We start from the raw sequence: 72,089 nt of genomic DNA on the forward strand, positions 1-72,089 counted from the left end.
GCTCCGGTGCGCTTCTTTCCAGCGACTTTCAGGACGAGCTTCTTTGAGCGGTTTGCTGAGTTTGGCCAAACCTATCTTCATTCCTGAGGCGATCAGTGTCCCTGTCCTGTCCTGGTCCCTGTTCTGCTAGCCTGTCCCTGTTCCGGTTCTTCATGTCCCTGTTTGTTTTCCTCATGTCCCTCTTTGGGCGCCATTTGCGACAAAATGACCACACGGACACCAGGGTTCTTTTAGGATCAGTAACTGCTACTCCTTTATTGATGACATAACTTCAGCTCTCTCTTACTGAGGGCCTAACGTCATCTCTCAGAGTAAGGACATAACTTCATTATCATTTCTCGAGGACAGGCTCCCTTCTTATACCATTCGCCCCACAGCAGTACTTTTCCACTAACTATTCGTTGGTCAACAACTTTGCCCGGCAACAGCAAACACCCAGCAACTCCCATGCCTTAACGGCTGGAGAACAAGCAACCCGAGACAACAAGGCGCCTCCTGAATCACCCTTCTTTGTTCCCTCTCAACTCTTTACATTCCTGATGGTCTCATCCTTAAGAGTCCCATGTTATCGCCAACCATGGGGCTTTTCGAGCCCCATGGCCACACTCCCACATCTCCCCCTTCTTTATTAACATAAAAAAGCACGATTAACACAAACTAAAACACAGAGAGAAACTACCAGGCATACTAATTCTATCTTTAACAAACTTTGTAACCACATCCCTGGGAGAGGCAGGCACCGAGTGCTGCCCAGCCAGGGGGGGGCGGGGGGGGGGGGGGCGCTTTGGCTGCTCCTCCAGCCCCTGGAGTCCTTGTTTGTGCGTCCTGCATATGCCAGCGGGACCCTCCCATACGTTGTTTTTTGGCTGAGCTGGAGTCCAAACCGCGGAGGAGAGTGCTGTGATCATGTTAAAGCAGATGATGAGATGGCCGGACAGACCCATCGTGCTGACACCCATCTAGGACCGGCTCCTGTTAAAACACAAGCGCAACCTCGGCCCCAAGTTATTAGAGTGTAGGGCCCTTCCCAATGACCGGTGCTTTAATTTTTTACCATGACTTGTGCCCTTTCTTTAACTGATTATCTCCCAGATCTGCCTCCCGGATCTGCCTGTCTCCCAGATCTGTCTGGAGCCTTTTCTCCTGCATGGACAGATGCAAGGACCTTCCTCTGTCCATCGATGTAAAAATTTAACAAGATAGCATGCTTTAGCTATCTTTTCCTGGGGGTCACACCCCTATTCCCCCTTTTTTTCCTTTAGGAGCGTAGCTTTTAGGGTACAATGGGCCTGTTCAATAATTGCTTGACCCGCAGGGAGAATGAGGTATACCCGCCAGATGTTGAATACCCCACTGTTGAAAAACAAAGTGGGTTGCATGGGCCCCATATCTTGGCCCATTATCTCTTTTAATCATTTTTGGAACTCCTAATTTCGCAAAAGCTAACAGAAGATGTTTACACACACCCTTTGCCTTTTCTCCTGCATGAACAGATGCAGAAATACAAACAGAAAAGGTATCAGTTGAAACATAAACATAGCAAAGTTTTCCAAATTCTGGCAGGGGTTTTGCAAACAATCCTTTAAGTCTATTGCTATTAATGTCCATGAGTGGGGGAGCATAGTTGGAGATGGTAATCCTGGTCGAAGTGCTCCCATATCTTCCATGACTTCATTAAGTTTTCTCAGGTCATATAGCAGTCTCCATTTTCCATTCCTTTTCTTGATTACAAATCCCGGAGAGTTCCAGGACTAGCCGTGGGAACAATATGTCTCGCTTTAAGCTGTTAAGCAACTCGGCCTTCGGGCCCTATGTATCCTATTCCTCCCGGATCGAAGGGAAACCGATCAGTCTCCTTTTCAGGGCCTATAGGGCCTGGATCAAAAGGAACGTTCAGGTCACCACGGGGCGTAACAGCATAGGCCTGCGATGGCAGTAGCGGCGGGGGGGCCGATGGCGTAGCAGGCGGATCAGTAAACGAGCCCGCAGCTCCCTCACTGTCTGGCAAACCACACGTTTCCGATTGTGGTCCCACATGGCTCTTTAAGGCCTCAGAGACTGCTCGCCAGGTGCTGAGCAATCCCGCCGCAACCTTGTCGTTTTTAGTAGCAGAGTCCCACACCTTGACCTCAATTTGGTCCCATGTTTCAGGATCGTAAACCGTCCGATTCGCAATAAAGGGAATAAGCTGTAAGGTTACCAGGACATTTTGTGTTTCTAAGGACATATGATTCCCCATAGCGCGCAACTGCTTACCTTCAGCCAGTGAGGGGCAGTTGTGTGCGCGGGTCCGCTTCTCTCAGCTTGAGCTTCCTTCCAGCTCAGGTGCGCCTATTTCCAGCCACTTTCAGGACGAGCTTCTTTGAGCGGTTTGCTGAGTTTGGCCAAACCTATCTTCATTCCTGAGGCGATCAGTGTCCCTGTCCTGTCCTGTTCCCTGTTCTGCTAGCCTGTCCCTGTTCCTGTTCTTCATGTCCCTGTTTGTTTTCCTCATGTCCCTCTTTGGGCGCCATTTGCGACATAATGACCACACGGACACCAGGGTTCTTTTAGGATCAGTAACTGCTACTCCTTTATTGATGACATAACTTCAGCTCTCTCTTACTGAGGGCCTAACGTCATCTCTCAGAGTAAGGACATAACTTCATTATCATTTCTCGAGGACAGGCTCCCTTCTTATACCATTCGCCCCACAGCAGTACTTTTCCACTAACTATTCGTTGGTCAACAACTTTGCCCGGCAACAGCAAACACCCAGCAACTCCCATGCCTTAACGGCTGGAGAACAAGCAACCCGAGACAACAAGGCGCCTCCTGAATCACCCTTCTTTGTTCCCTCTCAACTCTTTACATTCCTGATGGTCTCATCCTTAAGAGTCCCATGTTATCGCCAACCATGGGGCTTTTCGACCCCCATGGCCACACTCCCACATCTCCCCCTTCTTTATTAACATAAAAAAGCACGATTAACACAAACTAAAACACGGAGAAAAACTACCAGGCATACTAATTCTATCTTTAACAAACTTTGTAACCACATCCCTGGGAGAGGCAGGCACCGAGTGCTGCCCAGCCGGGGGGGGGGGCGGGGGGGGCGCTTTGGCTGCTCCTCCAGCCCCTGGAGTCCTTGTTTGTGCGTCCTGCATATGCCAGCGGGACCCTCCCATACGTTGTTTTTTGGCTGAGCTGGAGTCCAAACCGCGGAGGAGAGTGCAGTGATCATGTTAAAGCAGATGATGAGATGGCCGGACGGACCCATCGTGCTGACACCCATCTAGGACCGGCTCCTGTTAAAACACAAGCGCAACCTCGGCCCCAAGTTATTAGAGTGTAGGGCCCTTCCCAATGACTGGTGCTTTAATTTTTTACCATGACTTGTGCCCTTTCTTTAACTGATTATCTCCCAGATCTGCCTCCCGGATCTGCCTGTCTCCCAGATCTGTCTGGAGCCTTTTCTCCTGCATGGACAGATGCAAGGACCTTCCTCTGTCCATCGATGTAAAAATTTAACAAGATAGCATGCTTTAGCTATCTTTTCCTGGGGGTCACACCCCTATTCCCCCTTTTTTTCCTTTAGGAGCGTAGCTTTTAGGGTACAATGGGCCTGTTCAATAATTGCTTGACCCGCAGGGAGAATGAGGTATACCCGCCAGATGTTGAATACCCCACTGTTGAAAAACAAAGTGGGTTGCATGGGCCCCATATCTTGGCCCATTATCTCTTTTAATCATTTTTGGAACTCCTAATTTCGCAAAAGCTGACAGAAGATGTTTACACACACCCTTTGCCTTTTCTCCTGCATGAACAGATGCAGAAATACAAACAGAAAAGGTATCAGTTGAAACATAAACATAGCAAAGTTTTCCAAATTCTGGCAGGGGTTTTGCAAACAATCCTTTAAGTCTATTGCTATTAATGTCCATGAGTGGGGGAGCATAGTTGGAGATGGTAATCCTGGTCGAAGTGCTCCCATATCTTCCATGACTTCATTAAGTTTTCTCAGGTCATATAGCAGTCTCCATTTTCCATTCCTTTTCTTGATTACAAATCCCGGAGAGTTCCAGGACTAGCCGTGGGAACAATATGTCTCGCTTTAAGCTGTTAAGCAACTCGGCCTTCGGGCCCTATGTATCCTATTCCTCCCGGATCGAAGGGAAACCGATCTGTCTCCTTTTCAGGGCCTATAGGGCCTGGATCAAAAGGAACGTTCAGGTCACCACGGGGCGTAACAGCAAAGGCCTGCGATGGCAGTAGCGGCGGGGGGGCCGATGGCGTAGCAGGCGGATCAGTAAACGAGCCCGCAGCTCCCTCACTGTCTGGCAAACCACACGTTTCCGATTGTGGTCCCACATGGCTCTTTAAGGCCTCAGAGACTGCTCGCCAGGTGCTGAGCAATCCCGCCGCAACCTTGTCGTTTTTAGTAGCAGAGTCCCACACCTTGACCTCAATTTGGTCCCATGTTTCAGGATCGTAAACCGTCCGATTCGTAATAAAGGGAATAAGCTGTAAGGTTACCAGGACATTTTGTGTTTCTAAGGACATATGATTCCCCATAGCGCGCAACTGCTTACCTTCGGCCAGTGAGGGGCAGTTGTGTGCGCGGTGTCCGCTTCTCTCAGCTTGAGCTTCCTTCCTGCTCGGGTGCGCCTATTTCCAGCGACTTTCAGGACGAGCTTCTTTCCAGCTCCGGTGCGCTTCTTTCCAGCGACTTTCAGGACGAGCTTCTTTGAGCGGTTTGCTGAGTTTGGCCGAACCTATCTTCATTCCTGAGGCGATCAGTGTCCCTGCCCTGTCCTGGTCCCTGTTCTGCTAGCCTGTCCCTTTTCCTGTTCTTCATGTCCCTGTTTGTTTTCCTCATGTCCCTCTTTGGGCGCCATTTGCGGCATAATGACCACACGGACACCAGGGTTCTTTTAGGATCAGTAACTGCTACTCCTTTATTGATGACATAACTTCAGCTCTCTCTTACTGAGGGCCTAACTTCATCTCTCAGAGTAAGGACATAACTTCATTATCATTTCTCGAGGACAGGCTCCCTTCTTATACCATTCGCCCCACAGCAGTACTTTTCCACTAACTATTCGTTGGTCAACAACTTTGCCCGGCAACAGCAAACACCCAGCAACTCCCATGCCTTAACGGCTGGAGAACAAGCAACCCGAGACAACAAGGCGCCTCCTGAATCACCCTTCTTTGTTCCCTCTCAACTCTTTACATTCCTGATGGTCTCATCCTTAAGAGTCCGATGTTATCGCCAACCATGGGGCTTTTCGACCCCCATGGCCACACTCCCACATCTCCCCCTTCTTTATTAACATAAAAAAGCACGATTAACACAAACTAAAACACAGAGAAAAAGTTCCAGGCATACTAATTCTATCTTTAACAAACTTTGTAACCACATCCCTCGGAGAGGCAGGCACCGAGTGCTGCCCAGCCGGGGGGGGGGCGGGGGGGGCGCTTTGGCTGCTCCTCCAGCCCCTGGAGTCCTTGTTTGTGCGTCCTGCATATGCCAGGGGGACCCTCCCATACGTTGTTTTTTGGCTGAGCTGAAGTCCAAACCGCGGAGGAGAGTGCTGTGATCATGTTAAAGCAGATGATGAGACGGCCGGACGGACCCATCGTGCTGACACCCATCTAGGACCGGCTCCTGTTAAAACACAAGCGCAACCTCGGCCCCAAGTTATTAGAGTGTAGGGCCCTTCCCAATGACTGGTGCTTTAATTTTTTACCATGACTTGTGCCCTTCCTTTAACTGATTATCTCCCAGATCTGCCTCCCCGATCTGTCTGTCTCCCAGATCTGTCTGGAGCCTTTTCTCCTGCATGGACAGATGCAAGGACCTTCCTCTGTCCATCAATGTAAAAATTTAACAAGGTAGCATGCTTTAGCTATCTTTTCCTGGGGGTCACACCCCTATTCCCCCTTTTTTCCTTTAGGAGCGTAGCTTTTAGGGTACCATGGGCCTGTTCAATAATTGCTTGACCCGTAGGCAGAATGAGGTATACCCGCCAGATGTTGAATACCCCACTGTTGAAAAACAAAGTGGGTTGCATGGGCCCCATATCTTGGCCCATTATCTCTTTTAATCATTCTTGGAACTCCTAATTTCGCAAAAGCTGACAGAAGATGTTTACACACACCCTTTGCCTTTTCTCCTGCATGAACAGATGCAGAAATACAAACAGAAAAGGTATCAGTTGAAACATAAACATAGCAAAGCTTTCCAAATTCTGGCAGGGGTTTAGCAAACAATCCTTTAAGTCTATTGCTATTAATGTCCATGAGTGGGGGAGCATAGTTGGAGATGGTAATCCTGGTCGAAGTGCTCCCATATCTTCCATGACTTCATTAAGTTTTCTCAGGTCATATAGCAGTCTCCATTTTCCATTCCTTTTCTTCATTACAAACCCCGGAGAGTTCCAGGGCTAGTCGTGGGAACAATATGTCTCGCTTTAAGCTGTTAAGCAACTTGGCCTTCGGGCCCTATGTATCCTATTCCTCCCGGATCGAAGGGAAACCGATCCGTCTCCTTTTCAGGGCCTATAGGGCCTGGATCAAAAGGAAAGTTCGGGTCACCACGGGGAGTAACAGCAAAGGCCTGCGATGGCAGTAGCGGCGGGGGGCCGATGGCGTAGCAGGCGGATCAGTAAACGAGCCCGCAGCTCCCTCACTGTCTGGCAAACCACACGTTTCCGATTGTGGTCCCACATGGCTCTTTAAGGCCTCAGAGACTGCTCGCCAGGTGCTGAGCAATCCCGCCGCAACCTTGTCGTTTTTAGTAGCAGAGTCCCACACCTTGACCTCAATTTGGTCCCATGTTTCAGGATCGTAAACCGTCCGATTCGTAATAAAGGGAATAAGCTGTAAGGTTACCAGGACATTTTGTGTTTCTAAGGACATATGATTCCCCATAGCGTGCAACTGCTTACCTTCGGCCAGTGAGGGGCAGTTGTGTGCGCGGGTCCGCTTCTCTCAGCTTGAGCTTCCTTCCAGCTCAGGTGCGCCTATTTCCAGCGACTTTCAGGACGAGATTCTTTCCAGCTCCGGTGCGCTTCTTTCCAGCGACTTTCAGGACGAGCTTCTTTGAGCGGTTTGCTGAGTTTGGCCAAACCTATCTTCATTCCTGAGGCGATCAGTGTCCCTGTCCTGTCCTGGTCCCTGTTCTGCTAGCCGGTCCCTGTTCCTGTTCTTCATGTCCCTGTTTGTTTTCCTCATGTCCCTCTTTGGGCGCCATTTGCGGCATAATGACCACACGGACACCAGGGTTCTTTTAGGATCAGTAGCTGCTACTCCTTTATTGATGACATAACTTCAGCTCTCTCTTACTGAGGGCCTAACTTCATCTCTCAGAGTAAGGACATAACTTCATTATCATTTATCAAGGACAGGCTCCCTTCTTATACCATTCGCCCCACAGCAGTACTTTTCCACTAACTATTCGTTGGTCAACAACTTTGCCCGGCAACAGCAAACACCCAGCAACTCCCATGCCTTAACGGCTGGAGAACAAGCAACCCGAGACAACAAGGCGCCTCCTGAATCACCCTTCTTTGTTCCCTCTCAACTCTTTACATTCCTGATGGTCTCATCCTTAAGAGTCCGATGTTATCGCCAACCATGGGGCTTTTCGACCCCCATGGCCACACTCCCACATCTCCCCCTTCTTTATTAACATAAAAAAGCACGATTAACACAAACTAAAACACAGAGAAAAACTACCAGGCATACTAATTCTATCTTTAACAAACTTTGTAACCACATCCCTGGGAGAGGCAGGCACCAAGTGCTGCCCAGCCGGGGGGGGGGGGGGGGCGGGGGGGGCGCTTTGGCTGCTCCTCCAGCCCCTGGAGTCCTTGTTTGTGCGTCCTGCATATGCCAGCGGGACCCTCCCATACGTTGTTTTTTGGCTGAGCTGGAGTCCAAACCGCGGAGGAGAGTGCTGTGATCATGTTAAAGCAGATGATGAGACGGCCGGACGGACCCATCGTGCTGACACCCATCTAGGACCGGCTCCTGTTAAAACACAAGCGCAACCTCGGCCCCAAGTTATTAGAGTGTAGGGCCCTTCCCAATGACTGGTGCTTTAATTTTTTACCATGACTTGTGCCCTTTCTTTAACTGATTATCTCCCAGATCTGCCTCCCGGATCTGTCTGTCTCCCAGATCTGTCTGTTGCCTTTTCTCCTGCATGGACAGATGCAAGGACCTTCCTCTGTCCATCGATGTAAAAATTTAACAAGATAGCATGCTTTAGCTATCTTTTCCTGGGGGTCACACCCCTATTCCCCCTTTTTTTCCTTTAGGAGCGTAGCTTTTAGGGTACCATGGGCCTGTTCAATAATTGCTTGACCCGTAGGGAGAATGAGGTATACCCGCCAGATGTTGAATACCCCACTGTTGAAAAACAAAGTGGGTTGCATGGGCCCCATATCTTGGCCCATTATCTCTTTTAATAATTCTTGGAACTCCTAATTTCGCAAAAGCTGACAGAAGATGTTTACACACACCCTTTGCCTTTTCTCCTGCATGAACAGATGCAGAAATACAAACAGAAAAGGTATCAGTTGAAACATAAACATAGCAAACTTTTCCAAATTCTTGCAGGGGTTTAGCAAACAATCCTTTAAGTCTATTGCTATTAATGTCCATGAGTGGGGGAGCATAGTTGGAGATGGTAATCCTGGTCGAAGTGCTCCCATATCTTCCATGACTTCATTAAGTTTTCTCAGGTCATATAGCAGTCTCCATTTTCCATTCCTTTTCTTGATTACAAACCCCGGAGAGTTCCAGGGCTAGTCGTGGGAACAATATGTCTCGCTTTAAGCTGTTAAGCAACTCGGCCTTTGGGCCCTATGTATCCTATTCCTCCCGGATCGAAGGGAAACCGATCCGTCTCCTTTTCAGGGCCTATAGGGCCTGGATCAAAAGGAAAGTTCGGGTCACCACGGGGCGTAACAGCAAAGGCCTGCGATGGCAGTAGCGGCGGGGGGGCCGATTGCGTAGCAGGCGGATCAGTAAACGAGCACGCAGCTCCCTCACTGTCTGGCAAACCACACGTTTCCGATTGTGGTCCCACATGGCTCTTTAAGGCCTCAGAGACTGCTCGCCAGGTGCTGAGCAATCCCGCCGCAACCTTGTCGTTTTTAGTAGCAGAGTCCCACACCTTGACCTCAATTTGGTCCCATGTTTCAGGATCGTAAACCGTCCGATTCGTAATAAAGGGAATAAGCTGTAAGGTTACCAGGACATTTTGTGTTTCTAAGGACATATGATTCCCCATAGCGCGCAACTGCTTACCTTCAGCCAGTGAGGGGCAGTTGTGTGCGCGGGTCCGCTTCTCTCAGCTTGAGCTTCCTTCCAGCTCGGGTGCGCCTATTTCCAGCGACTTTCAGGACGAGCTTCTTTCCAGCTCCGGTGCGCTTCTTTCCAGCGACTTTCAGGACGAGCTTCTTTGAGCGGTTTGCTGAGTTTGGCCGAACCTATCTTCATTCCTGAGGCGATCAGTGTCCCTGTCCTGTCCTGGTCCCTGTTCTGCTAGCCGGTCCCTGTTCCTGTTCTTCATGTCCCTGTTTGTTTTCCTCATGTCCCTCTTTGGGCGCCATTTGCGGCATAATGACCACACGGACACCAGGGTTCTTTTAGGATCAGTAGCTGCTACTCCTTTATTGATGACATAACTTCAGCTCTCTCTTACTGAGGGCCTAACTTCATCTCTCAGAGTAAGGACATAACTTCATTATCATTTCTCGAGGACAGGCTCCCTTCTTATACCATTCGCCCCACAGCAGTACTTTTCCACTAACTATTCGTTGGTCAACAACTTTGCCCGGCAACAGCAAACACCCAGCAACTCCCATGCCTTAACGGCTGGAGAACAAGCAACCCGAGACAACAAGGCGCCTCCTGAATCACCCTTCTTTGTTCCCTCTCAACTCTTTACATTCCTGATGGTCTCATCCTTAAGAGTCCGATGTCATCGCCAACCATGGGGCTTTTCGACCCCCATGGCCACACTCCCACATCTCCCCCTTCTTTATTAACATAAAAAAGCGCGATTAACACAAACTAAAACACAGAGAAAAACTACCAGGCATACTAATTCTATCTTTAACAAACTTTGTAACCACATCCCTGGGAGAGGCAGGCACCGAGTGCTGCCCAGCCGGGGGGGGGCGGGGGGGGCGCTTTGGCTGCTCCTCCAGCCCCTGGAGTCCTTGTTTGTGCGTCCTGCATATGCCAGGGGGACCCTCCCATACGTTGTTTTTTGGCTGAGCTGGAGTCCAAACCGCGGAGGAGAGTGCTGTGATCATGTTAAAGCAGATGATGAGATGGCCGGACGGACCCATCGTGCTGACACCCATCTAGGACCGGCTCCTGTTAAAACACAAGCGCAACCTCGGCCCCAAGTTATTAGAGCGTAGGGCCCTTCCCAATGACTGGTGCTTTAATTTTTTACCATGACTTGTGCCCTTTCTTTAACTGATTATCTCCCAGCTCTGCCTCCCCGATCTGTCTGTCTCCCAGATCTGTCTGGAGCCTTTTCTCCTGCATGGACAGATGCAAGGACCTTCCTCTGTCCATCGATGTAAAAATTTAACAAGATAGCATGCTTTAGCTATCTTTTCCTGGGGGGTCACACCCCTATTCCCCCTTTTTTCCTTTAGGAGCGTAGCTTTTAGGGTACCATGGGCCTGTTCAATAATTGCTTGACCCGTAGGGAGAATGAGGTATACCCGCCAGATGTTGAATACCCCACTGTTGAAAAACAAAGTGGGTTGCATGGGCCCCATATCTTGGCCCATTATCTCTTTTAATCATTCTTGGAACTCCTAATTTCGCAAAAGCTGACAGAAGATGTTTACACACACCCTTTGCCTTTTCTCCTGCATGAACAGATGCAAAAATACAAACAGAAAAGGTATCAGTTGAAACATAAACATAGCAAAGCTTTCCAAATTCTGGCAAGGGTTTAGCAAACAATCCTAATCCTTTAAGTCTATTGCTATTAATGTCCATGAGTGGGGGAGCATAGTTGGAGATGGTAATCCTGGTCGAAGTGCTCCCATATCTTCCATGACTTCATTAAGTTTTCTCAGGTCATATAGCAGTCTCCATTTTCCATTCCTTTTCTTGATTACAAACCCCGGAGAGTTCCAGGGCTAGTCGTGGGAACAATATGTCTCGTTTTAAGCTGTTAAGCAACTCGGCCTTCGGGCCCTATGTATCCTATTCCTCCCGGATCGAAGGGAAACCGATCCGTCTCCTTTTCAGGGCCTATAGGGCCTGGATCAAAAGGAAAGTTCGGGTCACCACGGGGCGTAACAGCAAAGGCCTGCGATGGCAGTAGCGGCGGGGGGGCAGATGGCATAGCAGGCGGATCAGTAAATGAGCCCGCAGCTCCCTCACTGTCTGGCAAACCACACGTTTCCGATTGTGGTCCCACATGGCTCTTTAAGGCCTCAGAGACTGCTCGCCAGGTGCTGAGCAATCCCGCCGCAACCTTGTCGTTTTTAGTAGCAGAGTCCCACACCTTGACCTCAATTTGGTCCCATGTTTCAGGATCGTAAACCGTCCGATTCATAATAAAGGGAATAAGCTGTAAGGTTACCAGGACATTTTGTGTTTCTAAGGACATATGATTCCCCATAGCGCGCAACTGCTTACCTTCGGCCAGTGAGGGGCAGTTGTGTGCGCGGGTCCGCTTCTCTCAGCTTGAGCTTCCTTCCAGCTCAGGTGCGCCTATTTCCAGCAACTTTCAGGACGAGCTTCTTTCCAGCTCCGGTGCGCTTCTTTCCAGCGACTTTCAGGACGAGCTTCTTTGAGCGGTTTGCTGAGTTTGGCCAAACCTATCTTCATTCCTGAGGCGATCAGTGTCCCTGTCCTGTCCTGGTCCCTGTTCTGCTAGCCTGTCCCTGTTCCTGTTCTTCATGTCCCTGTTTGTTTTCCTCATGTCCCTCTTTGGGCGCCATTTGCGGCATAATGACCACACGGACACCAGGGTTCTTTTAGGATCAGTAGCTGCTACTCCTTTATTGATGACATAACTTCAGCTCTCTCTTACTGAGGGACAAACTTCATCTCTCAGAGTAAGGACATAACTTCATTATCATTTCTCGAGGACAGGCTCCCTTCTTATACCATTCGCCCCACAGCAGTACTTTTCCACTAACTATTCGTTGGTCAACAACTTTGCCCGGCAACAGCAAACACCCAGCAACTCCCATGCCTTAACGGCTGGAGAACAAGCAACCCGAGACAACAAGGCGCCTCCTGAATCACCCTTCTTTGTTCCCTCTCAACTCTTTACATTCCTGATGGTCTCATCCTTAAGAGTCCGATGTTATCGCCAACCATGGGGCTTTTTGACCCCCATGGCCACACTCCCACATCTCCCCCTTCTTTATTAACATAAAAAAGCACGATTAACACAAACTAAAACAAAGAGAAAAACTACCAGGCATACTAATTCTATCTTTAACAAACTTTGTAACCACATCCCTGGGAGAGGCAGGCACCGAGTGCTGCCCAGCCGGGGGGGGGGGGGGGGGCGGGGGGGGCGCTTTGGCTGCTCCTCCAGCCCCTGGAGTCCTTGTTTGTGCGTCCTGCATATGCCAACGGGACCCTCCCATATGTTGTTTTTTGGCTGAGCTGGAGTCCAAACCGCGGAGGAGAGTGCTGTGATCATGTTGAAGCAGATGATGAGATGGCCGGACGGACCCATCGTGCTGACACCCATCTAGGACCGGCTCCTGTTAAAACACAAGCGCAACCTCGGCCCCAAGTTATTAGAGTGTAGGGCCCTTCCCAATGACTGGTGCTTTAATTTTTTACCATGACTTGTGCCCTTTCTTTAACTTATTATCTCCCAGATCTGCCTCCCGGATCTGTCTGTCTCCCAGCTCTGTCTGTCGCCTTTTCTCCTGCATGGACAGATGCAAGGACCTTCCTCTGTCCATCTATGTAAAAATTTAACCAGATAGCATGCTTTAGCTATCTTTTCCTGGGGGTCACGCCCCTATTCCCCCTTTTTTTCCTTTAGGAGCGTAGCTTTTAGGGTACCATGGGCCTGTTCAATAATTGCTTGACCCGCAGGGAGAATGAGGTATACCCGCCAGATGTTGAATACCCCACTGTTGAAAAACAAAGTGGGTTGCATGGGCCCCATATCTTGGCCCATTATCTCTTTTAATCATTCTTGGAACTCCTAATTTCGCAAAAGCTGACAGAAGATGTTTACACACACCCTTTGCCTTTTCTCCTGCATGAACAGATGCAAAAATACAAACAGAAAAGGTATCAGTTGAAACATAAACATAGCAAAGTTTTCCAAATTCTGGCAAGGGTTTAGCAAACAATCCTTTAAGTCTATTGCTATTCATGTCCATGAGTGGGGGAGCATAGTTGGAGATGGTAATCCTGGTCGAAGTGCTCCCATATCTTCCATGACTTCATTAAGTTTTCTCAGGTCATATAGCAGTCTCCATTTTCCATTCCTTTTCTTGATTACAAACCCCGGAGAGTTCCAGGGCTAGTCGTGGGAACAATATGTCTCGCTTTAAGCTGTTAAGCAACTTGGCCTTCGGGCCCTATGTATCCTATTCCTCCTGGATCGAAGGGAAACCGATCCGTCTCCTTTTCAGGGCCTATAGGGCCTGGATCAAAAGGAACGTTCGGGTCACCACGGGGTGTAACAGCAAAGGCCTGCGATGGCAGTAGCGGCGGGGGGGCCGATGGCATAGCAGGCGGATCAGTAAACGAGCCCGCAGCTCCCTCACTGTCTGGCAAACCACACGTTTCCGATTGTGGTCCCACATGGCTCTTTAAGGCCTCAGAGACTGCTCGCCAGGTGCTGAGCAATCCCGCCGCAACCTTGTCGTTTTTAGTAGCAGAGTCCCACACCTTGACCTCAATTTGGTCCCATGTTTCAGGATCGTAAACCGTCCGATTCGTAATAAAGGGAATAAGCTGTAAGGTTACCAGGACATTTTGTGTTTCTAAGGACATATGATTCCCCATAGCGCGCAACTGCTTACCTTCGGCCAGTGAGGGGCAGTTGTGTGCGCGGGTCCGCTTCTCTCAGCTTGAGCTTCCTTCCAGATCGGGTGCGCCTATTTCCAGCGACTTTCAGGACGAGCTTCTTTCCAGCTCCGGTGCGCTTCTTTCCAGCGACTTTCAGGACGAGCTTCTTTGAGCGGTTTGCTGAGTTTGGCCGAACCTATCTTCATTCCTGAGGCGATCAGTGTCCCTGCCCTGTCCTGGTCCCTGTTCTGCTAGCCTGTCCCTGTTCCTGTTCTTTATGTCCCTGTTTGTTTTCCTCATGTCCCTCTTTGGGCGCCATTTGCGGCATAATGACCACACGGACACCAGGGTTCTTTTAGGATCAGTAGCTGCTACTCCTTTATTGATGACATAACTTCAGCTCTCTCTTACTGAGGGCCTAACTTCATCTCTCAGAGTAAGGACATAACTTCATTATCATTTATCGAGGACAGGCTCCCTTCTTATACCATTCGCCCCACAGGAGTACTTTTCCACTAACTATTCGTTGGTCAACAACTTTGCCCGGCAACAGCAAACACCCAGCAACTCCCATGCCTTAACGGCTGGAGAACAAGCAACCCGAGACAACAAGGCGCCTCCTGAATCACCCTTCTTTGTTCCCTCTCAACTCTTTACATTCCTGATGGTCTCATCCTTAAGAGTCCGATGTTATCGCCAACCATGGGGCTTTTCGACCCCCATGGCCACACTCCCACATCTCCCCCTTCTTTATTAACATAAAAAAGCACGATTAACACAAACTAAAACACAGAGAAAAACTACCAGGCATACTAATTCTATCTTTAACAAACTTTGTAACCACATCCCTGGGAGAGGCAGGCACCGAGTGCTGCCCAGCCGGGGGGGGGGGCGGGGGGGGCGCTTTGGCTGCTCCTCCAGCCCCTGGAGTCCTTGTTTGTGCGTCCTGCATATGCCAGCGGGACCCTCCCATACGTTGTTTTTTGGCTGAGCTGGAGTCCAAACCGCGGAGGAGAGTGCTGTGATCATGTTGAAGCAGATGATGAGATGGCCGGACGGACCCATCGTGCTGACACCCATCTAGGACCGGCTCCTGTTAAAACACAAGTGCAACCTTGGCCCCAATTATTAGAGCGTAGGGCCCTTCCCAAAGACTGGTGCTTTAATTTTTTACCATGACTTGTGCCCTTTCTTTAACTGATTATCTCCCAGATCTGCCTCCCGGATCTGTCTGTCTCCCAGATCTGTCTGTCGCCTTTTCTCCTGCATGGACAGATGCAAGGACCTTCCTCCGTCCATCGATTTAAAAATTTAACAAGATAGCATGCTTTAGCTATCTTTTCCTGGGGGGTCACACCCCTATTCCCCCTTTTTTTCCTTTAGGAGCGTAGCTTTTAGGGTACCATGGGCCTGTTCAATAATTGCTTGACCCGTAGGGAGAATGAGGTATACCCGCCAGATGTTGAATACCCCACTGTTGAAAAACAAAGTGGGTTGCATGGGCCCCATATCTTGGCCCATTATCTCTTTTAATCATTCTTGGAACTCCTAATTTCGCAAAAGCTGACAGAAGATGTTTACACACACCCTTTGCCTTTTCTCCTGCATGAACAGATGCAAAAATACAAACAGAAAAGGTATCAGTTGAAACATAAACATAGCAAAGCTTTCCAAATCCTGGCAAGGGTTTAGCAAACAATCCTTTAAGTCTATTGCTATTAATGTCCATGAGTGGGGGAGCATAGCTGGAGATGGTAATCCTGGTCGAAGTGCTCCCATATCTTCCATGACTTCATTAAGTTTTCTCAGGTCATATAGCAGTCTCCATTTTCCATTCCTTTTCTTGATTACAAACCCCGGAGAGTTCCAGGACTAGCCGTGGGAACAATATGTCTCGCTTTAAGCTGTTAAGCAACTTGGCCTTCGGGCCCTATGTATCCTATTCCTCCCGGATCGAAGGGAAACCGATCCGTCTCCTTTTCAGGGCCTATAGGGCCTGGATCAAAAGGAAAGTTCGGGTCACCACGGGGCGTAACAGCAAAGGCCTGCGATGGCAGTAGCGGCGGGGGGGCCGATGGCATAGCAGGCGGATCAGTAAACGAGTCCGCAGCTCCCTCACTGTCTGGCAAACCACACGTTTCCGATTGTGGTCCCACATGGCTCTTTAAGGCCTCAGAGACTGCTCGCCAGGTGCTGAGCAATCCCGCCGCAACCTTGTCGTTTTTAGTAGCAGAGTCCCACACCTTGACCTCAATTTGGTCCCATGTTTCAGGATCGTAAACCGTCCGATTCGTAATAAAGGGAATAAGCTGTAAGGTTACCAGGACATTTTGTGTTTCTAAGGACATATGATTCCCCATAGCGCGCAACTGCTTACCTTCGGCCAGTGAGGGGCAGTTGTGTGCGCGGGTCCGCTTCTCTCAGCTTGAGCTTCCTTCCAGATCGGGTGCGCCTATTTCCAGCGACTTTCAGGACGAGCTTCTTTCCAGCTCCGGTGCGCTTCTTTCCAGCGACTTTCAGGACAAGCTTCTTTGAGCGGTTTGCTGAGTTTGGCCAAACCTATCTTCATTCCTGAGGCGATCAGTGTCCCTGTCCTGTCCTGGTCCCTGTTCTGCTAGCCTGTCCCTGTTCCTGTTCTTCATGTCCCTGTTTGTTTTCCTCATGTCCCTCTTTGGGCGCCATTTGCGGCATAATGACCACACGGACACCAGGGTTCTTTTAGGATCAGTAGCTGCTACTCCTTTATTGATGACATAACTTCAGCTCTCTCTTACTGAGGGCCTAACTTCATCTCTCAGAGTAAGGACATAACTTCATTATCATTTCTCGAGGACAGGCTCCCTTCTTATACCATTCGCCCCACAGCAGTACTTTTCCACTAACTATTCGTTGGTCAACAACTTTGCCCGGCAACAGCAAACACCCAGCAACTCCCATGCCTTAACGGCTGGAGAACAAGCAACCCGAGACAACAAGGCGCCTCCTGAATCACCCTTCTTTGTTCCCTCTCAACTCTTTACATTCCTGATGGTCTCATCCTTAAGAGTCCGATGTTATCGCCAACCATGGGGCTTTTCGACCCCCATGGCCACACTCCCACATCTCCCCCTTCTTTATTAACATAAAAAAGCACGATTAACACAAACTAAAACACAGAGAAAAACTACCAGGCATACTAATTCTATCTTTAACAAACTTTGTAACCACATCCCTGGGAGAGGCAGGCACTGAGTGCTGCCCAGCCGGGGGGGGGGGCGGGGGGGGCGCTTTGGCTGCTCCTCCAGCCCCTGGAGTCCTTGTTTGTGCGTCCTGCATATGCCAACGGGACCCTCCCATATGTTGTTTTTTGGCTGAGCTGGAGTCCAAACCGCGGAGGAGAGTGCTGTGATCATGTTGAAGCAGATGATGAGATGGCCGGACGGACCCATCGTGCTGACACCCATCTAGGACCGGCTCCTGTTAAAACACAAGTGCAACCTCGGCCCCAAGTTATTAGAGTGTAGGGCCCTTCCCAATGACTGGTGCTTTAATTTTTTACCATGACTTGTGCCCTTTCTTTAACTTATTATCTCCCAGATCTGCCTCCCGGATCTGTCTGTCTCCCAGCTCTGTCTGTCGCCTTTTCTCCTGCATGGACAGATGCAAGGACCTTCCTCTGTCCATCGATGTAAAAATTTAACCAGATAGCATGCTTTAGCTATCTTTTCCTGGGGGTCACGCCCCTATTCCCCCTTTTTTTCCTTTAGGAGCGTAGCTTTTAGGGTACCATGGGCCTGTTCAATAATTGCTTGACCCGTAGGGAGAATGAGGTATACCCGCCAGATGTTGAATACCCCACTGTTGAAAAACAAAGTGGGTTGCATGGGCCCCATATCTTGGCCCATTATCTCTTTTAATCATTCTTGGAACTCCTAATTTCGCAAAAGCTGACAGAAGATGTTTACACACACCCTTTGCCTTTTCTCCTGCATGAACAGATGCAAAAATACAAACAGAAAAGGTATCAGTTGAAACATAAACATAGCAAAGTTTTCCAAATTCTGGCAGGGGTTTAGCAAACAATCCTTTAAGTCTATTGCTATTAATGTCCATGAATGGGGGCGCATAGTTGGAGATGGTAATCCTGGTCGAAGTGCTCCCATATCTTCCATGACTTCATTAAGTTTTCTCAGGTCATATAGCAGTCTCCATTTTCCATTCCTTTTCTTGATTACAAACCCCGGAGAGTTCCAGGGCTAGTCGTGGGAACAATATGTCTCGCTTTAAGCTGTTAAGCAACTTGGCCTTCGGGCCCTATGTATCCTATTCCTCCCGGATCGAAGGGAAACCGATCCGTCTCCTTTTCAGGGCCTATAGGGCCTGGATCAAAAGGAACGTTCAGGTCACCACGGGGCGTAACAGCAAAGGCCTGCGATGGCAGTAGCGGCGGGGGGGCCGATGGCGTAGCAGGCGGGTCAGTAAACGAGCCCGCAGCTCCCTCACTGTCTGGCAAACCACACGTTTCCGATTGTGGTCCCACATGGCTCTTTAAGGCCTCAGAGACTGCTCGCCAGGTGCTGAGCAATCCCGCCGCAACCTTGTCGTTTTTAGTAGCAGAGTCCCACACCTTGACCTCAATTTGGTCCCATGTTTCAGGATCGTAAACCGTCCGATTCGTAATAAAGGGAATAAGCTGTAAGGTTACCAGGACATTTTGTGTTTCTAAGGACATATGATTCCCCATAGCGCGCAACTGCTTACCTTCGGCCAGTGAGGGGCAGTTGTGTGCGCGGGTCCGCTTCTCTCACCTTGAGCTTCCTTCCAGCTCAGGTGCGCCTATTTCCAGCAACTTTCAGGACGAGCTTCTTTCCAGCTCCGGTGCGCTTCTTTCCAGCGACTTTCAGGACGAGCTTCTTTGAGCGGTTTGCTGAGTTTGGCCAAACCTATCTTCATTCCTGAGGCGATCAGTGTCCCTGTCCTGTCCTGGTCCCTGTTCTGCTAGCCTGTCCCTGTTCCTGTTCTTCATGTCCCTGTTTGTTTTCCTCATGTCCCTCTTTGGGCGCCATTTGCGGCATAATGACCACACGGACACCAGGGTTCTTTTAGGATCAGTAGCTGCTACTCCTTTATTGATGACATAACTTCAGCTCTCTCTTACTGAGGGCCTAACTTCATCTCTCAGAGTAAGGACATAACTTCATTATCATTTATTGAGGACGGGCTCCCTTCTTATACCATTCGCCCCACAGCAGTACTTTTCCATTAACTATTCGTTGGTCAACAACTTTGCCCGGCAACAGCAAACACCCAGCAACTCCCATGCCTTAACGGCTGGAGAACAAGCAACCCGAGACAACAAGGCGCCTCCTGAATCACCCTTCTTTGTTCCCTCTCAACTCTTTACATTCCTGATGGTCTCATCCTTAAGAGTCCGATGTTATCGCCAACCATGGGGCTTTTCGACCCCCATGGCCACACTCCCACATCTCCCCCTTCTTTATTAACATAAAAAAGCACGATTAACACAAACTAAAACACAGAGAAAAACTACCAGGCATACTAATTCTATCTTTAACAAACTTTGTAACCACATCCCTGGGAGAGGCAGGCACCGAGTGCTGCCCAGCCGGGGGGGGGCGGGGGGGGCGCTTTGGCTGCTCCTCCAGCCCCTGGTGTCCTTGTTTGTGCGTCCTGCATATGCCAGCGGGACCCTCCCATACGTTGTTTTTTGGCTGAGCTGGAGTCCAAACCGCGGAGGAGAGTGCTGTGATCATGTTGAAGCAGATGATGAGATGGCCGGACGGACCCATCGTGCTGACACCCATCTAGGACCGGCTCCTGTTAAAACACAAGTGCAACCTCGGCCCCAAGTTATTAGAGTGTAGGGCCCTTCCCAATGACTTGTGCTTTAATTTTTTACCATGACTTGTGCCCTTTCTTTAACTTATTATCTCCCAGATCTGCCTCCCGGATCTGTCTGTCTCCCAGATCTGTCTGTCGCCTTTTCTCCTGCATGGACAGATGCAAGGACCTTCCTACGTCCATCAATTTTAAAATTTAACAAGATAGCATGCTTTAGCTATCTTTTCCTGGGGGTCACGCCCCTATTCCCCCTTTTTTTCCTTTAGGAGCGTAGCTTTTAGGGTACCATGGGCCTGTTCAATAATTGCTTGACCCGTAGGGAGAATGAGGTATACCCGCCAGATGTTGAATACCCCACTGTTGAAAAACAAAGTGGGTTGCATGGGCCCCATATCTTGGCCCATTATCTCTTTTAATCATTCTTGGAACTCCTAATTTCGCAAAAGCTGACAGAAGATGTTTACACACACCCTTTGCCTTTTCTCCTGCATGAACAGATGCAAAAATACAAACAGAAAAGGTATCAGTTGAAACATAAACATAGCAAAGCTTTCCAAATTCTGGCAAGGGTTTAGCAAACAATCCTTTAAGTCTATTGCTATTAATGTCCATGAGTGGGGGAGCATAGTTGGAGATGGTAATCCTGGTCGAAGTGCTCCCATATCTTCCATGACTTCATTAAGTTTTCTCAGGTCATATAGCAGTCTCCATTTTCCATTCCTTTTCTTGATTACAAACCCCGGAGAGTTCCAGGGCTAGTCGTGGGAACAATATGTCTCGCTTTAAGCTGTTAAGCAACTTGGCCTTCGGGCCCTATGTATCCTATTCCTCCCGGATCGAAGGGAAACCGATCCGTCTCCTTTTCAGGGCCTATAGGGCCTGGATCAAAAGGAACGTTCGGGTCACCACGGGGCGTAACAGCAAAGGCCTGCGATGGCAGTAGCGGCGGGGGGGCCGATGGCGTAGCAGGCGGATCAGTAAACGAGCCCGCAGCTCCCTCACTGTCTGGCAAACCACACGTTTCCGATTGTGGTCCCACATGGCTCTTTAAGGCCTCAGAGACTGCTCGCCAGGTGCTGAGCAATCCCGCCGCAACCTTGTCGTTTTTAGTAGCAGAGTCCCACACCTTGACCTCAATTTGGTCCCATGTTTCAGGATCGTAAACCGTCCGATTCGTAATAAAGGGAATAAGCTGTAAGGTTACCAGGACATTTTGTGTTTCTAAGGACATATGATTCCCCATAGCGCGCAACTGCTTACCTTCGGCCAGTGAGGGGCAGTTGTGTGCGCGGGTCCGCTTCTCTCAGCTTGAGCTTCCTTCCAGCTCGGGTGCGCCTATTTCCAGCGACTTTCAGGACGAGCTTCTTTCCAGCTCCGGTGCGCTTCTTTCCAGCAACTTTCAGGACGAGCTTCTTTGAGCGGTTTGCTGAGTTTGGCCAAACCTATCTTCATTCCTGAGGCGATCAGTGTCCCTGTCCTGTCCTGGTCCCTGTTCTGCTAGCCTGTCCCTGTTCCTGTTCTTCATGTCCCTGTTTGTTTTCCTCATGTCCCTCTTTGGGCGCCATTTGCGGCATAATGACCACACGGACACCAGGGTTCTTTTAGGATCAGTAGCTGCTACTCCTTTATTGATGACATAACTTCAGCTCTCTCTTACTGAGGGCCTAACTTCATCTCTCAGAGTAAGGACATAACTTCATTATCATTTCTCGAGGACAGGCCCCCTTATTATACCATTCGCCCCACAGCAGTACTTTTCCACTAACTATTCGTTGGTCAACAACTTTGCCCGGCAACAGCAAACACCCAGCAACTCCCATGCCTTAACGGCTGGAGAACAAGCAACCCGAGACAACAAGGCGCCTCCTGAATCACCCTTCTTTGTTCCCTCTCAACTCTTTACATTCCTGATGGTCTCATCCTTAAGAGTCCGATGTTATCGCCAACCATGGGGCTTTTCGACCTCCATGGCCACACTCCCACATCTCCCCCTTCTTTATTAACATAAAAAAGCACGATTAACACAAACTAAAACACAGAGAAAAACTACCAGGCATACTAATTCTATCTTTAACAAACTTTGTAACCACATCCCTGGGAGAGGCAGGCACCGAGTGCTGCCCAGCCGGGGGGGGGGGGCGGGGGGGGCGCTTTGGCTGCTCCTCCAGCCCCTGGAGTCCTTGTTTGTGCGTCCTGCATATGCCAGCGGGACCCTCCCATACGTTGTTTTTTGGCTGAGCTGGAGTCCAAACCGCGGAGGAGAGTGCTGTGATCATGTTAAAGCAGATGATGAGATGGCCGGACAGACCCATCGTGCTGACACCCATCTAGGACCGGCTCCTGTTAAAACACAAGCGCAACCTCGGCCCCAAGTTATTAGAGTGTAGGGCCCTTCCCAATGACTGGTGCTTTAATTTTTTACCATGACTTGAGCCCTTTCTTTAACTGATTATCTCCCAGATCTGCCTCCCGGATCTGTCTGTCTCCCAGATCTGTCTGTCGCCTTTTCTCCTGCATGGACAGATGCAAGGACCTTCCTCCGTCCATCGATGTAAAAATTTAACAAGATAGCATGCTTTAGCTATCTTTTCCTGGGGGTCACACCCCTATTCCCCCTTTTTTTCCTTTAGGAGCGTAGCTTTTAGGGTACCATGGGCCTGTTCAATAATTGCTTGACCCGTAGGGAGAATGAGGTATACCCGCCAGATGTTGAATACCCCACTGTTGAAAAACAAAGTGGGTTGCATGGGCCCCATATCTTGGCCCATTATCTCTTTTAATCATTCTTGGAACTCCTAATTTCGCAAAAGCTGACAGAAGATGTTTACACACACCCTTTGCCTTTTCTCCTGCATGAACAGATGCAAAAATACAAACAGAAAAGGTATCAGTTGAAACATAAACATAGCAAAGCTTTCCAAATCCTGGCAAGGGTTTAGCAAACAATCCTTTAAGTCTATTGCTATTAATGTCCATGAGTGGGGGAGCATAGTTGGAGATGGTAATCCTGGTCGAAGTGCTCCCATATCTTCCATGACTTCATTAAGTTTTCTCAGGTCATATAGCAGTCTCCATTTTCCATTCCTTTTCTTGATTACAAACCCCGGAGAGTTCCAGGACTAGCCGTGGGAACAATATGTCTCGCTTTAAGCTGTTAAGCAACTTGGCCTTCGGGCCCTATGTATCCTATTCCTCCCGGATCGAAGGGAAACCGATCCGTCTCCTTTTCAGGGCCTATAGGGCCTGGATCAAAAGGAAAGTTCGGGTCACCACGGGGCGTAACAGCAAAGGCCTGCGATGGCAGTAGCGGCGGGGGGGCCGATGGCATAGCAGGCGGATCAGTAAACGAGTCCGCAGCTCCCTCACTGTCTGGCAAACCACACGTTTCCGATTGTGGTCCCACATGGCTCTTTAAGGCCTCAGAGACTGCTCGCCAGGTGCTGAGCAATCCCGCCGCAACCTTGTCGTTTTTAGTAGCAGAGTCCCACACCTTGACCTCAATTTGGTCCCATGTTTCAGGATCGTAAACCGTCCGATTCGTAATAAAGGGAATAAGCTGTAAGGTTACCAGGACATTTTGTGTTTCTAAGGACATATGATTCCCCATAGCGCGCAACTGCTTACCTTCGGCCAGTGAGGGGCAGTTGTGTGCGCGGGTCCGCTTCTCTCACCTTGAGCTTCCTTCCAGCTCAGGTGCGCCTATTTCCAGCAACTTTCAGGACGAGCTTCTTTCCAGCTCCGGTGCGCTTCTTTCCAGCGACTTTCAGGACGAGCTTCTTTGAGCGGTTTGCTGAGTTTGGCCAAACCTATCTTCATTCCTGAGGCGATCAGTGTCCCTGTCCTGTCCTGGTCCCTGTTCTGCTAGCCTGTCCCTGTTCCTGTTCTTCATGTCCCTGTTTGTTTTCCTCATGTCCCTCTTTGGGCGCCATTTGCGGCATAATGACCACACGGACACCAGGGTTCTTTTAGGATCAGTAGCTGCTACTCCTTTATTGATGACATAACTTCAGCTCTCTCTTACTGAGGGCCTAACTTCATCTCTCAGAGTAAGGACATAACTTCATTATCATTTATCGAGGACAGGCCCCCTTATTATACCATTCGCCCCACAGCAGTACTTTTCCACTAACTATTCGTTGGTCAACAACTTTGCCCGGCAACAGCAAACACCCAGCAACTCCCATGCCTTAACGGCTGGAGAACAAGCAACCCGAGACAACAAGGCGCCTCCTGAATCACCCTTCTTTGTTCCCTCTCAACTCTTTACATTCCTGATGGTCTCATCCTTAAGAGTCCGATGTTATCGCCAACCATGGGGCTTTTCGACCTCCATGGCCACACTCCCACATCTCCCCCTTCTTTATTAACATAAAAAAGCACGATTAACACAAACTAAAACACAGAGAAAAACTACCAGGCATACTAATTCTATCTTTAACAAACTTTGTAACCACATCCCTGGGAGAGGCAGGCACCGAGTGCTGCCCAGCCGGGGGGGGGGGCGGGGGGGGCGCTTTGGCTGCTCCTCCAGCCCCTGGAGTCCTTGTTTGTGCGTCCTGCATATGCAAGCGGGACCATCCCATACGTTGTTTTTTGGCTGAGCTGGAGTCCAAACCGCGGAGGAGAGCGCTGTGATCATGTTAAAGCAGATGATGAGATGGCCGGACGGACCCATCGTGCTGACACCCATCTAGGACCGGCTCCTGTTAAAACACAAGCGCAACCTCGGCCCCAAGTTATTAGAGCGTAGGGCCCTTCCCAATGACTGGTGCTTTAATTTTTTACCATGACTTGAGCCCTTTCTTTAACTGATTATCTCCCAGATCTGCCTCCCGGATCTGTCTGTCTCCCAGATCTGTCTGTCGCCTTTTCTCCTGCATGGACAGATGCAAGGACCTTCCTACGTCCATCGATGTAAAAATTTAACAAGATAGCATGCTTTAGCTATCTTTTCCTGGGGGTCACACCCCTATTCCCCCTTTTTTCCTTTAGGAGCGTAGCTTTTAGGGTACCATGGGCCTGTTCAATAATTGCTTGACCCGTAGGGAGAATGAGGTATACCCGCCAGATGTTGAATACCCCACTGTTGAAAAACAAAGTGGGTTGCATGGGCCCCATATCTTGGCCCATTATCTCTTTTAATCATTCTTGGAACTCCTAATTTCGCAAAAGCTGACAGAAGATGTTTACACACACCCTTTGCCTTTTCTCCTGCATGAACAGATGCAAAAATACAAACAGAAAAGGTATCAGTTGAAACATAAACATAGCAAAGCTTTCCAAATTCTGGCAAGGGTTTAGCAAACAATCCTTTAAGTCTATTGCTATTAATGTCCATGAGTGGGGGAGCATAGTTGGAGATGGTAATCCTGGTCGAAGTGCTCCCATATCTTCCATGACTTCATTAAGTTTTCTCAGGTCATATAGCAGTCTCCATTTTCCATTCCTTTTCTTGATTACAAACCCCGGAGAGTTCCAGGGCTAGTCGTGGGAACAATATGTCTCGCTTTAAGCTGTTAAGCAACTTGGCCTTCGGGCCCTATGTATCCTATTCCTCCCGGATCGAAGGGAAACCGATCCGTCTCCTTTTCAGGGCCTATAGGGCCTGGATCAAAAGGAACGTTCGGGTCACCACGGGGCGTAACAGCAAAGGCCTGCGATGGCAGTAGCGGCGGGGGGGCCGATGGCGTAGCAGGCGGATCAGTAAACGAGCCCGCAGCTCCCTCACTGTCTGGCAAACCACACGTTTCCGATTGTGGTCCCACATGGCTCTTTAAGGCCTCAGAGACTGCTCGCCAGGTGCTGAGCAATCCCGCCGCAACCTTGTCGTTTTTAGTAGCAGAGTCCCACACCTTGACCTCAATTTGGTCCCATGTTTCAGGATCGTAAACCGTCCGATTCGTAATAAAGGGAATAAGCTGTAAGGTTACCAGGACATTTTGTGTTTCTAAGGACATATGATTCCCCATAGCGCGCAACTGCTTACCTTCGGCCAGTGAGGGGCAGTTGTGTGCGCGGGTCCGCTTCTCTCACCTTGAGCTTCCTTCCAGATCGGGTGCGCCTATTTCCAGCGACTTTCAGGACGAGCTTCTTTCCAGCTCCGGTGCGCTTCTTTCCAGCGACTTTCAGGACGAGCTTCTTTGAGCGGTTTGCTGAGTTTGGCCGAACCTATCTTCATTCCTGAGGCGATCAGTGTCCCTGCCCTGTCCTGGTCCCTGTTCTGCTAGCCTGTCCCTGTTCCTGTTCTTTATGTCCCTGTTTGTTTTCCTCATGTCCCTCTTTGGGCGCCATTTGCGGCATAATGACCACACGGACACCAGGGTTCTTTTAGGATCAGTAACTGCTACTCCTTTATTGATGACATAACTTCAGCTCTCTCTTACCGAGGGCCTAACTTCATCTCTCAGAGTAAGGACATAACTTCATTATCATTTATCGAGGACAGGCTCCCTTCTTATACCATTCGCCCCACAGCAGTACTTTTCCACTAACTATTCGTTGGTCAACAACTTTGCCCGGCAACAGCAAACACCCAGCAACTCCCATGCCTTAACGGCTGGAGAACAAGCAACCCGAGACAACAAGGCGCCTCCTGAATCACCCTTCTTTGTTCCCTCTCAACTCTTTACATTCCTGATGGTCTCATCCTTAAGAGTCCGATGTTATCGCCAACCATGGGGCTTTTCGACCCCCATGGCCACACTCCCACATCTCCCCCTTCTTTATTAACATAAAAAAGCACGATTAACACAAACTAAAACACAGAGAAAAGCTACCAGGCATACTAATTCTATCTTTAACAAACTTTGTAACCACATCCCTGGGAGAGGCAGGCACCGAGTGCTGCCCAGCCGGGGGGGGGCGGGGGGGGTGCTTTGGCTGCTCCTCCAGCCCCTGGAGTCCTTGTTTGTGCGTCCTGCATATGCCAGCGGGACCCTCCCATACGTTGTTTTTTGGCTGAGCTGGAGTCCAAACCGCGGAGGAGAGTGCTGTGATCATGTTAAAGCAGATGATGAGATGGCCGGACGGACCCATCGTGCTGACTCCCATCTAGGACCGGCTCCTGTTAAAACACAAGCACAACCTCGGCCCCAAGTTATTAGAGTGTAGGGCCCTTCCCAATGACTGGTGCTTTAATTTTTTACCATGACTTGTGCCCTTTCTTTAACTGATTATCTCCCAGATCTGCCTCCCGGATCTGTCTGTCTCCCAGATCTGTCTGTCGCCTTTTCTCCTGCATGGACAGATGCAAGGACCTTCCTCCGTCCATCGATGTAAAAATTTAACAAGATAGCATGCTTTAGCTATCTTTTCCTGGGGGGTCACACCCCTATTCCCCCTTTTTTTCCTTTAGGAGCGTAGCTTTTAGGGTACCATGGGCCTGTTCAATAATTGCTTGACCCGTAGGGAGAATGAGGTATACCCGCCAGATGTTGAATACCCCACTGTTGAAAAACAAAGTGGGTTGCATGGGCCCCATATCTTGGCCCATTATCTCTTTTAATCATTCTTGGAACTCCTAATTTCGCAAAAGCTGACAGAAGATGTTTACACACACCCTTTGCCTTTTCTCCTGCATGAACAGATGCAAAAATACAAACAGAAAAGGTATCAGTTGAAACATAAACATAGCAAAGTTTTCCAAATTCTTGCAGGGGTTTAGCAAACAATCCTTTAAGTCTATTGCTATTAATGTCCATGAGTGGGGGAGCATAGTTGGAGATGGTAATCCTGGTCGAAGTGCTCCCATATCTTCCATGACTTCATTAAGTTTTCTCAGGTCATATAGCAGTCTCCATTTTCCATTCCTTTTCTTGATTACAAACCCCGGAGAGTTCCAGGACTAGCCGTGGGAACAATATGTCTCGCTTTAAGCTGTTAAGCAACTTGGCCTTTGGGCCCTATGTATCCTATTCCTCCCGGATCGAAGGGAAACCGATCCGTCTCCTTTTCAGGGCCTATAGGGCCTGGATCAAAAGGAAAGTTCGGGTCACCACGGGGCGTAACAGCAAAGGCCTGCGATGGCAGTAGCGGCGGGGGGGCCGATGGCATAGCAGGCGGATCAGTAAACGAGCCCGCAGCTCCCTCACTGTCTGGCAAACCACACGTTTCCGATTGTGGTCCCACATGGCTCTTTAAGGCCTCAGAGACTGCTCGCCAGGTGCTGAGCAATCCCGCCGCAACCTTGTCGTTTTTAGTAGCAGAGTCCCACACCTTGACCTCAATTTGGTCCCATGTTTCAGGATCGTAAACCGTCCGATTCGTAATAAAGGGAATAAGCTGTAAGGTTACCAGGACATTTTGTGTTTCTAAGGACATATGATTCCCCATAGCGCGCAACTGCTTACCTTCGGCCAGTGAGGGGCAGTTGTGTGCGCGGGTCCGCTTCTCTCAGCTTGAGCTTCCTTCCAGATCGGGTGCGCCTATTTCCAGCGACTTTCAGGACGAGCTTCTTTCCAGCTCCGGTGCGCTTCTTTCCAGCGACTTTCAGGACGAGCTTCTTTGAGCGGTTTGCTGAGTTTGGCCGAACCTATCTTCATTCCTGAGGCGATCAGTGTCCCTGCCCTGTCCTGGTCCCTGTTCTGCTAGCCTGTCCCTGTTCCTGTTCTTTATGTCCCTGTTTGTTTTCCTCATGTCCCTCTTTGGGCGCCATTTGCGGCATAATGACCACACGGACACCAGGGTTCTTTTAGGATCAGTAGCTGCTACTCCTTTATTGATGACATAACTTCAGCTCTCTCTTACTGAGGGCCTAACTTCATCTCTCAGAGTAAGGACATAACTTCATTATCATTTATCGAGGACAGGCTCCCTTCTTATACCATTCGCCCCACAGCAGTACTTTTCCACTAACTATTCGTTGGTCAACAACTTTGCCCGGCAACAGCAAACACCCAGCAACTCCCATGCCTTAACGGCTGGAGAACAAGCAACCCGAGACAACAAGGCGCCTCCTGAATCACCCTTCTTTGTTCCCTCTCAACTCTTTACATTCCTGATGGTCTCATCCTTAAGAGTCCGATGTTATCGCCAACCATGGGGCTTTTCGACCCCCATGGCCACACTCCCACATCTCCCCCTTCTTTATTAACATAAAAAAGCACGATTAACACAAACTAAAACACAGAGAAAAACTACCAGGCATACTAATTCTATCTTTAACAAACTTTGTAACCACATCCCTGGGAGAGGCAGGCACCGAGTGCTGCCCAGCCGGGGGGGGGCAGGGGTGGCGCTTTGGCTGCTCCTCCAGCCCCTGGAGTCCTTGTTTGTGCGTCCTGCATATGCCAGCGGGACCCTCCCATACGTTGTTTTTTGGCTGAGCTGGAGTCCAAACCGCGGAGGAGAGTGCTGTGATCATGTTAAAGCAGATGATGAGATGGCCGGACGGGCCCATCGTGCTGACACCCATCTAGGACCGGCTCCTGTTAAAACACAAGCGCAACCTCGGCCCCAAGTTATTAGAGTGTAGGGCCCTTCCCAATGACTGGTGCTTTAAATTTTTACCATGACTTGTGCCCTTTCTTTAACTGATTATCTCCCAGATCTGCCTCCCGGATCTGTCTGTCTCCCAGATCTGTCTGTCGCCTTTTCTCCTGCATGGACAGATGCAAGGACCTTCCTCCGTCCATCAATTTTAAAATTTTACAAGATAGCATGCTTTAGCTATCTTTTCCTGGGGGTCACGCCCCTATTCCCCCTTTTTTTCCTTTAGGAGCGTAGCTTTTAGGGTACCATGGGCCTGTTCAATAATTGCTTGACCCGTAGGGAGAATGAGGTATACCCGCCAGATGTTGAATACCCCACTGTTGAAAAACAAAGTGGGTTGCATGGGCCCCATATCTTGGCCCATTATCTCTTTTAATCATTCTTGGAACTCCTAATTTCGCAAAAGCTGACAGAAGATGTTTACACACACCCTTTGCCTTTTCTCCTGCATGAACAGATGCAAAAATACAAACAGAAAAGGTATCAGTTGAAACATAAACATAGCAAAGTTTTCCAAATTCTGGCAAGGGTTTAGCAAACAATCCTTTAAGTCTATTGCTATTAATGTCCATGAGTGGGGGAGCATAGTTGGAGATGGTAATCCTGGTCGAAGTGCTCCCATATCTTCCATGACTTCATTAAGTTTTCTCAGGTCATATAGCAGTCTCCATTTTCCATTCCTTTTCTTGATTACAAACCCCGGAGAGTTCCAGGGCTAGCCGTGGGAACAATATGTCTCGCTTTAAGCTGTTAAGCAACTTGGCCTTCGGGCCCTATGTATCCTATTCCTCCCGGATCGAAGGGAAACCGATCCGTCTCCTTTTCAGGGCCTATAGGGCCTGGATCAAAAGGAAAGTGTGGGTCACCACGGGGCGTAACAGCAAAGGCCTGCGATGGCAGTAGCGGCGGGGGGGCCGATGGCGTAGCAGGCGGGTCAGTAAACGAGCCCGCAGCTCCCTCACTGTCTGGCAAACCACACGTTTCCGATTGTGGTCCCACATGGCTCTTTAAGGCCTCAGAGACTGCTCGCCAGGTGCTGAGCAATCCCGCCGCAACCTTGTCGTTTTTAGTAGCAGGGTCCCACACCTTGACCTCAATTTGGTCCCATGTTTCAGGATCGTAAACCGTCCGATTCGTAATAAAGGGAATAAGCTGTAAGGTTACCAGGACATTTTGTGTTTCTAAGGACATATGATTCCCCATAGCGCGCAACTGCTTACCTTCGGCCAGTGAGGGGCAGTTGTGTGCGCGGGTCCGCTTCTCTCAGCTTGAGCTTCCTTCCAGATCGGGTGCGCCTATTTCCAGCGACTTTCAGGACGAGCTTCTTTCCAGCTCCGGTGCGCTTCTTTCCAGCAACTTTCAGGACGAGCTTCTTTGAGCGGTTTGCTGAGTTTGGCCGAACCTATCTTCATTCCTGAGGCGATCAGTGTCCCTGTCCTGTCCTGGTCCCTGTTCTGCTAGCCTGTCCCTGTTCCTGTTCTTCATGTCCCTGTTTGTTTTCCTCATGTCCCTCTTTGGGCGCCATTTGCGGCATAATGACCACACGGACACCAGGGTTCTTTTAGGATCAGTAGCTGCTACTCCTTTATTGATGACATAACTTCAGCTCTCTCTTACTGAGGGCCTAACTTCATCTCTCAGAGTAAGGACATAACTTCATTATCATTTATCGAGGACAGGCTCCCTTCTTATACCATTCGCCCCACAGCAGTACTTTTCCACTAACTATTCGTTGGTCAACAACTTTGCCCGGCAACAGCAAACACCCAGCAACTCCCATGCCTTAACGGCTGGAGAACAAGCAACCCGAGACAACAAGGCGCCTCCTGAATCACCCTTCTTTGTTCCCTCTCAACTGTTTACATTCCTGATGGTCTCATCCTTAAGAGTCCGATGTTATCGCCAACCATGGGGCTTTTCGACCCCCATGGCCACACTCCCACATCTCCCCCTTCTTTATTAACATAAAAAAGCACGATTAACACAAACTAAAACACAGAGAAAAACTACCAGGCATACTAATTCTATCTTTAACAAACTTTGTAACCACATCCCTGGGAGAGGCAGGCACCGAGTGCTGCCCAGCCGGGGGGGGGCAGGGGGGGCGCTTTGGCTGTTTCTCCAGCCCCTGGAGTCCTTGTTTGTGCGTCCTGCATATGCCAGCGGGACCCTCCCATACGTTGTTTTTTGGCTGAGCTGGAGTCCAAACCGCGGAGGAGAGCGCTGTGATCATGTTAAAGCAGATGATGAGATGGCCGGACGGGCCCATCGTGCTGACACCCATCTAGGACCGGCTCCTGTTAAAACACAAGCGCAACCTCGGCCCCAAGTTATTAGAGCGTAGGGCCCTTCCCAATGACTGGTGCTTTAATTTTTTACCATGACTTGTGCCCTTTCTTTGACTGATTATCTCCCAGATCTGCCTCCCGGATCTGTCTGTCTCCCAGATCTGTCTGGAGCCTTTTCTCCTGCATGGACAGATGCAAGGACCTTCCTACGTCCATCAATTTTAAAATTTAACAAGATAGCATGCTTTAGCTATCTTTTCCTGGGGGGTCACACCCCTATTCCCCCTTTTTTTCCTTTAGGAGCGTAGCTTTTAGGGTACCATGGGGCTGTTCAATAATTGCTTGACCCGCAGGGAGAATGAGGTATACCCGCCAGATGTTGAATACCCCACTGTTGAAAAACAAAGTGGGTTGCATGGGCCCCATATCTTGGCCCATTATCTCTTTTAATCATTCTTGGAACTCCTAATTTCGCAAAAGCTGACAGAAGATGTTTACACACACCCTTTGCCTTTTCTCCTGCATGAACAGATGCAAAAATACAAACAGAAAAGGTATCAGTTGAAACATAAACATAGCAAAGTTTTCCAAATTCTGGCAAGGGTTTAGCAAACAATCCTTTAAGTCTATTGCTATTAATGTCCATGAGTGGGGGAGCATAGTTGGAGATGGTAATCCTGGTCGAAGTGCTCCCATATCTTCCATGACTTCATTAAGTTTTCTCAGGTCATATAGCAGTCTCCATTTTCCATTCCTTTTCTTGATTACAAACCCCGGAGAGTTCCAGGGCTAGTCGTGGGAACAATATGTCTCGTTTTAAGCTGTTAAGCAACTCGGCCTTCGGGCCCTATGTATCCTATTCCTCCCGGATCGAAGGGAAACCGATCCGTCTCCTTTTCAGGGCCTATAGGGCCTGGATCAAAAGGAAAGTTCGGGTCACCACGGGGTGTAACAGCAAAGGCCTGCGATGGCAGTAGCGGCGGGGGGGCAGATGGCATAGCAGGCGGATCAGTAAATGAGCCCGCAGCTCCCTCACTGTCTGGCAAACCACACGTTTCCGATTGTGGTCCCACATGGCTCTTTAAGGCCTCAGAGACTGATCGCCAGGTGCTGAGCAATCCCGCCGCAACCTTGTCGTTTTTAGTAGCAGAGTCCCACACCTTGACCTCAATTTGGTCCCATGTTTCAGGATCGTAAACCGTCCGATTCATAATAAAGGGAATAAGCTGTAAGGTTACCAGGACATTTTGTGTTTCTAAGGACATATGATTCCCCATAGCGCGCAACTGCTTACCTTCGGCCAGTGAGGGGCAGTTGCGTGCGCGGGTCCGCTTCTCTCAGCTTGAGCTTCCTTCCAGCTCAGGTGCGCCTATTTCCAGCGACTTTCAGGACGAGCTTCTTTCCAGCTCCGGTGCGCTTCTTTCCAGCGACTTTCAGGACGAGCTTCTTTGAGCGGTTTGCTGAGTTTGGCCAAACCTATCTTCATTCCTGAGGCGATCAGTGTCCCTGTCCTGTCCTGGTCCCTGTTCTGCTAGCCTGTCCCTGTTCCTGTTCTTCATGTCCCTGTTTGTTTTCCTCATGTCCCTCTTTGGGCGCCATTTGCGGCATAATGGCCACACGGACACCAGGGTTCTTTTAGGATCAGTAGCTGCTACTCCTTTATTGATGACATAACTTCAGCTCTCTCTTACTGAGGGCCTAACTTCATCTCTCAGAGTAAGGACATAACTTCATTATCATTTATCGAGGACAGGCCCCCTTATTATAACATTCGCCCCACAGCAGTACTTTTCCACTAACTATTCGTTGGTCAACAACTTTGCCCGGCAACAGCAAACACCCAGCAACTCCCATGCCTTAACGGCTGGAGAACAAGCAACCCGAGACAACAAGGCGCCTCCTGAATCACCCTTCTTTGTTCCCTCTCAACTCTTTACATTCCTGATGGTCTCATCCTTAAGAGTCCGATGTTATCGCCAACCATGGGGCTTTTCGACCCCCATGGCCACACTCCCACAATAGTGTATCTAACTTTTAAAATACAATTTTCTCACAAAGAGACAAGACATTTATTTTTGTAGCTAGTTTCAGTTAATGCTGAAATAAGCAACAGGAGGACTACCATAGTGGCATCCCATTTTCAGTACATTGTTTCACATGTTAAATGGCTTTGTATATTTTTTTATTTCACAGGTCACAAGAACTCAGTCAATCTATTCTTGCAGAAATCAGTTATTAAATTTAGCCGTTGCAAACCTATCTGCAAGCCATTGGAAGTGGATGACTGTGATCTGGATTTCTGGTTTAAAGTGAGAGCATGTTCCTGAGAAGACAAAGCTTGTGTCACTGGACTCCAACAATAATGGGCACTGACTGGAAACAGCTTTTAGCTATTGAACAGATACACTCTGCTGAGACAGTGGCTTGAATACTTGTACGATGCTATGCTCTGTCACATACAAACATGCAAGATTCATGAGTCCAGGAAGCCCTACAGTCACAGTAGCACTGTCTCTTCAGCATGGTAAATTAGTGCAATATTCCTAGCTAACATGCTTTGGCTATGGCCAAGGCCAGAAGTATCCTCAATATCTCTACACGAGACTGAACTGTGCTGTGAAGATGTACCCCTGACTGTCGCATGTTGCCTGACCAATGTCATTTCCATAAGAATTGTGCTGAACTCTTATCTCCGATTTAAAGAAATCCAGGGAACTCTAAGGTTTAGCTTGCAATTGAATTTTTGTTAACATTTATATAGATGACGTGAGTGAACCAAGCTTTGACTAGGCTATCAATCTATCACAAACTGGTAAAAAAACAAAACAAAACAAAACAAAAACAAAAACAACAACAAAAAAAACCTACCCTGCTACCACAATCATTTTTTCACTGTTTCCATTTCAATGACAAGTGGCTGGGATTTTTTTTGTTTGTTTGCTTTGTTTTGTTTTGTTCTAAATGAAAATCCTAAGTAGGAGAAAGATGTCTGTAACAAACCTCAACTGGAGGCAGAAAGGTTAACAAGGAGGTGAAATGCAATGCACAAGTGTAATTTTTGTCCCCACAAGTCTCGTTGTCCTCCTATGAGTCTAATGTTTCACATTTTACCTTCTAGAGATTTTAAACTGGGCATACATGAAACATGGAGGAGAAAGGCTATGCACTTTTTAAGAGTGTTTAATTATAATATTCATGATGGAATATCTCTAGGCATGGATGACCCCCACTTACCTCATGAAGCATTAGGCTGCTATAATTGAAACTGTAGTGTAATCTCAGGCCTAACACTTTAGCACAGCTTTCTGAGCAGATTCCTATTTCTGTGAAAACAGAAGCCCACATGAGAAATAAATATTTTATGCTGACAGAAGAGGACCTGATTAAATGACTTAAATTTCCAAGAATTAGTTTCTTCAAATTAGGATGAACTTTAAACCAGTCCACAGACTAGATGCTTTTATATATAAACTTCAGCAACAGAAGTCACGACAGTTCTAAACTGTAAAAATCCCACTTTTAAACCATGGTTTTGTCTAGCTAAAAAAAGTTAGACAAGGAAAAAATCAGGTCATATATCTATAAAAGTCAGCTAGGCAAAACATGAGAGAACGTGCAAATTTGCTAGTTCTCCAGCTAAACAGCACTGCTACATAAAAGGTACTTTTAAGAGAAAGGAAATCATTTCTATCAAGAAATTTTATATACTCCACGACTCACTGTGATAATGACCCATTTATTAGAAAGCAACAACCAGACAAGAGTGCAAAAGCAAAAGAAATCAAATTTTGACCTACAAACCTGAGAAGTCTCTGTAGTGCTGAGGGAAACTGATTGTAAGAAAAAGCCCAAATGACCAAATTTTTTCTGAATCCATGCCTATTATGCATGCAACCACTCACATACATTAACTTCAGTAGTTTGCAGATGAAAGATTATCATCTGTTTAATATTGCAGAGTGCCTAAATGTTCTACATAATGTTGTAGAAGGATAATGACCCCTTATTTGTACAATCATAGCTGCCATTTAAGAGCCCACAGTGTGATACTCCCAGTCTGCTAATCCATTGACCACTCTTCACATATCTGTACTTAACTAAAAGCACCTTTCAGGATGAAAGACTACATTTCTACCAAAAACCCCTGTGGAGAAGAAAAAGCTGTAGCAAGGGTACAGGACAAAAAGTGAATACGTGGAGTGAGGAGATCCTCTTATTTTATCTCATCAATAACATATACTTTCTCCTGCCTTGAGAGGCTGGTCTGTTGCTACTTTATTCCCAGCTTAACCACATAAAAAGCATCATAGACAGGTACTTGAAAAGTGTTTGCCTGATATTTGTTATTTCTAAAAGTCTACCTTAAAATAGTGGTTTTCAGTCTCAGAAATAAACAAAAATATAATTAAACTTATGAAAACAGTGTTGTTAACAACAGAGCGTTAGAAAAAGAAGCAAAGTAATTCAGGCTGTATGGTAACAGAAACACAGTCATTATAACTGAATGGAGATTAAAATACAACAAATCAGAAATACAGATTCAGAACAGAGACATGGAAAAAGGCAATAGTAGGAAATACTTTCTCTTGTATTCATTTGGTAGTCTGTCTGGTCTTATAATTTGGGCACTGTGTGTTATTTCCTAATCTTAATTACATTTTCCTCTGTGCCACACATTCAGTACAGTACTTTGGGCAAATGTGTGCATCTGTGATGCACTTCATTGGTTAAGTGGAGACTGTATTTTCCCCTTTGTCTAACATTGTGAAAAAAGAATTCTTTAACTTGGTATTTGCACATACAAATATTTTTACAAATATTTTATATGCTCACATACAAGCATAAGATAAGCAAAAGATAGAAGAATAACCAGTGAACTGCAAATTACATCTCATTTTCAGAATTGTTTCTTGACATTTTTCAAGTGCACCTGGGAAGTACTAGCAAGAGTCCTACTCAAAGCTCTCAAAGAACAGTCCCACCTCTTCACCTTTAGTGTACCACAGCAGCAACCATGTCCATGACAGCAGTTTTGTGAACAGATCACAAAGAAAAGCCTGCAGGCTACAACTCACAAACAATAGTATGACATTAAAGACATAAATAAAAGAAGGTTTACCTGGTTCAGATCAAAGATATCAAACACTCGTTTAATGTATAAATCTCCCTGTGGATCCAGCCCCTACAGACCCAGGAGGTTCTTGAATTTCTGCAGACTAAGTTGCCCAGATGGGCACTCTCTCATAAATTTGCTGTAATAATGATGCATCTCCGGGACAGGGCCATCACCTGACAATGATTCGTTGGCACCTATATTATTACACAAGTGCCTCTTTTATTCTGTTCACAATTATATATCCCAGGTTCAGAATCTTGCTCATGACCAGAACTCAGGTGAGTACTGCATTTAAAGGGTCATGGTAAACCTCTTACAACTAAGTTTCTATTTTTATTTAGTGACTATTTGTACCCATGTAAGATTACCTTTAATGCCTGGTTCTAAACCAGATGGGATTTCATAATGCGGCTAAAGTGGAAGTAAACAGAGCCATGCCAAATTGTAGTTCTTGAAGAGCCAAACTCTCCCACTCACTACAAACATGCGTACTAGAAAAATTAGGAGATCCTCAAAGTGGTTGACCATTAATTATATGCTAACCATTAGCAACATATAAAAGTCTAATTCTGGATTGACTGTAAGAAATAGTTACAATTTATGCCATAAATAAGGATGGAGAAAGTTGAGAGTGCAAACAGGCAGCCCACTGTTACATCTTCTCCATTGTAGGTGTACAATTGCACCCTATTAGCCCCCTCATAGCACGGGTCCCCAAATAAAGTGCAACATTCTGGTCATGAGACTACTGACATAACCTGAGCAAAAGAGGAATCTTTTACAGGAACTTCTTTAACAAAAAACAGCTTGGTCTGTTAAATAGATTAAACAGAAGTTTCCTTGTTGTTGGTCAGTGCTGTAGTCCTGCTTTTTATTTTACATCTTTCAGGAAGTGAATTCTTTCTTCCTCTGTAAGGTCAGGGAAGGGGTTAGGTATCAATAATACTTCTGTACTGATCAGCTTCTATACAGGGAGATGAGCGGCTCAGGGGCATTACTGTGTCACAGACAAATCTGGAGTTATAAACACCAGTGCAAAAATATAGGATGTTAGAGATGTAGGAGCAAGACAGTCCCACTTGCTTATCCTTTTCATTTACCATCACTTGGCAGAGTTAAAGAGCACAGTCCTGTGAAGTGCTGAGTGCCTCATGAAAAACAGCAACCTCCCTTCAGCACACCTGCAGCCAGAGAGCAATTAATATTTTATGGGGTTCGGTCAATTTCTGAAAAGGACTCCACATGCTCTTAATGTTTTTTGCTACAGTTCTCTTCACAAGGACATTATTAAGTTTAATATCATATACGTCCTAGTGAGGCATATGAGTAAGAAAGCTTGAACACTCCTCAGAAGCGCCCACAAACTTTTGAAAATTGAGCAGGAAAACACAAACTTTGTTATGGCTTTAGCCAAAGTCGTTCCAGTAGGCAGAACATGTCCAGCAAACTGGGTGGTGGTTGTGCTGTCCTTCCCCCAGAGGCTATCTCTGAGCCCTTGAGCTGCTGCATGATCCCTGTGACTGAGGGAGAGTGGAGACACGTCTTGTGCAGGGAGCAGTGAAGTGTGCCTGCTCAGAGTCTGTGGTGCCTGTGGGCATGGGGGAGGCCCTGGGGCTGAGCAAGCAGTTCTGCTGCCACCCCTCAGGGAGGGCAGGAGAGTCCTCGTGGGGCTTAGGCCATTTATTGGAGCTGAGGGAGTCTCTGAGCTGAGGCAAAAAGGGAGGGAGACACAACAGTATCCCATCTGCCACAAAACACTTATCTGCAGAGGGAGGAGCACCCTAGCTGAAATCCTAGCTTAAGGCCACTGCCTGTCTGCAGGTGAGCATAGGCTGGGGCAGTGGGGGTAAGGGAAAAGGAAGCAAGGACAAGGGAGGTGAAGGGAAATAAGCAGACAAACTTATGCACAACCTGACAAAAAGACCAATTTTCTTCCTCAGCCACCATATCTTAAAAGCTTAAAGCAATGCACGATCATTGTGTCAAACACCAGAGAAGGACAGGGCACCAGGGACCTAACTTAGGCAGGCTGCAAATTTTACATGATATGATAGGTAAGGACTGTTCATCAGTAACTCACCCAGTGGTAGTCATCCTTCCTCTTTTATCTCTACTCTTACTGAATCACATCACCTTCTGCAAACACCTCTCCCAGGCATGCCTCTTAGGCATAGGGAACTTGGGAGTTGCCCACATCTATTTATCCCTCTCCACTCCCACCCATATTTCCCGCTCTCTCCCCCAAAACTCCCCACATTTCCCCTGCTACTTTCTTCCAAATAACAAGTCATAGAAAAGTGTACCCATGGTGATTGAAGCACATCACAAAGTCTGCTGCGCTGACGTAAAGGTGGGGCCTTAGAAGTCAGACTTTTGTCAGATTTTGCACTTTCTCATAAAAATAACAAGAAAATGTTACTTTAAAATCATTCTAATTTAGTACTTGTTTTCAGGATCCCTTTCATTTAATAACAATAACTAAAATATTTGTAAAAGACAGCAAAAATGCCTGGGGAAAAAGAGATCTGATTTATAGTTCACTGTCACAGCATCCTTCACCCCTCGTGAGAGACTGGAATAGTATGTAATGCTGATATTACACATGACAAAAAAAAAAAAAGGGTGAGCTTCATAGAGCACAAAAAGGCTAAAATTTATAACCTGCTGCATAGTTTGACAGCAGTTAATAAACTCGCAGACAAAATGTGTGCTGAGATAGTAGAAATTCTACAGAAATCATCTGTTCCTAAAGCCAATGGCATTGGAACATTGGAACATTTCTACTTTTTTAAACAAAAAGAGAAAAAAGTCATAACAATATGGAACTGAACTGAAGAAATTAATATAGCAAAGCCATCTCAAAGAGCATTGAAACAAAGGTTATAGGGACTAGCTTGTAGATAAGAAGCACAGTGAATCAATTTCAAATGAGGAAGACCAAGTTAGCCTTTCTTCCTCCTGTGTCTTCATCAGAATGGTGGCTTTCTTTTAAGGGCTGTTTTCCTCTCCTCTATAAACCAGATAGCTTTTGCCCTGATGAGGCAATTTTCTAGTAGGACACGATCTCCAGTCTCTGCCTGAGAGCAGAGGACTCACTAAATTCCTGCTAACTCAAGCATGGGGAGAAGGAAAAGAGAGTTCGTTACTGTTTCCTATGGCCTCTTACGCCTGGCATACACAGGAAAGTGCATGGGAACAGGTGTACAGTCACTTGATTATTCTCTCATTGAAAACACTGACCTAGCACTGGCACAACTTTGTTAGGTCATAATCAAATTTCTTGTATGTCTTCTATTATATTTCTACAATGATCTCCTTGGGTTTATGTATGAACTTAAAACAGAAACAGAAGGCAGCGACCATTTAGAAGTACATCTACAGAAGCCTTTTATGTCTAATTCCTTTTTGTACTACTGCCTCATTATTCCTGACATGGAGATTATAAGTATAGCACAATGATACATGAGCTGGTGATGAGATAAGGAATTGTGCTTACCTGAGTTGTGTGTACTCTAGCCCAGGCATTTTTGTCATTAAACTAAGCACTTAGAGACATGATTCTGCTGATCTGGTTAGCTACACACACTACAGCGCACCAGTATCTATAAATAAGCAGCAGACCGTGCATAATGAAATAATGTCTTATACTTCCCACATAAACATTTGCAGTGCAGTTGTTTTCATTTAATGATTACAGGAAGTGCTCTGAGATACTGACCTTATGCTTCCCATTTGGAATCAAAGACTTAACACAATAAGGGGCTCCTCCTGAAGCTGTCATTTTCATTAAGGTTTCTAGTCACCAGAGAAATGTATCCTCCTAAAGCAGTTATGCATATGGGGTCAGAAATACTTTCTTTTTGTAGCTATTGCAAATTCACTGATTTTCCTGAACTGACAAAAGCTTTGGCTGTGCCTTGCTGTGGGGACATCAAGCAAGTGGGACTGAAAATCTCTGTCTGCGGACAGAAAGACAGTGTAACGACTATTAAACTGTTACTTTTAAGTGGTCTTACTAGAACTGACAGAAAACAGTCCTCTCATTAAGTCAGACCTGAGAGGTCAAGGAAGTGGCCTGGCTCCAACCGGGAGAAATAAGAAGAAAACAAATCCCTCAACTTTTGCATGCTGATAATCTGGGAAGAAAAAAAAAAAAGGCAGTACTTAATTTTGAAAAAAAAAATTAAATGCTCAATTATCAATTGTCTGTAAGTACCTTTAACCTAAATTAATAAAAATCATTTTCAATTTAAGTTAATTAATTCTCGTTTCAAAAGTCCCCTAAATCTTTGTATTAAGGGTCATGTCTCTGAACTAACTCCCATCCCAATGACATTTTGATGCCACAGACAGTTTTCATAAAGGATTTCAGCTTAGACAAATTGGATTTTTCAAGTTAATAATGTTACATACAGCTCTTTAACAATTCTAAATCCTAGCTGCTTCTTTTTATCTGCCTACACAGCACAGCCATTTAGAAGAACTTTGGCTATTCAAGCATCCTTTTCATTTCTTTATTTATTTATTCATTCATTCTGTCACCCCTCAACAGCAAAAAAATCCACTGAGTTAAGCATTTTAGAAGAGGGAAAATATAGCCAATAGACAGAGACATTAGTAAACATTTAATTAAAAGGAGAGTCTGCCTTCTTTAATTAGGCACCATTGTTTTGACTGGAGATGTTCTCCTTGGTGTCTCAAGCCGTTCTCAAGCCCAGCAGACACTGTGAGCAACTTGCATCTCCTAGTGGCTACAGCTAGCAATGCAAGGATTTGTTGGGGCTGCTAAATAGCAATTGCAAATCAATTGCAAATTGGCTTTCAGCAATTCTGTCCAAGTGCTTTCCTCGGCCTGTGGGAAATGTGGGCTCTGTGGAGCAACACCCAAAATGCTGGGTCTTGGGCTGCTATTCCTGGCCTCTTCTTTTACCTCTTACTGCAGCTCAACAAACTACCACGTTTATTCCCCTATGTTTTCTTTTTTTTTTTTTTTTGTCCAAGTGTTGTCAGCTCTGTTTCTGATAGAAAATGGATCTGTTGCTAAGATTTTAACCATCTTTTCAACACTCCTTCTCTGCAACCTGCATTTCAATTCCACAAGGGTTTGAACTAATATACCAAGTTGAGATTAGACATTATTTCTTCTTTCCACTCTTTGTACAATTATTTCTATTTTTATATTAGTAATTTTATATACATATATATATAGTTTATTTTCCAGTTTTCTTATTTCTTCTCCCTCCTGGATGGCTAGTATTATTAGTATTAGTATTATTATCTTATTCTTGCCTAATCGTATTTTTGATTCTACCTTTTTTTTTTCACTGCACTTATTGATTCTTTCCATTTATATTTAGAAGAAATAACACCATCTTGGGAATTCTGATTTATGTAATAATTCGAGTCTATCATCCTTCCCCTGCTCAGACTAAAAAGTCCTTTTTTTTTAAGAGTTGGGAAGGGAAACAGAACAGCTGTATTACTGTTTTACAAAGTTTCCAAATAAGAATAAAAATGGTGGTAATGAGATAAAGAAAAAAAAAATAGATTCATTGTAAATGTCCCCAAAAATGCAGCCTAATAGATCTGAAGAGACTTCACTTTAGAAATGGGGGGGGGGGGGGGGGGGGGGAATTAAAAAGGAGAATGAAGACAGAAGTATTCACACACCACTTCAGCAGCAAAAGGGAGGAACGTGAGGATTTTAAGACTCTTGGCCAGTTCTACCTGCAAGGAATTAAACATTTCTGGTAGATTTTTGAAGAGCTCTTCTCTTAAACCACCTAAAAGACATTGGAAAGAATCCAACAAATCCAGTTTTCTGAATTTAAGCAGTGCTGCACAGCTGCTGGAAATTGATGAGAAAATCATAGAATATCCCAAGTTGGAAGGGACCCATAAGGATCATCAAGTCCAACTCCTGGCACCCCACAGGTCTACCCAAAAGTTTAGACCATGTGACTAAGTGCACGGTCCAATCGCTTCTTAAATTCAGACAGGCTTGGTGCAGTGACTACTTCACTGGGGAGCCTCTTCCAGTGTGCAACCACCCTCTCAGTGATGAACCTCTTCCTGATGTCTAGCCTAAACTTCCCCTGCCTCATCTTAACACCGTTCCCGCAGGTCCTGTCACTGGTGATAACAGAGAATAGGTCACCTGCCTCTCCACTCCCCCTCGCGAGGAAGTTGTAGACTGCGATGAGGTCCCCCCTCAACCTCCTCTTCTCCAGGCTGAACAGGCCAAGTGACCTCGGCCGCTCCTCATATGTCTTCCCCTCTAGGCCCTTCACCATCTTTGTAGCCCTCCTCTGGACACTTTCCAACAGTTTCACATCCTTTTTGTACTGTAGTGCCCAGAACTGCACACAGTACTTGAGGTGAGGCCGCACCAGCGCAGAGTAGAGCGGGACAATCACTTCCCTCCACTGACTAGCAATGCCGTGCTTGATGCATCCCAGGATATGGTTGGCCCTCCTGGCTGCCAGGGCACACTGCTGGCTCATATTCAACTTGCTGTCAACCACAACCCCCAGATCCCTCTCTGCGGGGCTGCTCTCCAGTGTCTCATTGCCCAGTCTGTACGTATAGCCAGGGTTGCCCCATCCCAGGTGCAGGACCCGGCTCTTGCCTTTGTTAAACTTCATGCGGTTGGTGATCGCCCAGCTCTCCAATCTGTCCAGATCTCTCTGCAAGGCCTTTCCACCCTCATCCGAGTCCACAACTCCTCCAAGTTTGCTGTCATAGGCAAATTTGCTCAAAACACCTTCTAGTCCTACATCCAAATCATTTATAAAAACATTGAAGAGGACTGGCCCTAAAATGGAGCCTTGAGGGACCCCACTAATGACCATCCGCCAGCCAGATGTGGCCCCATTTACCACAACCCTTTGAGCCCTGCCCGTTAGCCAATTGCTCACCCATCGTATGATGTTTTTGTTTAGCTGTATGCTGGACAATTTGTCCAGTAGGATCCTATGGGAAACTGTGTCAAAAGCTTTGCTGAAGTCCAAAAAGATCACATCAGCTGGTTTCCCTTGATCGACTAGGTGGGTGATCTTATCATAAAAGGAAATCAAATTTGTTAGGCAGGACCTACCCCTCGTGAACCCATGTTGGCTGGGACCAATGACTGCATTGTCCCCCAGGTGCGCTTCAATAGCTTCAAGGATCATCCTCTCCATAATTTTACCAGGCACTGACGTGAGACTGACAGGCCTGTAATTGCTAGGGTCTTCTTTCTTACTCTTCTTGAAAATTGGCACAACATTTGCCAGCTTCCAGTCTACTGGGACCTCTCCAGATTCCCAAGATCGCTGAAAAATAATTGAGAGAGGTCCCGCGATGACGTCAGCCAGCTCTTTAAGCACCCTGGGATGAATTCCATCCGCACCCATGGACTTGTATGGATCCAGGTGGAGCAGCAAATCCCGCACACGTTCAGGGTCGGTTGGGAGTTTGTCATTCCCACCATCATGGTCCTCCAGCTCAGGGCGCCCTGGGTCCCGAAGCCCATCATCAGAGTTGAAGACAGAGGCGAAGAAGGCGTTAAACGTCTCTGCTTTGCCTATGTCATTGTCTGTGAGGAGACCTTCCCCATCTAGTAGCGGACCTATGTTTTCTTTGGTTCTCCTTTTTCTGTTCACATAGCTAAAAAAAACTTTTTTATTGTCTCCCACAGACTTGGCCAGCTTCAGCTCTACTTGGGCTTTGGCCACACTAATTTTCTCCCTACAAACACGAACAGCATCCCTGTATTCCTTCCTCGTCGCCTGACCCTCCTTCCAGCAGCCGTACACTTTCTTTTTTTGCCTAAGCTCCAGTAGAAGTTCCTTGGTCATCCAGGCTGGCCTTCTGCCCCGCTTGCCTGACTTCCAATATTTTGGAATCGCCTGATCTTGTGCTTTTAGGAGGCAGTGCTTAAAGACTGACCAGCACTGATGGACGCCAATGCCTTCAAAAGCAGTTTCCCAGGGGACCTTGCTGACTAGTTCCCTGAGCAGCCTGAAGTCTGCTTTCCCCATATCCAGGGCTGAAGTTTTGGTGACAGTTTTCCTTCTGTCACCATAAATTCTAAACTCAACCACTTCATGGTCACTATGACCTAGACGGCCGCCAATTGCCACGTCCCCCACAAGACCCTCTCTGTTCTCCAGCAACAGATCTAGGAAGGCACCTTTCCTAGTTGGGTCCCTTAGCACCTGCACCAAGAAGTTATCATCTAGGTGCTTTAGGAACCTCCTGGACTTGCTCGTGTCAGCTGTGTGGTGATCCCAGCTGACATCTGGCAAGTTGAAATCCCCCATTAGGACAAGGGGAGTTGATCTTGAGGCATCTCTTAGTTCTGCAAAGAATAATTCATCGGCGTTGTCGTCCTGGCTGGGTGGTCTGTAATAGACTCCCACAACAACATCCCCTTTATTTGTTTGTCCCTTAATCCTTACCCAGAGGCTCTCAACTTTGCCATCGCCAACTTGAAGTTCCACACAGTCCAGCCCATGCTTCATCGCCACCCCGCCACCTCGCCTACCCTGCCTGTCCCTCTTGAAGAGCCTGTAACCATCTACTGCAACACACCAGCCACAGGACTCATCCCACCAGGTTTCGCTTATGCCGATGATGTCGTAGCTGTGGGACTGGGCCAAGACTTCTAGCTCATCCATTTTATTCCTCATACTGTGTGCATTTGTGTAGAAGCACTTCAAATGCGCTTCCCTACACACAGCACCTTGTGTACCTGACCGAAGGACCTCACTAGCACACAGTCCCTCTGATTCTAGCACACCATCCCTTAGCTCATCACCGGCGTGCCTGGTTTTATCCCCTTCCCCCTTCGACTCTATTTTAAAGCCCTATCTATCAGCCCTGCCAACTCCTGAGCAAAAATCCTTACTCCTCTCTGAGAGAGGCGCATCCCATCTGGTGCCAGCAGGCCCGGTGTCGCGTAGACCTTCCCGTGATCGAAAAACCCAAAGTTCTGCCGGTTGCACCAGACCCGAAGCCACGTGTTAATGTGATGAGTCTGTTTGTCAGCATCGATCCCCCCTATCGGAAGGACAGAGGCAAACACAACCTGTGCCCCTGATCCTTTAAGTAGTCGCCCCAAAGCCCTAAAGTCCCTTTTGATCGCTCTCGGACTTCTTGTTGCTACCTCGTCATTACCAGCCTGAAAGACCAGTAGCGGGTAGTAGTCGGTGGGCCTTACCAGGTGCTTGACTTTCTTAGCGAAGTCTCTCACCTGAGCCCCAGGGAGGCAGCAGACTTCCCTGTGGGTAGGGTCCGGTCGGCATATTGGGCCCCCTGTCCCTTTCAAAAGGGAGTCCCCCATGACAATAACCCTTCTTTCTTTTTTGACAGTTGATGTAGCAATGCGGGGGGTAGGTTGCCTTGCCTTAGGCACCCTCTCCAACTGGGACGGGCTTTCGTCTACTTTGTTGTTCTGACTGTTGTGTTCTAGACCCTCATACCTGTTATATAAGGGTAGATGGGAAGGTGAGATGGGCAGGGAAAGGGCTCGCCTACCACCCCGAACAGGAACCTGCCTCCATTCCCCCCCTTGGCCTAGGTCTCCTCCTACTGCCTGGCGGGATGAGGGAACTTTTGTCTTCTGCTGTTGTGGTTTAACCCGGCTGACAGCTAAACACCACACAGCCGTTCGCTCACCCTCCCCCCTCCCTCTCTGGGATGGGGGAGAGAAACGGGAAAGTGAAGCCGGTGAGTTGAGATAAAGACAGTTTATTAAGACAGGAATATAATAATAACAATAATAATAATAATAGTGATAATGATAATAGTATTAATAATAATAATGTGTAAGAAAACAAGTGATGCACAATGCAATTGCTCACCACCCGCTGACTGACGCCCAGCCTATTCCCGAGCAGCCGGCCCCCCACCCCGGCCAGCCACCCCTATATATTGTTTAGCATGACGTCAGATGGTATGGAATACCCCTTTGGCCAGTTTGGGTCAGCTGTCCTGGGTCTGTCCCCTCCCAGCTCCTGCTGCACCCCCAGCCTGCTCGCTGGCAGGACAGAGCGAGAAGCCGAAAAGTCCTTGGCTTGGTGTAAGCACTGCTCTTCAACAATTAAAACATCAGCATGTTATCAGCGCTCTTCTCATACTAATCCAAAACATAGGACCCTACCAGCTACTAGGAGGAAAATTAACTCTATCCTAGCTGAAACCATGACATTCATCCAGCTGAAGGAGAATAATATATAAACAGACCGTACAGTAAGATGACATTAGCACTGAAAACAAATGTTCTGGTAATCTCACACAGGAGACATCAGGTTATTTAAATACAAAAAAACAAAACAACAAAAAAAAAAAAGGTGAATTTCACACACCAGAACCAGAGGAAAGTACGTAAATCAGAGCTGCTGAAATTTAGGACCTTTTCAAAGAGTATGAAAGCACTCTCTATGACTCTGCAATTAAAACACATACTTTGAATTTGAGTTACGTCCTATCTAACCCAAGTAGGAGGTAAATACTTCTCATATAATCTTGATGTAAAAAGAACTAGGAATGTGCCCTTAGTTATATAATTCTTAAGCAGTAAGAATAACTGAAATGTAATCATATTGCTTCATTTGCATAATCCATTTAACACAGGTTCTGTTCACACAATCTCTGTGATGGGTTCTCAGATAATACAGTGATGTAAATCAGAATATTTAAAGCATGTATCATAGAAATTGGAAGCTGATAAAGCCACCTCCAGCAATTTCAGGTTCAGAAAGAAGCCTGCAGCACACCAAGTCTGTTATTTGCTTGGAATCTCAATTCCTAAATGGCAGACATACTGCAAGATATTAGATCCCAAATTCTTCCTCATTCAGTAATGTCAAAGATCTGGCAAGAGATTTTTACCATCATGGCAGTAGACAAAATCCGATCCTCTAGCAGTAGAAAAATAACACACAGACTTTAGAAAAAAAAAATCCCTGTAGTTTTCAATTTGCAGTGGGCACAACAGTCTGAATAATAACTTTTGGCATCTCTAAATGTTATGACCTGTTAGAACGTTGATTTATATCTAGCTTTTTTCACAAACAGATAAAAGAGGATATCTCCTTATTCTATTAAGAAGTACTTAAATTGTTTGTGCTGACTGAATCAGGTAGCCTGTTATTCCACTGAAGTATGAGGGAGGGCAGAGAGGCTTGGTTCATCTAAAGTGCAAAGAGCTGAGTCATCTCGTAATAAGATCCTTTGGCTGAGCTTAGCATGGAAAGGAGCCCTGAGCTGGATTTCTGCATTGAGACCAGAATCCAGAAGATAAATCCGTTTTGATTGCACTACTCAGAAGTCACACCCTTGTTAGGGAAGAGTTGATATGGTCAGAATGATCAAGAGCAGTATGAGAATACTGTTTCTAAGAAAGCCCGTGACAAGCCATAAAAATCCTATATGCGTTACTCTCAGAAGGCTGATATGCCAACAGGTCACACTGTTTTACGTAAACTGGATCCCTAAGCCAACGTGGAGCCTGTAGAATGACTTCACAGGAACCATACATTACAACAGATAAATATACATATCATATCAAACTAAACAGACGCGGTGTGGATCCCAAATGAGAAGCTCATGAAATGCTGGCATGTAGCTTGAAAGGTCCTGGTCCCCCTTTGCCAAAGGGAGGCACTCACAAAACTTTATCCAAGGCAAGAGAAAAACATAACCAAGCAACAGCTCATCTAGATGCTATGCGTTGTGTCTAAATCTTGTAGCTATACTGCTGTAAAACACTGCAGTTCAGTTAATGCATTTCTTTAAGCCTTTCCAACCACTAAATTATACAAACAGATTGGACAAGGAGAAAAACGTGACAGCCTTTTATCTGGGAGTAAATGTCACATTCTTCTTAATATTCCCTGCTGCAAAAGGATACAGACTGTACAATCTCAGGTATACGACTATTCTTAATGTGCCCTGCCAATCCTGCCTTCTAAATAACTTTTCTTGAGCCTTCTGCCGCAACAGCTCAATTAAGAAAATATACAATGAAATCTATGCCTCAGATTAGAGTAGCTAATAGCAGATTGTTAAAGCATCTTGCAGAACTGGAAATGAAGATCAGATCTTAAGCTGGAGCTCATTATTAAATAATGAAGTTTTAAGCCTAGCATAAGCAGTTTTATAGTGGATTTTATGAAGCCCTAAAGGCCAAATCATTGTTTAATTTTGCCAAAATGGGGGGAAAATGAGGGGAAGGAATTCTAGTCCCTAAACTAGAGATAATGAGGAAGTAAGTGGTAGAAACAAAAACTTGTGCAGTCGAGATAAATAGCTTGGCTGCAGTGTTAAAGATGAGCTTTGGGCAATGGCCAATTGCTGCCTGGCTTGAGGTGCGTCTGAGGGTCCCTAACCAACTGTATGGCAGATTCAGGCGCGTGGACAGCGCATGGGGCTACGGGGAAAGTATATGTAGTGGTGAAAAATGGCAAAAAGGACTCCTGTTCAAGGGCCATCGGGAGTCCGTGTCTTTCATCTCTTCAAATGGTGACCCCGACATGATCGGGAAGAGAGCAACGCTGAGAGAAGCGTCTGAAGAGACCCCAGCCGAACGACTCAAGCTGACGGCGGGACCGTGGCTTTAACCCTGGGACATCACCTCAAGAAGCAGGTGAGCAGATCGACTTCACGATGCACTAGATAAGCAGATTGACAATTGGGAAGCAAAAGACACCTTGATACAAAAGCTAGCGGTAGAAAATGCAAATACCGACTGTAAAAAGGTGCTACAGGCTCTGCCTGTGAATACAACAATAGTTCAGATGACAGAGGCATGTAACTGAGTGGGTTCTACTGAGCATCATACCAAATCACTGGCATCCACTTTTGCAGCAGCACTAACCATCTGTCAGGACACCAAGACTCAGAAAAAATGCTATCGGTGTGGAGACCCGAGCCACCTAGCCTTCGCATGCCCCCGGCGGGGACAGAGGGGCGGCTTGTTGGCAGTTCCACCCACTTTGTGTCCCGGATGTGGGAGGAGACGCCACTGAGCCAGCCAATGCCGCTCTAAATACAATGAGGAAGGGCAGCCTTTGCTGCCGCGACAGGGAAATGGGAAGAGGAGCGCGGGGCGGGGCCACGCGACGACACAAGCACCCCCGCCTCCCGGTCAAAGAAGGAACCTCCCACAAGGGAGGGCTCGAAATGTAATGCTAATGCAGGGTCCAGCGCTACCTGCACCGCCGCTGTCAGGTCCGGGCACCTGCCGGCAGCTGCTGCGTTTCTCTGGTTTGAGTGCCTGCCCACCTGCTTGCCCGCACTGGGCGCTGCTATGTTCCGCCTGCTGCTGCGCCTGGGCCCGCCGCCTCGTGGGCCCCTGCTCACCGCTGCCTGCCGCTGCTGCCGCTGCTGCCGCTGCTGCCCCACCCCGCCGGGCCGGCCTCCCCTCAGCCCGCCGGCCCCTCTGCTGGCGCTGCAGGCCGCCGCCGGCAGCTCGGCCAAGGATGTGGGTGGATCCCCTGAAAAGGCAGCCACAGATCTCAGCAGTGAAAGCAAGAAACTCAATAAATCCCAGCAGCTGAAAAAAGTTTTCGAAGAATGTGGTGCTGTAGGGGTTTCATTCCATGTTGGAATTTCATTAGTATCTCTAGGAATCTTCTACCTGGCTGTGTCAAGTGGTGTGGATATGACTGCAGTTCTCTTCAAACTTGGTTTCAGTGAAGCATCGCTGCAGTCTAAAAGGGCTGCTGGTACAAGCACATTTGTGTTGGCATATGCTATTTACAAATTGTTTGCTCCAGTATGAATCAGCATTACTATAGGTTCTGTGCCATTTATTGTCCGATACTGCCGGAAGATTGGTTTCTTCAAACCTCCTACCCCAAATCTGTGATAACTTCTTATTTTTTACTCGCCCAACATGGGGCTCAAGGAATTTGAGATAAGGATGATAGTCGAGAGAAGTAACAGGCAAAACATGGACTGGATGTTTGGTTTTTTTTATGAATGTAATAGTTGTGAAGAATTTAAGAAAGCAGTAATTATGAAGAATATGTTTCATATTAGTGTGGTGAAGGGACGAGGGGTGGTTTGTGTATGTAAATTGTCCACCTCGTCAGTGTTGTGATGATGTTATGTTTATTTTGGTGTGGGAAATTCTTTTTATTTTTTATGTAAGTGAAGTTTTTGAAGACTGTGATGATTGTAAAGTAAGAGTGATTATTCTTAAAAATTCTTCTCACGGAGGCGAGGGGTGGAATGTAGTGGGTTTACGTGGCAAGGTTTTGGTAGCAGGGGGCCATAGGGGTGGCTTCTTCGAGAAGAATCTAGAAGCTGCCCCATGTTAGGTAAGGGCCCCGGTGCTGACCAGAGCCGAGCCACTAAGCGATGTTGTTTGAGCCTCTGTAAGAGCATATTTTAGAAAGGAAAAAAAAGGAAAAAAAAAAAAGAGAAAAAAACGCTGCGCCACACAGCAGCTGGGAGAGTGAGAGGAGTGAGGAACAGCCTTGCAGGCGCCAAGGTCAGTGAAGGAGGAGGGGGAGAGGTGTTCCAGGCGCCGGAGCAGAAGTTCCCCTGCGGCCTGTGGTGAGGACCATGGTGAAGCAGGCTGTCACACTGCAGCCCATGGAGTAACACGGTGGAGCAGGGTTCCGTGCTGCAGCCCCGCTGCCATGGTTACCACCGTGGACACCCTCTCAGCAAGAACCAGAGGGAGTGCTGGAGTGGATGTCTCCACAGTACTTTGTGGGGTACTCATGTTCATAAAATTCCATTGAACGTCAAAGGACCAATTGGGAATGACTGTAGTGTATTGCCGCTAGGACGATCGAGTACAACTTTGACCGGATTGTTTGTTTTGCCGGGGATAACTGATGCAGACTATAATGGACAAATCCAAGCTATGGCTTGGACACCGTCTCCGCCATTGTCAGTATGAAAGGGAACTAGAATTGCTCAATTGATTCTTTTCCGAGCAGTAGTCTACAGGACTTGGTTCAAGTACAACTCCAACAAGGACATATTGTTCCGACAAACAGCCCATGGAATTCACCAGTGTTTGTCATCAAGAAGAATAGCGGGCAATGGAGATTACTGCATGATTTGCGACGAATCAATGCAGTGATCAAGGACAAAACAAAAGAGAGAAAAAAAAGAAAAAAAAAGAAAGAAAAACAAAGAAAAAAAACCACAGTACCTTTGAATATTGTATCAGACTCTCAATAAGTTGTAGAATCAACGCAGTGATAGAGGACATTGCAGCCAGAAAACAAAAAAAAAAAAGAGAGAGAAGAAAAAGAGAAAAAAAAGGAAAAAAAAAGAGAAAAAAGAAAAAAAGAAAAAAAAAACAGTACCTTTGAATATTGTATCGGACTCGCAATACGCTGTAGGTGTTGCTCAGCGCATTGAGAGGGCACATTTGAGACGTATCCCAAAGGAAAACTTGTTTCTAAAATTTAAAAAGCTGTTATTTTTGGTAGAGCAGCGAGTGCATCCGTATTGTATTATTCACATGCAGAGCCACACCATGTTACCCGGTATTTTTGCAGAGGGTAACGCACGCACTGACCAGCTAACTAATATGACCCTGACTGCCCCGGTGCCTAAGGTGCTGGAGCAAGCAAGGTTATCCCATGCCTTTTTCCATCAATCCACCAAAGTCTTGGTGAACCAATTCACTATATTGATCACTGATGCCAAATTGATTGTCCAAACATGTCCTGACTGTCAACAACATATTTTGACCCCGTCTGTAATGGTAAACCCTAGAGGTCTACGGTCCCTACAGTTATGGCAGACCGACATAATGCATATTCCAGAATTTGGTCGCTTGAAATATGTTCGCATGTCGGCAGACACTTTCTCTTATGCTATTTGGGCGACAGCTGCGGTGGGTGAAACTAGTCGCCAAGTCCAGGCTCACTTCCGCGTCACTTTCACAGCACTAGGTATCCCAAAGGAAATAAAACCCGACAGTGGTCCCGCCTATGGTAGTCACTGCCTTCAAACCTTTTTTCAAACTTGGGGGATCCAACACATCACAGGAATTCCCCATTCCCCCACGGGTCAAGCCATTGTAGAGCACACACATCGCACCTTGAAGGCACTGCTAAATAAACAAAAAGGAGGAGACACCCAAGAAACACCACAGAACAGGTTGGGAAAGGCACTTCACGTAATGACTCACGTATAATTACCATTTCCTCACAAAGAGGTACCGCCCATAACAAAACATTAGAAAAATATGAATTCTGTGCTGTCACAGGTGCCACAATCAGAGCAGGCCTTAGGAATGGTAAAAAATTTAAATACAGGTCTTTGGGAGGGACCCCAGCCTCTAATAACTTGGGGTCGAGGGTATGCTTGTGTCTCCACAGGTCACGGACCAAGATGGGTACCAGCAAGGGGGGTAACGCCATGGTTGGCCTCCTCCTCACAATCGCTGCTGTCATCTGTTATTGCCAGCCCTGGGTCTCCATCCAACCATGCCGCAACATCTGGGTCACCCTCGCCAACGTGACAGGACAAGAAGTGATGTGCCTGTCCCGGGCTAGTGCTAATGACCCATTCACGACATGTCTGGTGGGGATCCTGGCAGATAACAGAGACTGGACTGTCTACTTGCCGCAAGCACCCCTAGAGCTACAGGAATTAGATATCCTGGGATGTGAAACAGCAACAGCATGTGTAAGGTTTAATTGCTCAGGCAAAAAAACAAATCATGAAACAAATGGTCAATGCCGCACTTGCTCCTTATTGCAATGCATCTCTTTGCTGTAATTATACAAAACTATAATAGCATCCTTCCTTGCGTCAGGAGCCGCTCTGCTCGTCTGTGGGATCGACTGTGGAACGGATGCCCCTAGGTGCACCCCGAGCATTTTCCTCGGAGGCATTTCCACTCTCAGCCGCTCACCACGGGAGTAAACAAGGACCTCCTGAAGCTGCGGACAAATTATTTTGAGTGATATTTTCTTGTGGTATGAATGAGAAGTGCAAGAGGCCTCTTTGCGTGATTGTGTGATTGTGCTGTGCAAGTGAGACGCAGCATCGCTGCGAAGCAACATCCCTAGCGCTTAGTGGCTTGTTGACTGATGTAGATTCTAGTAGGCACGCTACTTTACAGTTGTAATTCTGCATGTGATTTTTCACCCTTTTGCTTACTGTACCTTGCTTATTGCAGTGTCTGCGGTGCTTGATAGAAAAATCTATAGAAAGCATTTGGTTGGTTGAAAATAAAAAAGGGGGAGTTGTGGGAAAGGAATTTGCAGGGAGCTTTGCACTGTTTCACATGTCCCTGAGTTAGAGATAATGAGGAAAACAGCGGTAGAACCAAAAACTTGAGCAAGGTCGAGATAAAGTAAATTGGCTACAGTGTTAAAGATGAGCTTTGGGCAGTGGCCAATTGCTGGCTGATCTTGAGGCGCGTGTCTGAGGGTCTCTAACCAATTGTATGACAGATTCGGGCGCGTGGACAGTGCGTGGGGCTACAGGGAAAGTATATGTAGTAGTGAAAAATGGCAATAAATGTTCTCCTGTTCAAGAGCCATCATGAGTCCGTGTCTTGCATCCCTTCAAATGGTCCCACAGTTGTGTCTTTTGAGTTCATCACAGATCTGTGAACTTTTAGAAGGAGGAGGGTAATAATTTGTCCACAGTAAAACATTGCAACTTAGCAGAAAGCACATGTAGTGTGGACTGGTAAAAAAAAAAAAATCAAGGTGAGTACATACCTACCAGATTTGTACCTACCAAGAGTTATTCCCGTAGCATATACTTACTGGTGGTGGGTTGACTTTGCCTGGTGGTCAGATGACCACCCAAATGCTCTCACTGCCTGTCCTCAATAGGACAGAGGGAGAACGTATGATGAAACAGCTCACGGATCTAGATGAAGACAGGGAGATCACTTACCAACTACTGTAATGAGCAAATCAGATTTAACTTGGAGTAAATCAGTATAATTTATTGCCAATTAAAATAGAATAGGACGGTGAGAAACAAAGACAAAACTAAAGGAAAATGTCTTTCCTCCATCCCCCCCCCCTTTCCAGACTTATTCCTTCATTCTTCACTCCTTCATTCCCCACTCCTCTACCTCCTGCCTCACAAAGCAGCACAGGAGGGATGGGGAATGGGAAGTTGCAGTCAGTCCATAACAGCTCCTCTCTGCTCCTCCTTCCTCCTCACACTTTTTCCTGCTGCAGCATGGGCTCTCCATGGGCCACAGTTCCTTCAGAGCATGTCCACCTGCTCCACCGTCATTCTCTCCTTGGCCATGGCATGGTTATCTGTACCACTGTGGTACTCTCCAGGAGTACCATGTTCCACCATGCTCTCCTCCATATGCTGCAGTGCACCTCCTGCTCTGGCACCTTGAGCACCTACTCCCCTCCTTCTTCTTTGACCTTGGTGTTCATGAGGCTGTTTCTCACACTTTTTCCCCTCATTCCTCACTGCTGTGTGGTGTTTTGTCCTCTCTTACCCTGGCTGTTCCCAGGGTGGCTGCTAGGCCCAGCTGTGTCTTGTGGTAGGGCCACTGGAGCCAGATGGATCTGGCATAGGGCAGCCCTGGCTTCTAGTCACACAGCATCCCCACAGCCCCCTGCCTCTTCCTGGGCACCCGAGCTTAGTAAAGTAGTTCAACCAAAATTTCAGTGCAGCTAAGGATGGGGACACAAGCAGACACTGCCCTAACCGAAAAACAGAAGAGGACCATCACTTCCCTCACAAAACTCATTTGGAAAAATCGCATCAATGCACACCTTGATGGTAATTCTATGAAGCCTCCATGTATCTGTAAGTCAGGTGAGATGTTACCCTGCTTTCCAATGAAACTGGATCTCTGCCTGTATGTGTGTGTGTGTCAGGAGTATTTAAGAAAGCAGTATATTCCACCTAGTAAGAGTAATGAAGCATTGTTTTCTTAATTACACCAGCTTAGACATTTTGGAATGGAAGACACTAATTCTGAATGAATGTAATCAAATCAGACAGCTATAAGTTCAGATAGTTTAAGCATAGATGTGGGATCCCCTATCAACATGCAGGTAAGTGTTTCTTGTGATAGCTTTTGTCTCACAAAAAAATACAGCAGAACTCTAAAAAATTCAATGACAATTACAACTGTACATCAGTGATGAAGATTCATAAAGCAACAAGGCCAGGGAAGTCATGTCCTGGTCACTCAGCTGGGACATTTTTATTAAGGACCATTAACTTTAGTGAAGCTTTCTCTTGGTACAGTAGAGTGAAGCAAACTGAATGCAACAAGTAAAACTATGGTCTTAAAAACTGCAAACTACTACTTCTTGTAGCTCAGTAAGAAAAGGACTTATGGAGGAAGGTTGAAATCCTACACAAAAACTGTGCTTACAAAATTTCAATACACACCATTTCATTACAAGAGCTAGCAGAAAATTTACTTAGTGGGCAGTTTCCAATTTAGCACAATGTTAAGTGGCAGAAAACATCTCAGTTTTATGAAAATTAATTCTGGTTTTCAACCAGCTGTAGAAGATGACACTAAACTATCTGGCAGCCATCATGTACAATTTTCTGCATTTAAAATTAAGGAACTGAACCGGAGGCCAACTATTTGTGCTATTCAATGCGTCTTCACTTTGTGTCTGTGCTATCCAATGCCATCAACGTGTCTTCTGCACAGTGCCAACAGAAGGACAGAAATCTTTTTTTATCTTAGATTCACATCACTGGTGGAAAAAGGCCATGTTTTACACAAATACTTCCTTGTATTTCAGATATGAAGCTGAAGCAGAACTGCAGAGAAACCATGCTGGGGTCAGAAAGAGCACATGCTGATCTGACACCTGATTTAGTAACTTGACATCTCAGGGATGAAGTTCCCTCCCAGTCTGTTCACTCTGTCCTTGGAAGAGGTGTAGAAGAAACAGCTTCCAGTGAGCAACATACAGATATTTACTCTCATCACTAACTGTATGCATGGTTGCTTTCAGACTGGTAAGTAGGGTGAGAGGAGCAACAGAGTAAGGGGATGAAGAGGGAAGCAACAGAGAAGGGAAGAGGATCTTCTTTCAGGCAGAATATTCATACTGCCTAGTCTGTGTTCCCTAATAACACTGCCTGAATTACTGAATTATTGAATGTCCTAGGATGAATGATAACCAATTCGTGGATACTATTCAATAAATGAAGTGTGTCCCTGATCACAGACAGAGGTTTAAAACACCTGGCAACCATACTGCAAGCTTGTGTGCTTGCACATTCAGTTATTGTGCAACTTAACTCACAGAGCAAGGGAAGCAAACTTCTTACAAGCTTAATTTTATTTGCAAAAATTCCGACTATAAAGGCTGACGCAGATGGTATTTCAGATACCTGTACTTCTGGTATTAAGATAGCTATGCTTTCTGCTTAGTTTTAAAAAAAAGCAGTGTTTAAAGGATGGGTTTAATGCATTTCTCCCTGTTGGCATAAAAGACGCTTTAGGAAACCACTGCTGGTACCTCTGGCAGTTTTTTTGGACAATTGCCCAGTTTTAGACACATGATAATGTTGAGGCTGCTATACCATTTTTATAACATATTTGAAGAAACTGTTTAATACATGAACTAAAGCCTGGTAATTCATTTGCAGCATGCTCACATGTTGTGGTTTAACCCGGCTGGCAGCTAAACACCACACAGCCGTTCGCTCACCCTCCCCCCTCCCTCTCTGGGATGGGGGAGAGAAATGGGAAAGTGAAGCCGGTGAGTTGAGATAAAGACAGTTTATTAAGACAGGAATATAATAATAACAATAATAATAATAATAGTGATAATGATAATAGTATTAATAATAATAATGTGTAAGAAAACAAGTGATGCACAATGCAATTGCTCACCACCCGCTGACCGATGCCCAGCCTATTCCCGAGCAGCCGGCCCCCCACCCCGGCCAGCCACCCCTATATATTGTTTAGCATGACGTCAGATGGTATGGAATACCCCTTTGGCCAGTTTGGGTCAGCTGTCCTGGGTCTGTCCCCTCCCAGCTCCTGCTGCACCCCCAGCCTGCTCGCTGGCAGGACAGAGCGAGAAGCCGAAAAGTCCTTGGCCTGGTGTAAACACTGCTCTGCAACAATTAAAACATCAGCATGTTATCAGAGCTCTTCTCATCCTAATCCAAAACATAGCACCCTACCAGCTACTATGAGGGAAAATTAACTCTGTCCTAACTGGAACCAGGACAGATATCCACCCCTTATTCCATACCATTTATGTCATGCTCAGGTTACACTCTTTCCAATACATTCTAATTAATCACCATTTTCATCTATGATATGTAGCAATCATGGTAGTGATGACATACAGTATTATATAATAATTAACATACTACAATTCAACTCATGGGCTATTCTCACCCAGTATCAAATCCCCTTGAGGTACACACCGGACCTCCCCATTCTTTTGCATTACCCACCAAGTGCATCCAGGTCCCTGAGCAAAAGCAATTCCACGAATGGGTTTGCCTTTTCCTGAGGCAGGAGTAGCCCAGACTGTTTTACCCAGCATGTTTCTTACGTGCACTACAGGAACTTTATCCCCTTCTACAGTGCGTAACAGGTTTGATTGGGCAGATCCAGCTCGGTTGGCAGATCCCCTGGTATTGACTAACCAGGTGGCCTTTGCCAAATGTGTATCCCAATTTTTGAATGTCCCAGCACCCATTGCTTTCAGTGTAGTCTTCAACAGTCCATTGTATCATTCAACTTTTCCAGAGGCTGGTGCATGATAGGGGATGTGATACACCCACTCAATACCATGTTCTTTGGCCCAAGTGTCTATAAGGTTGTTTCGGAAATGAGTCCCGTTGTCTGACTCAATTCACTCTGGGGTGCCATGTCGCCATAGGACTTGCTTTTCGAGGCCCAGGATAGTGTTCCGGGCGGTGGCATGGGGTACCGGATATGTTTCCAGCCATCTGGTGGTTGCTTCCACCATTGTAAGTACGTGGCGCTTGCCGTTGCGGGTTTGAGGGAGTGTGATGTAATCAATCTGCCAGGCCTCTCCATATTTATATTTCAGCCATCGTCCTCCATACCAAAGAGGTTTTGACCGTTTGGCTTGCTTGATTGCAGCACATGTTTCACAGTCATGAATAACCTGTGCTATAGTGTCCATGGTCAGGTCCACCCCTCGATCACGAGCCCATCTGTAGGTTGCATCTCTACCTTGATGGCCTGAGGTGTCATGGGCCCATCGGGCTATAAATAATTCACCTTTATGTTGCCAGTCCAGGTCCACCTGAGCCACTTCAATCTTAGCAGCCTGATCCACCTGCTGGTTGTTTTGATGTTCTTCAGTAGCCCGATTCTTGGGCACATGAGCATCTACATGGCGTACCTTTACAACCAGGTTCTCTACCCGGGCAGCAATATCTTGCCACAATGCCGCAGCCCAGATGGGCTTGCCCCTACGCTGCCAGTTTTTCTGCTTCCATTGCTGTAACCACCCCCACAGGGCATTTGCTACCATCCATGAATCAGTATAGAGAGAGAGAACTGGCCACTTTTCTCGTTCAGCAATATCTAAAGCCAGCTGAATGGCTTTCACTTCTGCAAACTGACTCGATTCACCTTCTCCCTCAGCAGCTTCTGCAACTCGTCGTGTAGGACTCCATACAGCAGCTTTCCATTTCCGATGCTTTCCCACAATACGACAGGACCCATCAGTGAACAAGGCATATTTCTTCTCATTTTCCGATAGCTTGTTGTACAGTGGGGCTTCTTCAGCACGAACTACCTCCTCCTCTGATGATATCCCTGTATTTGCCTTCTGGCCAGTCCATAATCACCTCCAAGATTCCTGGGCGACTGGGGTTTCCTATTCGAGCCCGCTGAGTAATCAGTGCAACCCACTTGCTCCATGTAGCATCAGTTGCATGATGTGTAGAGGGGACCCTTCCTTTGAACATCCAGCCTAGTACCGGCAGTCGGGGTGCCAGGAGGAGCTGCGCTTCAGTACCGACCACTTCCGAAGCAGATCGAACTCCTTCATATGCTGCCAATATCTCCTTTTCAGTTGGAGTATAGCGGGCTTCAGATCCTCTGTATCCCCGACTCCAAAACCCCAGGGGTCGACCTCGAGTTTCCCCAGGTTCTTTCTGCCAGAGGCTCCAGGTGGGACCATTCTCTCCGGCTGCGGTGTAGAGCACATTCTTTACATCTGGTCCTGTTCGGACTGGCCCGAGGGCTACTGCATGAACTATTTCCTGCTTAATTTGTTCAAAGGCTTGTCGTTGCTCAGGGCCCCATTCAAAAACATTCTTCTTACGGGTTACTTGGTAGAGGGGGTTTACGATCAGACTGTAATTTGGAATATGCATTCTCCAAAACCCCACGACACCTAGGAAAGTTTGTGTTTCTTTTTTGCTAGTTGGTGGAGACATAGCTGTTATCTTGTTGATCACATCCATTGGGATTTGACGACGTCCATCTTGCCATTTTATTCCTAAAAACTGGATCTCTCGTGCAGGTCCTTTAACTTTATTCTGTTTTATGGCAAAACCGGCCTTCAGAAGGATTTGGACTATTTTCTTCCCTTTCTCGAAAACTTCTTCTGCAGTGTCACCCCACACAATGATGTCATCGATGTACTGCAGGTGTTCAGGAGCTTCCCCCTGCTCCAGCGCAGACTGGATCAGTCCATGGCAAGTGGTAGGGCTATGTTTCCACCCCTGGGGCAGCCGATTCCAAGTATATTGGACTCCCCTCCAAGTGAAAGCAAACTGTGGCCTGCACTGTGCTGCTAGAGGGATGGAGAAAAATGCATTAGCGATATCAATTGTGGCATACCACTTGGCTGCCTTTGATTCCAGTTCATACTGGAGTTCTAGCATGTCCGGCACTGCAGCACTCAGCGGTGGCGTGACTTCGTTCAGGCCACGATAGTCCACTGTTAGTCTCCACTCACCATTAGACTTTCGCACTGGCCATATGGGACTATTAAAAGGTGAATGAGTCTTGCTGATCACTCCTTGGCTCTCCAGTTGACGAATTAGCTTATGGATGGGACTCAGGGAGTCTCGGTTGGTGCGATATTGCCGCCGGTGCACAGTTGTGGTAGCGATCGGCACTTGCTGTTCTTCAACCCTCAGCAACCCCACAACAGAAGGGTCCTCTGAGAGACCAGGCAAGGTAGACAACTGTTTAATGTCCTCTGTCTCCAAGGCAGCTATGCCAAAAGCCCAGCGGAACCCTTTTGGGTCCTTGAAATATCCTCTTCTAAGATAGTCTATGCCAAGGATGCACGGAGCATCTGGGCCAGTCACAATACGGTGCTTTTGCCACTCATTACCGGTTAGACTCACTTCAGCCTCCAATACAGTTAACTGCTGGGATCCCCCCGTCACACCATAAATACAGATGGGCTCTGGCCCTTTATAGCTTGATGGCATTAGAGTACATTGTGCACCGGTGTCTACCAAAGCCTTATACTTCTGTGCGTCTGACGTGCCAGGCCATCGAATCCACACAGTCCAATAAACTCGATTGTCCCTTTCCTCCCCCTGGCTGGAGGCAGGGCCCCTCTAGTCCTGGTCAGAATCTTCGTTTCTGTGTTTAAAGGACTGCCTGCTGGAAGTGGGAGCAGCAAACTTTTCAGAGAACTCCTTTTTCCCAATTGTTTTCCTTTGCAATTCACGTACCCGTGCCTCTAGGGTCGCAGTAGATTTTCCATCCCATTTTCTCATGTCCTCTCCATGGTCACGTAGGTAAAACCACAGGGTGGCGCGGTGTGTGTGCCCACCATATTGTCTTCCTTGCATAGATGAACGTTTACCCCTAATAGCTGAGACACTGGTTTGTACAGGTGGGGAGGAAAATAATCTCTCTTCAAGTTGGTGGATCTTTTCAGAAAGTTTCTCCAAAGTATTCTCTTTTAGCTGGTGGACACTGGTTCGTTCAGGTGGAGGGGAAGATAATCTTTCTTCAAGTTGGTGGATCTTTTCAGAAAGTTTCTCCAAAGCATTCTCTTTTAGCTGGTGGACACTGGTTCGTTCAGGTGGAGGGGAAGATAAATTCTCTTTAAGTTGGTGGACCTCTTCAGAGAGTTTCTCCACAGCCGAGACACAGGCCTGTAGGGAAGAGGAGAGATTTCCTTCGTACTGCCGGAGTAATTTAGCCACGTCATTCACTGGGGGATTCTCCTCCGCTTTCCAGGCTAGTATTGCCAATGAGCTGGCATATGATGATGGTGCACTCCGTACAAACTTCCACCACATGGGTAGTGTACACCGGACTGTATCTGGATCTGCGGATGTTTGTGCATCGTCTAGGTCCTTATAAATGACTTCCCGTACGGCCAATTCCCTCAGGTACTGAATTCCCTTCTCCATGGTGGTCCATTTTCCTGGTAGACATACAAGTTCTTCCTTGAAGGGATACCTTTCCTGCACAGCTGACAGGAGACGCCTCCAGAGGCTGCGAGATCGTGCTCCATCTCCAATTGCTTTGTCAATGCATGCGTCCCTAGCAAGGGATCCCAGCCGCCTGGCTTCCTTGCCCTCTAATTCCACATAATTGGCTCCCGTGTCCCAGCACCGGAGCAGCCAGGTGACAAGCTGCTCACCTATACAGCGACCAAAATCTTTTCGCACATCTCGTAGCTCACACTGGTATAGAGTCCGGGTAGTTACTGTTGATTTTTTGACATCCCCATCCTCATCTTCAGTCTCCTGCACCTTTGATGGCCCAGCCTCGTCTTCACTATGCCCAGACTTAGCAGAAGACTGTCTGCGTTCTAAACGACCTGAGCCTCTATACCATTTTTTCACCTTGTCTACAGGGGCAACTTGCACTGCTACAGCCCGTTTCTCTAACCCAGACACAGGGTCTGCCACAGGGGTTGGAATACCCTCTGCGGGGTCAACTTGCACTGCTACAGCTCGTTTCTCTGACCCAGACACAGGGTCTGCCACAGGGGTTGGAATACCCTCTGCGGGGTCAACTTGCACTGCTACAGCTCGTTTCTCTGACCCAGACACAGGAGTGGGAGCAGCTGCAGGAGCTGGAGCGGCTGCAGGGGCTGGAGTGGCTGTGGGAGCTGGAGCTGGAGCGGCTGCAGGAGCTGGAGCGGCTGCAGGAGCTGGAGCTGGAGCAGCTGCAGGGGCTGGAGCGGCTGCAGGAGCTGGAGCGGCTGCAGGAGCTGGAGCTGGAGCGGCTGCAGGAGCTGGAGCGGCTGCAGGAGCTGGAGCTGGAGTGGCTGCAGGAGCTGGAGCTGGAGCAGCTGCAGGAGCTGGAGCTGGAACGGCTGCAGGAGCGGGAGCGGCTGCAGGAGCTGGAGCGGCTGCAGGAGCTGGAGCTAGGTTGCTAGTAGCATCAATTGCAGCTCGATAGGCACAAGCCAGACCCCAGCACGCTACAGTGATTTGTGTCACTTTGGAACTGCCAGAGTCATGACACCTTTTTTTCAAGCATTCTGCCAGCTTTTTAGGATTTTGCAGTTGTTCAGGGGTGAATGTCCAAAACACTGGAGGTGACCACTGCTCTAGAAACCTGCCCATATCCTCCCACACTCCCTGCCACTCGCAACTATCCCGCCTCAAGACAGATCTCCGGATGAGATTCCTAAGCAGTTGTTTAACCCTCAACAAAACCTGAAGCGCATTCAGGAGACATAACAACAAGAGCAGGCTGGTCTGAGTATCCCAAGGATATTCAACATCTCGGAGAACCACCGTAACTAGCTCGGGGGATAAGAGGGTGGTGGTGAAGGAGAAAGGGAGAGTGAACAGGTAGGGAAACATGTCTTCCCCTGTCCCCTTCACAGATTGGCTCCCTAACGAAAACAGGCAATAGGTGTAATTGCTAATAGTTTCCGAGATATGGTTTCCAAAGTATAGAGTCGACGTCAGTGCTGAGTACAAATACCAGGTTAAAGTCGTGACCAGATATTTCATCATTTCATAAGCCATTGTTACACCGCACAGTACCATAACAATCTTAAACCAGGGCCCGGAAAGGATAAACAGTGCAACAGGGAGCACATACAGAAAGTAACGCGCTATAAAACTCAATTTGGAATACAGGCACAGCAGACTGGAGATTAAGGCAATCAACATCGTGACTAGCAACTATTAAGCAGGTCCAATACTTATACCAATTTTAGTTTAACACACTCTGGTCAAATTTGTCGATATCTCAACCCTTCGGGCCCCACGTTGGGTGCCAAAAGGGCTGTTGTGGTTTAACCCGGCTGGCAGCTAAACACCACACAGCCGTTCGCTCACCCTCCCCCCTCCCTCTCTGGGATGGGGGAGAGAAACGGGAAAGTGAAGCCTGTGAGTTGAGATAAAGACAGTTTATTAAGACAGGAATATAATAATATCAATAATAATAATAGTGATAATGATAATAGTATTAATAATAATAATGTGTAAGAAAACAAGTGATGCACAATGCAATTGCTCACCACCCGCTGACCGATGCCCAGCCTATCCCCGAGCAGCCGGCCTCCCACCCCGGCCAGCCACCCCTATATATTGTTTAGCATGACGTCAGATGGTATGGAATACCCCTTTGGCCAGTTTGGGTCAGCTGTCCTGGGTCTGTCCCCTCCCAGCTCCTGCTGCACCCCCAGCCTGCTCGCTGGCAGGACAGAGCGAGAAGCCGAAAAGTCCTTGGCCTGGTGTAAACACTGCTCTGCAACAATTAAAACATCAGCATGTTATCAGAGCTCTTCTCATCCTAATCCAAAACATAGCACCCTACCAGCTACTATGAGGGAAAATTAACTCTGTCCTAACTGGAACCAGGACATCACACAAGTTTGCAAACTGCATCTGCAGAATCAAATAACGAGAGCACACAACAGGTTTTCCTCTGTCAAAGTTATTAAGAGGTTTTTGAGTGATTTCAAGATTTCTTTTAATTTAGGAATTATTATTCTCTTCTCAGAAATTGACTTGGAGCAATTACACTGACAGTCTTAATGATGTAGCTAGCCACAGCATCTCTATTCAGTCAAACAGAAATATCATCATTCTGCTAACAAACAGCTTCTTCATGTCTCCACTTCTCCACTTCAAAAGTTGATAGTCCTTAAATAAGAAGCCTGATTAAGTTTTGTCTATCTACTTTTAGTTCTTGTACTTTAATGTACTTTATGAGGAGCACCGCAAACACGACGTGCTAACAGGACAAACTTTGGCAGTTAGAACAAGCAGTTTGCGCAGGCAGTTCGGGTGGGGCAGGGAGGAGCGCAGGGAGTATCCTCTCCTCTCTTTCACACCTCCCTTTCTCTTCCTCTCCTCTCCTCTGAGAACTCTACCTTCTATAACTTATAATTCACCATGGTGGGCACCCGTCGCAGTGGCTGGGCCGAGGCGGCAACCCAAACTGAGGGGACACAACCTCTCTGGGCTCATGTGGGCACCCAGGTGGATCCTCTGAGGGGTGATGTGGCAGTCCAGACTGGTGACTGTGGGGAGCTCCGGAATCTGGAGGCCCCCCTGGGTCCTGAGGGAAGAGAGGGCTGCCATGGGTGCAGGTGTGCCCTGCTCAAGGAACTGCTTGAGAAGATGGCCGGGCTGCAGCGAGAAACTGGCAGCCTGATGGGCTCCTGGGAGACTCTGAGGGAGATGGATAGGAAGTGTCAACTTGCCCCTACTGAGGCCCGTCAGCCCCCTCCTAAGTCACAGAATCACAGAATCACAGAATCGTCTAGGTTGGAAGAGACCTCCAAGATCATCTAGTCCAACCTCTGCCCTATCACTAACAAGTCCTCCACTAAACCATATCACTAAGCTCTACATCTAAATGTCTTTAAAAGACCTCCAGGGATGGCGACTCAACCACCTCCCTGGGCAGCCCATTCCAATGCCTAACAACCCTTTCAGTAAAGAAGTTCTTCCTAACATCCAACCTAAACCTCCCCTGGCGCAACTTTAGCCCATTCCCCCTCACCCTGTCACCAGGCACGTGGGAGAATAGACCAACCCCCACCTCTCTACAGCCTCCTTTAAGGTACCTATAGAAAGCGATGAGGTCTCCCCTGAGCCTCCTCTTCTCCAGGCTGAACAACCCCAGCTCCCGCAGCTGTTCCTCATAAGACTTGTTCTCCAGACCCCTCACCAGCTTCGTTGCCCTTCTCTGGACTCGCTCGAGCACCTCCATGTCCTTCTTGTAGCAAGGGGCCCAAAACTGGACACAATACTCGAGGTGCGGCCTCACCAGAGCCGAGTACAGGGGGACAATCACCTCCCTAGTCCTGCTGGCCACACTGTTTATTATACAAGCCAGGATGCTGTTGGCCTTCTTGGCCACCTGAGCACACTGCTGGCTCATATTCAGCTGCCTATCAACCAGTACTCCCAGGTCCTTCTCCGCCAGGCAGCTTTCCAACCACTCATCTCCCAGCCTGTAGTGCTGCTTGGGGTTGTTACGCCCCAGGTGCAGGACCCGGCACTTGGCCTTGTTGAACTTCATGCAGTTGACCTCAGCCCATCGGTCCAGCCTATCCAGATCCTCCTGCAGAGCCTTCCTTCCCTCGAGCAGATCGACACACGCACTTAGCTTGGTGTCGTCTGCAAACTTACTGAGGGTGCACTCGATCCCCTCATCCAGATCATCGATAAAGATATTAAAGAGGACCAGCCCCAGCACTGAGCCCTGGGGGACTCCACTAGTAACCGGCCTCCAACTGGATTTGGCTCCATTCACCACAACTCTTTGGGCCCAGCCACCCAGCCAGTTTTTAACCCAACAAAGCGTACGCCAGTCCAAGCCACGAGCAGCCAGTTTCTCGAGGAGAATGTTGTGGGAAACGGTGTCAAAAGCCTTACTGAAGTCAAGGTAGACCACATCCACAGCCTTCCCCTCATCCACCAAGCGCGTCACTTGGTCATAGAAGGAGATCAGGTTCGTCAAGCAGGACCTACCTTTCATAAACCCATGCTGACTGGGCCTGATCGCCTGGTTGCCCTGCAAGTGCCGCCTGATGACCCTCAAGATAATCTGCTCCATGAGCTTTCCTGGCACCGAGGTCAAACTAACAGGCCTATAGTTCCCCGGGTCTACCCTCCGGCCCTTCTTGTAGATGGGCGTCACGTTTGCTAGCCACCCTGCAAGTCCCTGCAAGTCCCTGTAGTAGCCAATCCGGCTGCTCACCTGCAGGACAGAGGGCTCGACCGCCCACGAGAGGAAAGGGGCTGGAGCCTCGTCTCAGCTCAAAGGAGAAGGAGGCATCTGCCCCCAACACCCACAGTGCCACCAACCCCCACAGTGTCCCTGGGTAATAGATTGGAGGCTCTTGGGCAGGAAAAGGAAAAGGATGAGGGTCTGGACAGTAGTCAGAACCTGGGCCCCGAGAAGCATGTCAAGAACGAGGGAAGTACCAAGCACAGGGATCTGGGCCAGATGGGGCACTGCATCAAAACCAGTGCCACAAAAAAAGGGCGGAGTGTCTTAGTGATTGGAGACTCCTTGCTGAGGGGCACTGAGGCTCCCGTTTGCCGCCCAGATAACCTCTCCAGAGAGGTGTGTTGCCTTCCTGGAGCACGTGTCAGAGACGTTAGGAAGGCTCTGCCACAGCTCATTAAACCGGAGGACTACTATCCACTTGTTGTCATTCAGGTTGGGTCCCGGGAAGCTGCAACAAGAAAAATGAGTAATACTAAAAAGGACTTTGCATCCCTGGGAAGGATGTTGAAGGGATCGGGGGTGCAGGTAGTGTTGTCATCTGTCCTCCCGATGGGTGACCGGGACCCAGAAAGAAGGAGGAGAACAGGTCAGGTAAATGACTGGCTGAGGGGATGGTGTCTGGACCAAGGCTTTGGGTATTTTGATCTGGGAAGTCCTTTGAGAAGCCAGGTATGTAGGTTGACGACTGACTCCAACTCAGCAAGTGGGGCACAAGCGTATTGGGGAGCAAGCTCTTTGGGCTGATTACCAGGGCTTTAAACTAGGTTTGACGGGGGAAGGGAGGGGAGTTAGATGTGACAGAGAAGGGCTGGGGGAAGTTGTCACTGCTGACACTGATGAAGATAGTAGGGAAAAACCTCTGAGTTGTCCCATAGGATTGTCCGAGGGCTCCTCAGTGAAGGTAATGTTCCTGATAGCCTGTCCGGAATCTTCTTCTTGCGTCCCTCTAGGGGTAACTGAGCCTGCTGCTTCCCTAAAATGCCTGTATACCAATGCACGAAGCATGGGAAATAAACAGGATGAGCTCGAGATCTGTGTACAGTTGCGGGGCCACGATCTCATTGCAGTCACAGAGATGTGGTGGGACAGCTCACATGACTGGAACGCTGTCATGGAAGGCTATGTCCTTTTTAGGAAAGACAGGCTGGGGAAGCGAGGGGGAGGAGTTGCCCTTTATGTGAGGGAGCAATTAGAATGTACCCAGCTCCACCTGGGGGAGGGTGATGAATGAGTGGAGAGCTTGTGGGTGAGAATTAAGGAGCAGGCTGGTATGGGGGACATTGTTGTGGGGGTGTACTACAGGTCACCAGATCAGGAGGAGGTCGATGAGGCCTTCTACAAGCAGCTGGAATTAGCCTCACGATCACGGGCGCTGGTTCTCATGGGGGACTTCAATTATCCAGATATCTGTCGGGAAAGTAACTCGGCCAGGCACGCGCAGTCCTAATGGTTCCTTCAATGTGTTGAAGATAATTTTCTGACGCAGGTGGTGGAGGAACCGACGAGGCACAGGGTGCTTCTGGACTTTGTCCTTACCAACAGGGATGGGCTTGTTAGGGATATGAAGGTTGGGGGCAGCTTGGGATGCAGCGACCGTGAGATGGTGGAGTTCAAGATGGAACTTGGTGGAAGAAGTAAGGCTAAAAGCAGGATTACTACCCTGGACTTTCAAAGAGCCAACTTTGACCTCTTCCGGGACCTGCTTGGGAGTATCTCATGGGCTAGGTTGCTAGAAGGCAAGGGTGCTTGTGACAGCTGGGCAACATTTAAACAGCACTTCTTCCAAGCTCAGGATCGGTGCATCCCTAAGAGTAGGAAATCGGGGAAGGGGGGCAGGAGACGTGCGTGGATGAGCAAGGAGCTCATCAACAAGATCAGAAGGAAGAGGAAGGTCTATGAAATGTGGAAAAAGGGCCTGTCCCCTTGGGAGGAGTATAGGAGTGTTGTCAGGGCCTGCAGGGATGCAACGAGGAAGGCTAAAGCCCACCTAGAGATGAGGCTTGCAAAAGAGATAAAAGATAATAAGAAGGTTTTTTTTAAGTATGTAAACAGTAAAAGGAAGACTAGGGATAATGTGGGTCCCTTGCTGAACGAGGGGGCTGTCCTGGTAACGGGAGACACCGAGAAGATGGGGATACTGAATGCTTTCTTTGCTTCAGTCTTTGCTTCAAGGACTTCCCCCCAGGACTCCTCAACCCTGGTGGGGGGAGAAAGGGGCTGGGAAATGGAGGTCTCCCCCGTGGTTGACAAGGGAGTGGTTTGGGAGCGTCTGAGTGGGCTCAACGCACACAAATCCATGGGTCCCGATGGGATGCATCCACGTATGCTAAGAGAGTTGGTAGAGGTGATCGCCGAACCGCTCTCTACCATCTTTGAAAGGTCCTGGAGAACAGGAGAGGTGCCTGAAGACTGGAGGATAGCCAATGTCACTCCGGTCTTCAAGAAGGGCAAGAAGGAGGATCCAGGAAACTACAGGCCAGTCAGTCTCACCTCTGTCCCTGGAAAGGTGTTGGAACAACTTGTTCTGGATGCCATCTCCAAGCCATTGGAAGAGAAGGAGGTTATGAGGAGTAGTCAGCATGGATTCACCAACGGGAAGTCGTGCTCGACCAACCTCGTTGCCTTCTATGATGGCATCACCAGCTGGGTAGATGTGGGGAGAGCAGTGGATGTCATCTACCTTGACTTTAGCAAGGCTTCTGATACTGTCTCCCACGACGTCCTGCTAGCAAAGCTGAGAAAGTGTGGGATAGACGAGTGGACGGTAAGGTGGGTTGAGACCTGGCTGACCGGCCGAGCTCAGAGGGTGGTGATCGGCGGCGCAGAGTCCGGCTGCAGCCCTGTGACTAGCGGTGTTCCCCAGGGGTCGGTGCTGGGTCCGGTCTTGTTCAACATCTTCATCGCCGACCTTGACGAGGGAATAGTGTCTACCCTCAGCAAGTACGCCGATGATACAAAGCTGGGAGGAGTGGCCGACACGCCAGAAGGCTGTGCTGCCATTCAGCGAGACCTGGGCGGGCTGGAGAGCTGGGCAGGAAGAAGCCAAATGAAGTTTAACAAGAGCAAGCGTAGAGTCCTGCACCTGGGAAGGAACAACCGCATGTATCAGTACAGGCTGGGGGATGACCTGCTGGAGAGGAGCGCTGCGGAGAAGGACCTGGGGGTCCTGGTGGACGACAGGTTGACCATGAGCCAGCGGCATGCCCTGGTGGCCAAGAAGGCCAATGGGATCCTGGCGTGCGTTAAAAGGAGCGTGGCCAGCAGGTCAAGGGAGGTGATCCTCCCCCTCTACTCTGCCCTGGGCAGGCCTCGCCTGGAGTACCGTGTCCGGTTCTGGGCTCCCCAGTACAAAGAGAGACAGGGATCTCCTGGAAAGAGTCCAGCGGAGGGCAACAAAGATGATACGGGGCCTGGAGCATCTCCCCTATGAGCAAAGACTGAGAGACCTGGGCCTGTTCAGCCTTGAGAAGAGAAGACTGAGAGGGGATCTTATCAATGATTACAAATATCTTAAGTGTGGGAGACAGTGGGACTTGGCCACCCTCTTTTCAGTGGTTTGTGGGGATAGGACAAGGGGCAACGGCCAAAAACTGGAGCACAGGAAGTTCCGCACCAACATGCGAAAGAACTTCTTCACGGTGAGGGTGACGGAGCGCTGGAACAGGCTGCCCGGGGAGGTTGTGGAGTCTCCTTCTCTGGAGATATTCAAGGCCCGTCTGGACGCCTACCTGGGCAGCCTGCTCTAGGGAACCTGCTGTGGCAGAGGGGTTGGACCCGATGATCTCTTGAGGTCCCTTCCAACCCCTTCAGTTCTGTGATTCTGTGATCCGGTGATTATTCAATGTAAAAGACTTTGGAAGAGCAGAAGCCTACTATGGGACCAGGTCCTCTTTATGCCTGACCTAGAGCTTATCTGTTTTAATGATCAAAGTAACCGGAGTATGGAACATGCCTCTAATTCTGTTATTTGCTTAGTACATTACTCTTTTTTTTTTTTTCCTGTTTGCTTCAGGAGATAAATGCTCTGAAAAATATCTAAAAGTCTTTTTGCTTCTGTCTTCAGAACTTGACATAAGACTTTGATTTTTACTGCAGGAAGGCAGTCCCAGAAGCACACAAGTGACTCAGTTTTCCTCCCTATGTGTTTCCCTATGTGAAACACAGTGCATCATAAGCCAAATTTAAAATGCAGTAAAAAATGAAAAGACACTTGCAAAGGGAGTTGACATAGCACTACTGCTACAATGCATCTAATTTCAATTCTAAATGTAAAGTTTCGGTTTTGCTTTCAAATCCCCATTCCTTCCTCAAATCCAGTAGAAACAGCATCTGCCAAAAACTTTAAGTATTCAATTTATGCAATTTCTTGACCACCAAGTTTAGCACTAAACTCAGCATTTCCTCCCTCATCCAAGGACAAACTACTTGCAGCTTTGCTCTTAGTTCAGTTCACTGTCCAGAAGAAGGAACAGTCTTTCACCCCCTGAAAGAACAGTCCTGAATATCCGCAGGGAGTATGGCTATGAATGGCTTCAGAGAGAGACATAAATGATAGTAAGAGATGAAAATCCTCACTTCACGCTGCTAAATCCAGCATTACACTTCGGTGATATGACAAGAAAAGAGCCAAATACCTACCACTTTCATCCTGCTGAAGTCCTGAAACCAGGATAAGAGTTATATAATGTTGTAAAACGGGAACTGAACTTGTGAAGGAAGGAATCTCTCAGTTCCCTTCTTTATTTAAAATGACTGCCTGTGCAGCTGAATAGCATTTCCCCAACACAAACAAGACAGAAGAGGCAAGTCCTCAAAACTGTAACTCTTGCTCAAGCATAGTCTTACAAGCGCACACTCTAGGTTAACTACATGCATCTGAGAATTTCTGCTCAAGAGTAAAATTGTCGGGCATGTCCTAGACAGGAAAAAAATTGATCAGATATTCATTTTGTTCTGGATATTTTGCACAGTGCTCAATCTTTGTTTATATTTCTGCATAAACTCTGAATCAGAGACTGAAATTAGGGCACACCTCAATGAATTCAGGATTCAGAGCCACAAGTGTGCAAGATGAACACAGCAGGATTGCTTCAGGTACAGAAAAGCTTATCTTAAATGAGAGGTTGGTATTTCTAGTGCCCTCCTCCACAAGCACAGGCCAGATCCCATGAATGCTGTCACTGCATCCCATCTAAAGAGTAGCCTGTGATCA

The sequence above is a fragment of the Anser brachyrhynchus genome, assembly GCF_964034855.1.
Source record: "Anser brachyrhynchus genome assembly, chromosome: W".
Classification (NCBI taxonomy): Eukaryota; Metazoa; Chordata; class Aves; order Anseriformes; family Anatidae; genus Anser; species Anser brachyrhynchus.